The 72089-nt window shown below is 41.0% G+C and overlaps 5 protein-coding genes across 14 annotated transcripts; 4 read left to right on the top strand and 1 right to left on the bottom strand.

Moving 5' to 3' along the window:
- The first annotated feature begins 32546 nt into the window (after positions 1-32546).
- Positions 32547-33242, top strand: LOC121875962. Its single transcript, XM_042380782.1, has 2 exons — positions 32547-32636; positions 32697-33242. Exons 1-2 carry the CDS (start codon positions 32559-32561, stop codon positions 33240-33242), a joined length of 624 nt encoding a protein of 207 aa, XP_042236716.1. The 5' UTR covers positions 32547-32558.
- Positions 33243-33738: 496 nt separating this feature from the next.
- On the top strand, positions 33739-34374 carry LOC121875961 (N66 matrix protein-like). The gene has a single exon (XM_042380781.1). It carries the CDS (start codon positions 33739-33741, stop codon positions 34372-34374), a length of 636 nt encoding a protein of 211 aa, XP_042236715.1.
- Positions 34375-40171: 5797 nt separating this feature from the next.
- Positions 40172-41285, top strand: LOC121875960 (cell wall protein IFF6-like). The gene is made up of 3 exons (XM_042380780.1): positions 40172-40461; positions 40750-40980; positions 41105-41285. Exons 1-3 carry the CDS (start codon positions 40172-40174, stop codon positions 41283-41285), a joined length of 702 nt encoding a protein of 233 aa, XP_042236714.1.
- Positions 41286-46471: 5186 nt separating this feature from the next.
- LOC121875956 (cell wall protein IFF6-like) lies at positions 46472-56544 on the top strand. Of its 5 annotated transcripts, none has more exons than XM_042380768.1 (4): positions 46472-46624; positions 46833-47102; positions 47223-47557; positions 54950-56544. In XM_042380768.1, exons 1-4 carry the CDS (start codon positions 46594-46596, stop codon positions 55940-55942), a joined length of 1629 nt encoding a protein of 542 aa, XP_042236702.1. In that variant the 5' UTR covers positions 46472-46593; the 3' UTR covers positions 55943-56544. The 5 variants fall into 5 exon arrangements, with proteins under 5 accessions (XP_042236702.1, XP_042236699.1, XP_042236700.1 ...); XM_042380765.1 differs by lacking the exon at positions 47223-47557 and adding an exon at positions 54270-54724 and having other exon boundaries at positions 46833-47222; positions 54950-56543; XM_042380769.1 differs by lacking the exons at positions 46472-46624; positions 46833-47102; positions 47223-47557 and adding exons at positions 53641-53791; positions 54000-54269; positions 54390-54724 and having other exon boundaries at positions 54950-56543.
- A 2323-nt stretch (positions 56545-58867) lies between these two features.
- Positions 58868-68667, bottom strand: LOC121875958 (PE-PGRS family protein PE_PGRS30-like). Of its 6 annotated transcripts, none has more exons than XM_042380776.1 (5): positions 68524-68667; positions 67579-68315; positions 66554-67303; positions 59458-59632; positions 58868-59385 (listed from the first exon to the last, which is right to left on the bottom strand). In XM_042380776.1, the coding sequence occupies exons 1-5, from the start codon at positions 68552-68554 to the stop codon at positions 59294-59296; spliced, it is 1785 nt and encodes a 594-aa protein (XP_042236710.1). In that variant the 5' UTR covers positions 68555-68667; the 3' UTR covers positions 58868-59293. The 6 variants fall into 6 exon arrangements, with proteins under 6 accessions (XP_042236710.1, XP_042236711.1, XP_042236707.1 ...); XM_042380777.1 differs by having other exon boundaries at positions 58868-59632; positions 66554-66810; positions 66997-67303; positions 68524-68664; XM_042380773.1 differs by having other exon boundaries at positions 58868-59632; positions 68524-68664.
- Between the last annotated feature and the right edge of the window lie 3422 nt (positions 68668-72089).

The raw sequence follows: 72089 nt of genomic DNA, 5'->3' as shown, positions 1-72089 counted from the left end.
CCAGGAACGTCTCTCAGAGCTTAGCCTTGAAGACCTCAGATGGGACTCGTGCCCTCCTGGTGCTGTGGTCTCTGGCCCTGCTCCATCTCTCTCCAACCCAGGTATTGTGTTTTATGAAGTCAAAATGTAAACAGTAATTAAAATGATCCTTTTCTCTTAATACGGTTCAGTAAAAGAAAAAGTCATAATAATTTCCTCGTCCTCTTTAATATAATTTATTTTTACTTATCTACATATATATGCGCGCGTGTGTGTATATATCTATAATCTATGTACTATAATTGGTATAATGTAATTACAGTTTGATTACTTAAGGAAACCCCCAAACCTAACCTAACCTAACCAACTAGGGGATGCCGTATCTAAAAGGTTTATGCAAGTATCTCACGAGCCCCAAGACGTCTATGCTGAGTGAGGCGGCGGCCATTGTTGTTTACACCACCAATTTCTGTCCCAGGACGAACAGCGCCACTACTCTAAATAACGTCCACGATAAATGTACTCTGCTTGGCTGCTTCAAGTTGAGAGGAAGTCCTTATCTTTACTAGGAAGATAATAAGGGATCAAGGAGGAGAATGATACACTGCCACACTGAGAAACATCAAAGCTTAACATGGCTGCCACACTGAGAAACATCACAGCTTAACATAGCGTCCACACAGAGAAACATGACAGCTTAACATGGTTGCCACACAGAGAAACATCACAGCTTAACGTGGCCAAGACACTGAAACATCACAGCTTAACATGACCAAGACACTGAGAAACATCACAGCTTAGCATGGCCAAGACACTGAAACATCACAGCTTAACGTGGCCGAGACACTGAGTTATGAGAGAATTTGTCACGCTCTTGAAGTGTTCATAAAGACAGTGTTGAGTTATGGCGGAGATAATTGCTGTATAATTATGTAATACAGCGTCGTGGTGGAGCATTTTACGTTAGTTCAAGTACGTCCCTTTTGGGGTATTTTTCTGGGTTAAGTCAAGTTTGAGGTTATATATTTACTTTACATGACGAACAAACTTTACAGATGAAGGTAAAACCCTTATAGGACTTATGGTACAAGAGGTTGTTTGGTGTTCTTGGTGTTCTCCATCAGACCACCTACAGGAGGAGCTTGTGGTGGTCGTCACAGAAGTCCTATACGATACCTACTCGATGCATCATATCATAAGAACATAAGAACATACAGTAAGAATGGAGGAAACTGCAGCGGGCCTATTGACCCATACTGGGCAGTCCCGTTTATACCCAACCCCTATTGCTCATATAAGTATCCAACCTATGTTTGAAGCTATCCAGCGTATTCGAGTTAATGATGATATTTGGTAACGTGTCCATTCATCCAGTACTCTGTTTCCAAACCAGTGTTTACCTATTTCACGCCGAAATCTAAATTTGTCTAATTTAAAACCGTTGTTGCGAGTTCGCTCCTGGTTGGATAGTTTGAGTACCTTTGTAATGTCCCCTTTGTTTAACCCTGACTTCCATTTATACACCTCTATCATGTCGCCCCTCACACTATGTCTCTCGAGGGAGTGCAAATTAAGATGCTTTAACCTGTCTCTGTACTCAAGGTTCCTAATGCTCGGGATTAGTCTTGTCATTCTCCTCTGGATTCTTTCCAAGGATTCTATATCCATTCTGTAATACGGTGACCAGAACTGAACTGCGTAATCCAGATGAGGTCTCAAGCGCTAAATATAATTTTAAGATGACCTCGCTAGTCTTGTAACAAACACTCCTTTGTATGAACCCAAGTACTTTATTAGCCTTGTTACGAGCAAAAATACATTGTTTACTTGGCTTAAGATTCCTACTTATCATTACTCCTAAATCTCTCTCGCAGTCGGATTCCACAATGGCATCGTTGTTCATCTGGTAACTGGTTTCCCTGTTTACATCTCCTATACTGAGTACTTTACATTTGTCCACATTGAATTTCATCTGCCATTTTTCCGACCATTCGACAAAATTTTTAAATCTTCCTGTAGTTTTGCAGAGTCCTCGTCAGATTTAATTACACGTCCTATTTTAGTGTCATCAGCAAATTTACTTATGTTGCTGTCTATGCCGATATCTATGTCGTTTATGTATATAATAAATAATAATGGTCCAAGTACTGAGCCTTGGGGAACTCCACTAGTGACGTTACTCCAATGCGATTTAGTGCCGTTTATGCTCACTCGCTGTTTCCTGTCCCGTAACCACGCCCTAATCCATTTAAGGATGTCACCTTTGATGCCGTGCGCTTCTACCTTTCTAATTAGTCTTTCGTGGGGGAACTCTGTCGAAGGCTTTGCTAAAGTCGAGATATACCACATCATAATTGTGCCCCTCGTCCACCGATTCGAAAACTGATGAAAAGAATGTTAATAGATTAGTTAGGCAAGAACGTCCGCTTGTGAAGCCATGTTGGGAATCATTGATCAACTTGTGCTTCTCCAGGTGGTTTCGGATAGAGTTTGAAATGATTGATTCTAGTAATTTGCCTACTATTGATGTTAGACTGATTGGGCGGTAGTTAGAGGATAGTGATCTATCCCCCTTCTTGAAAATCGGTATTACATTCGCTATCCTCCAGGATTCTGGTACTACACCTGTTTTTAATGACATGTTAAACAACTTTGCTAAGGGCATACTAAGCTCTTCCTTACATTCCTTTAATACTCTGGCAAATATCTCATCGGGACCAGGTGACTTATTAGGCTTCAGTTTGTCTATTTGCTTATTAACATCGTTACTAGTCACTACTATCTCGCTTAATTTGTTTTCTTCACTATCTCTGAATAGAGTCGGAGCCTCGGGTATCATGTTTAAATTTTCGGTGGTGAAAACTGTTGAAAAATATTTATTCAGATTATTGCTCATTTCTCCGTCGTTATCAGTTAGCTCGCCGGTATCCGACTGTATTGGTCCAATCTTATCTCGTGTTTTAGATTGATACATTTGGTAGAATCCTTTGGGGTTTGTCTTCGCCTCCCTTGCTATCTTCAGTTCATTATTCCTCTTTGCTTTTCTTATCTCGGTCTTAACCCTACCGGCCAATACCTTATAATACTCCCGGAGGTAAATTTCGCCACGGTTTATCCTTCTACCTATAGCCTTCCTTTGGCCAATAATGTTCTTTAAATAATTATTTATCCATTTAGGGTCATTGTTGTTTGATCTGAGTTTTTTGTATGGTATGTTCTGCCTTTGTGCATTAAGTAACTCATTATTTAAATTGTCGTGGAACTCGACAATCTCAGATCTCGTTATCAGTTCGGTGTCATCTGTCAGGTTCACGCCCAAGCGCGACACCCCCCTCTCTCAGCTGCCTCTTTAAACTATCAAAGTTTGCCCTTCTGAAATCTGGGACTTTAATGGAATTTTCCTTGCGTCTGTCCTGAAAATCTAACTGGAATCTAATTTCTTTGTGATCCCTGTTTGCAAGTTCGTTCCCTACCTCGACATTGCTAATGAGGTTTTCTCTGTTCGACAGAACTAATTCGAGTATATTATTACCCCAGGTGGGTTCGGTTATTTGTTGACTTAGGAAACAGTCCTGGATCGTTTCGAGGAAATCCTCTGATACTGAGTTACCCGTAAGGTCAGTCCAATCCATTTGGCCAAGGTTAAAATCGCCTACTATACAGACTTTGTTGTGTATGGACGCCCTGCGCATTTCATCCCAGATAAGTCGCTCGTTAACTCTATCAAGATTGGGAGGTCTACATATTACTCCTATGATTAATTTTTCCCTACCGTCGATTAATTCTATCCAAATTGTTTCTGTATTCTGCTCAGTTTTTATTTCCTTACTTATTTCACACTTCAGATTATCCCTGACATAGATTGCTACTCCGCCTCCTTTCCTGGTCTGCCTATCGGTATGGAACAATTTGTAACCCGCAATTTGGTATTCGACCAGTAACTCACGTGAGTCTAGGTTGATCCATGTTTCAATGAATGTTATTATATCGATTTTTTCGGTACATACCAAGGCCTTAATATCATCCATTTTGTTTCTCATACTTCTATTGTTCGCGTAGTAGACATTTAAGTTAGTCGTGTTCTCTGCACATCATAAATCTCCCTCGGTATGTTTCATAGGATAAATGTAATGTATTTCATGAATAAATCTTTACACCAACGTTTGCCTACGGTGGGTGTTAAACGGTTAATCACTATGCACACAGCTGCCGTCTTAATAGGTGGTGGTGACCAATATGGGTGCGGGAGGAGCAGCCGGCCGTGACACTCCTCCTCACGTCTACCGCACCACCTCCTGTATGGATAACCGACATCCCTCCTCGTACTCTGGCCTAACCAAACATGTCCTCCTCGTCATAGATAGTTAATATTTGTCACTTTACTCCGCCATAAAACCCTCTAAAAATCACTGACAATTACCTTGGTGGTCCGCGTCCATTAGTGAAGGTTGTGTCGCGTTGGGGGATCGTTACCGTGGCGTCCCCAGGACCAGTTATTATCTCAGGCAGGAGTAATGGTCTCTATAATTACACTACTCTGGTCGGGAGGCTTATGAGCGTGGGTGGAGACTCTAGTGTGGCGTCCCCGTCAGTAGTAGATCTCCAGCTGGTAGGCACTGTACTGTGGCAGGATGACGTACTGTACCTAGTGAGGCCATCTATCTTCACACACAATGTAACCGGGTTTTGTTTTAGTTTATTCCTGTTTTATGGTAAAAAAAAGTCGTATCATTGTTTTAAGTATATTGATTTGAATTAATATTTGCTACCTACTGTATTTATCTTCATACACACATGGTCGTCTATATATTTGATACGGATGTTTCTGTTTGTGTACAGACTGACCTGCACAGCTGTAAGCCTTAGTAACATCCCAGACACAAAATATCAACAGTATGTTTGGTAGATACTATTGATAGAATTATTTATTTATGTATTTATTCAGTATCTCAATAGTTATTCATCGTCAACGTGACCTCGCCTGGAGGTGTGGGTCAGTAATTGTTCTGTACATTCACCAATTTTCCTAATGTTAGAAGCTTAGCGTGACCTGTTGTGACCTGCCTGAAGGTACACTAATTCAGGTTAATCTGTTGTGTCAGGGTAGAATAAATGAACATTTCTCTGGCCGCTCAAACATGGTAGTACCAAGAACACTCAGTACACGCCACTAAGACTGACTCACCGTACAGTACAGTAAGTCTTATTGGACAGTCTTGATTAACATTATTTACGGCGCCACAGAACAAAGGACCAACATCATTCCTCACAACAGACTTTTTTTTTTATGTATTTAACTGAATAATTTCAACAAAAGCGTCAGGTCTGTGTACAGTTGTCACTCAGTATAGTGTCGCTCCTCCAGATAAGTTGTCACTTGGTTATGAACTTGTTATTATTTAAAGTTTAAGTCATCGTTGAAATATTTGTGCTGTTATTTTGACAACTGGAGCTTTAACAGTATCTAGTCAAGAGCCTAACAGCAACAAATAATATAAATGGCTAGTAACTACAGCCTACAGAGAAGTGTAGGCAAGTTCCCGCGTCGTGTCACTAGACCCCATGTCGCGTCGGGGGATGGTCGGCCCACCACTAACGTATCACTATTGTTCGTCTCGGTTGAGCTCATTCCACGCTGCACATTGTGCTGGTATTCGCCCTTGGTAAATAATATATCATGCCTGCGTAAGTCTACTGTGTGGTTAACTTTCGCTTTTGTTGTGTTTTGTAAGTCGAGGTGACTCGACTTCCTCCGTGTGTGTGACGCAGCAAGAGCGTCACTAATTATGGCGCTGTGATGGTGTTTCCTCGTCACAGCCGCCTGATTGTGTGTATTCGCAAGTATCCAATTTCCACCCGTTTTGCTCAGTATGAACACACTCAACTTCACCAAGAAAGCTGCTTCACGCGCCAGTAACACGTACCGGGTAATACTACACCCAGCGCGGTATTATCTGGCCACGGTAGTAGTTATGTTGCACGTTAGTTATGTTGCACGTTAGTTATGTTGCACGTTAGTTATGTTGCACATTAGTTATGTTGCACGTTGTGTGATCTCAGGAAAAATTCTTCCTACTGCTGTGATATAAAACAAAATAGCTTTAGCTCTCGTCATAACTCTCTATCAGTTTTGATATTTCTTAATTATCTGAAGGTACTGTACGTTCTTTGGTGTGAAACAGAACTCGTATGTACCTGTATAGTTTACCTCTCGTATGGATGTAACGTAGGTGAGAGTATATTAACAGGTGTTGCAAGAGGCCCCTGACGCTATTAGTGCCGGCCGCTTCCTTCCTCCGCCCCTATACACCCGCTCACCGTCGGTCACTATCAGGCGCCTGACACAACATTCACCTCACCTACGTATCTGTTATTACTCACTCATCCTCCTACTCATCTACTTATCCACTGATCAACAGGTTCTCTCATCCATTCATCCCCTCGTCCACCCATTCCTTCTCAACCACTCTACTAAATCCCTCTTTTACTCATCCTTTCAGGCATTCATTATACTGTTTACTCACCCATCCATTCGACCAATCATGGCCTTGGTCACTTGCACACTCATTCATTCAGCCAATCATCTACTGGTTCAGCACGACCATACAGTGATGAGGTGAAACACTGACTCGAGGCTGTGTGTGGAGGAGGCAGACATACAGGACGTTCCTGGTGGTTAAGAGGAGTTCCTGCCTCCTGCTGACACCGAGTCATGTGTCCAAACCCCTGCTGTGTCGTCCTATGACCTGACAACACACAACACATAACTACTCATACCAACTGCACCAGTGATTGTGAGACTATCTAAGAAGTCTAGGGTCTGTGTAGAAAGTCTGTGTGTCTGTTAGTGTATGTATAAGGTCTGTGTGTCTGTGTAGTGAGTGATAGAATGTCTGTGTAGCCAAGACAAAAATAATCAAAGAACAAGTACAGTAGTCGGAGGAAGACATAACGTCATCTAAAACTCACACTTCCAAAGCACTTCAGAAAGTGCTCTGGAGTGTGGCCGAGTGTGGAAGAGACTGTAAGAAAACTCTTTAAGTATTCCGGGTTACAAGAGGTCGTACCACAAGCACCTCCATCCCCCACCTTCTCTTCCCTCCCCTTTCTCCCTCTGCCCCCTTTCTCCCCTGCCTTCCTCATCCCCCGCCCCTCCTTCACCCTCCTCTTTCCCCCTTTCCCTCCTCCCCACCCCCTCCCTTAAACCTGGGTACGAGTCACCTAAAGCAACATCTGTCTGGTGATGGATTTTTAGTAATGATGTTTCTCGACCTCTCCTGCAGCAGCCACTCATCTCTCGTGGTACTGCTCTCTCACGTCACCTTCAAGGCCGCCCAGGACCGTCTTCAACTTCGTGGTGGTTGATACCTATGACTGAGTTAGCTATCACCTGAGCACGCACGGTCACACCTTGACCAGAGAAAGCACCTGTGATTATACTGAATAATGTGTAGCTCTTAAATGGCCACAGTTTAGTACATTCACTTACACACACACACACACACACACATTCTAAGGAAGTGTGTCATTGTGACGTGAATTATCAAGTTTATTTGTGCAGTAAAGCCAGTAACTGCTAGACGTATCATTCTCGTACCTACTGTTAGACTCTCGGTGTTCCTCTGTCTTGCTCAATCTTTAACAGTCTTCTTGATCACCAACAACAAACATTCACCCAACTGAGAATGTTTTCCAATGATCCACTCAACATTCAGAAACTATTTTCATCGCCGTCCTCACACCCAGATTACGAAGAAGATTAACTGCGGTAATGTTATTATATGCAGCATCATTATCTCTTCGTAGCCTTTAGCGCTTGACGGCACTTTGCTCTTGAAAACCCTAAGCTCTTGATAGCCCTTGGTTCTTGATGGTCCTTGGTTCTTGATGGTCCTTTGCTCTTGAAGTCCCTTAGTTCTTGAAAGCCCTATGTACTTGAAGGCCCTCACTTCTCATAGTTTTACCGGAAAGTCGCTCCCATGACGCACGTACACAGTATTGCTCGCTACGGTGTGTGGTCGATCGCAGGTAAACATCAAGTCAGGTGATTGTCTCTCCACGACGCAGAAAATATACGCCTTTACCTTAATGGAAGAATCTATGATAAATGATATAAAATAATAAGGAAGATAACGTAAAGGACACGGAGGCACTAAAATGATCTTGAGTTATGAGAACCTTTGTTAAGACACCCTCGACCTGAATAACTTACCGTGTAGAAGTTAATGATCAGTCTAGGATGTATTTGGTTGAGTCAGTCAAGAGTTAAGTCCTTGTGTTGTCTAAATGTACTGTACCACCCATTACGTGTTTCAGCATCGCCCGCCAGATGTTATACCAAAATAATTCAGTTTCAGTTGATAATATTATGAAATTGAATACAAATGAAGTTAGAGGATTCCTAAAGAAGATGAGAGTTGAGAGTGACAGATGAGAAATTTGTCTAGAGAATGAATGAGAGAGTTCGTGTGTTAATGTAGTGTTGATGGTACTCACAGGTCGTCGCTATCCTCTAAAGATTTGTTTTTTTAAAGCTTCTCATCACTGCCCCCCCCCCCTTCACCCCTACCTTACCTAAGAGCTCCGGCATGTTCTAGAAAGCTGTGTCTGGCCAAGTTCCTCTCGCTGATGACGTCATGCAGGGAAATCTACAAGAGGAAGGATAGTTGCTTATTTGTTCCTCTGGTTACTGTGTGTGAATGAGTCTTGAATACCGCGACTTTCTGACGTACTGTGAGCATTAAGTCCTGGATCACCAACACACTTTGATATAGTTTAGATCTTGAGAATTGATGCAGCAGTTCGCGGGGTCAAGACCTTAACATATTAAACACAAAGTTGCTCTGATGGATGCTGGTCGTAACTTGCCTCGGTCATGAGGTAGCTTGACCCAGGCCTGTTGGTGAGCACGATGCCTTTTGCAACGATGCTTATTCCAGCAGCACCACCACTATGGCTCGCTGACCTGCATCCAGCGAGGGGTGAGGAGAACGGAGAATTTTGTATGCAATATTGACCTAACGCAGCCTGGGTTCCATTCAAGGGTCAATCATCCTTTCTCATAAAATTTATATCGTGGTCAAGCTCGCCATGTAAGGGTTATTCTTTAACCCGATTGAAAAACCTGCCAGGCTGGTGCAACGCTTTACACACTCCTGCCTCGGCCAGCAGGGTACGAAAGCAATAAATCACCCCCACACGTTATTGGGATCACGTTTCCTTCTTCCTGCATCGTCTACGTTCTCCCGGCCCCCCGTCAGCCCCGGCCAGGCACGACACCGCGAGGGGATGGGCGCCTGGCCACCATCCTTGTCTTTAAGCTCACCAGACACCACCTCCTGTGACGTGAGCGAGGAGCCTCTTCCTTATGTGGCTCAAGAGGAAGGATGTTAGGCTGAACTCGTGAGGGATGCAGCAAGGTGTGTATAATATGGGTCGCTGTTTTTATACAGTGGGTCACTCTCTCTCTGTCCGAGCTGGTATAGAGGTAGGTTAGGTTATGTGCGTCACCATAGGTTAACGATGCAGCCTGGATGATCGTCACTGATTCTTGCGTCTGATTCATTAACAGAGATAGAGAAAATTACCCTTTTCTCTAGTTAAGATGAATTTGTCAGTCTTGAGGGAGTGAACAGAGGAGTATCCAACCAAGCTTGGGTTACTACAAGTAGAGAATAACATTATAGTATTCACTGTGGTACGAGAGTTCCCAGTCCACCTGATGGAGTGTGCACACCCAAGTTTGACCTTCGTTGAGGACCCACGACCAGGTGTTCCAGTCATTATTATCCTTAACCCAGTAAGATCCTCACACAGGTGACGAGACGCACGTGTCAGGTTTTGGTGCTTCAGATATTACGAGTTGTAAGAGTTATGAAGCCTGAGTAGTGGGTCATAAGAGCTATGAAGCGGGAGTTATGGAGCTGTTATAGTTTTTCTTTAGATTAATACAAAGTTTATGAGTAATAAAAGTCTTGTTTGCTCTATTAACCTCACCCAGCTTAAATTAATAGAGTAATTTGGGCCAAGGTAAACAAGTGAATTAAAAGAGAACAAAAGTCTTCAACTCATAACACGTACCTGCTGGTGGGGTCCATAATGATCCTCGATACATTTACAAAGTTATTATTGTTAAGTTTATTTATAAGATGTTTGACGTTTAAAGATCTGGAAATATATGGTCAAGAATTATGCCTCTCCTCTCCTCACACACCCAGAACCTCCCCGCCAGCCTCCCTGCCTCCCCTCACTCCCCCCTCGACGTGAGGATGACCAGCGGGGCATCACGACCTCCAGCGGCTGATGAGGTGAACTTCGGGTTTACGAGAAACTGGAAAATTTAATTTGTTCACGTCTGTGTCGGTAACTGTAGAGTTTGTTGATCTCTTCACTTTTTTTTTGGTGTGGGCAGGTAGATGAATGAGACCATATAAAATTTAGAAAGTTATAAGTAACCTGAGTTAACAATGGATTGTTCTTCTCGTTGAGCAACTTAAGAGGGAAGAACTTACCATACAAATTCATTATAAACTATTTTTCTTGTTTAATGTTATGTATATATTATCAATATACAAATATTTATCAGACAATACAAACAAACAAAGTGGAAGTTGGTCCTATAGTCTTGACAGCCAATCAGGAACACACACACACACACACACACACACACACACACACACACACCATCAGCGAGGGAGTTCATAAATCATTAAGAAAAGCTTTCGTGATGTTGACCAAACTGTGAGGGCGATTATCTCACATCTATGACTCGACTCACTGTGGAGGAGCGAGCCAAAGCCGCCATCACTGAAGAGGTCAGAGAAAAGGGATGACAGAACAGTAAAAGAAACAGAAAAGTAATGAAGGAACATCACCGTAAGAAAAAACTGAACCTTGTCTGCCTCGACCTGGGTGATGACTCTAACATAACCTGGATAACACCTGACCATCATCACCTAAAATCGGGTCATGCGGGTGAGAAGAGTCCCAGATATTTACTTTACGACCTGGATCTGTATTAGCCTGTAAATAAGGATTTGTACAGAAATATACTAAAGTAGAATAAAGATCAGAAGGTTACGATTAATTAACACATATTTAAGACATCAATAGTGTAATATTATAATAGGTAATAACCATTAACCAGAATAATGTACAATACTGCACTAACAACCTCACACTAAACTGGTCAATAGAGACACTTGGTGGCTACAAGAGAGTCTTTCATCTGTGTGTCGTAACCAACACAGTGCCTTCGTCCTCTACCCTCTCCAGACATTAACACTGGCCCTCAAACTTTACAAACCACTTAACACCCCAACTGCCAATCATCTGTGAAGGAACAATAAATGAAAACACAATAGCTATCGTAAACATAATAGATCTGGTTTGGGCTGCACTTCCATTAGGACTAGACAGCCTCGCATTACTCAATATGGCTAAACAAAAGAGAAGTCGGGGAGGTGAGAGTCTTAAGCCGAACGTCGTCTACTATGGCCATGATGATTGGTTCTGTAATTTGGCTCATTTCCTCAACACTAACTCCCGCACCTCACATAACACCGCGTGTTAAGAATAGCCAAGGTACTGCTTATACACACACACGTGATGCCATTAAAACTGATCACATGTTATAATGGTAATCTACGATATTTTGGTACAGGAGACATAACTCATATGACTGTTGTGTAAGAGTAACAACATACCTGACGAAATTCTTCTTAAATTGACTTAGTATTGTGGTAATATATAAGGCATCACAGATTTGGATGTTCCTTCTCCCCCAAAACGACGTGAACGAGAGATTTCCTTAAGATCGATGTCCCAGGCGCCCGAAACATACCTCGACGAAAGAGTACAGTGGCGGATCTTCCTACCAATTATTACAACTTCTCACTGTTATTTTAATACCTTCTCTGCCAGACTTATCTACAATTGTCTCACTTAAAACTGATTTATAGCACAATTATACATGATATTTACGTCTGTTTGTTTCATATACAGTTTACCTGGTGGAGATAGCCGACCCCACCCCCCCCACCCCCCACCCCCCACTAACACCTGCCTGACACCTGCATGGACACGCTCTTTGGTGATAAATCTGTTCTGTTATTTTATTTTATTTTATATATTAGCGAAACTTTACGTCTGTAAAATATTTATATAAGATTTAATACCAATGACAATATTTACACCCAAATGTACACAAACACACATACACAGTTAGATACACACAAACACACAAACACAATTAATCACACACAAACACAACTAAACGCAAACAAACAAACAGACATACACATATTCACAAATCACCTGGGAGGTAATTGTCTTCGCGGGAGGAGAAAGTATATATTATGTAGTTACAGATATAAAGATAATTACATGAAAATTATAATGTTTTGACTTTCACGTGAGTAGAACGTTAAGACGAGTCGGTGGTGGTGTGAGGACTGATAACACTACAAGGCCTGGTTATGCAGTGCCGTCATTATACAGGTAATTAACACAGGTGGCTACACAACTTCAGCTCACCTACGGTTGGAATTAACACGAAAAGTTTCTCAAATGATTAAAATGGAAGTGTGTGTGTGTGTGTGTGTGTGTGTGTGTGTGTGTGTGTGTGTGTGTGTGTGTGTGTAAACAATAAATTTCGTTACCCAAATACCTGGCTTTATGTACTTATTTGTGAGATCCTTATTTGTTATGCTAAACACGTGCTGCTTCATCTATGTCATGTCGATACTTCCAACAGATACCATTGTAGGTTGTCTTTACGTACCAATCACTAAAGGAGTTTTTGAGTCGCCTTGTAAGGCAGAGCAGAGAAGGAGTAATGTTTGTCACACAATATAAAGAATAACTAACTCCTGGGTACGTAAATGATGTCAAGATGTCACTTATCGTTAGAGCTATTGATGTTTGTTACGTTGTTTGTCTCAGTGTCCGTGGCTGTTAGTTCCGACGTCCGTGGCTGAGTGAGGGGCAAAGAATGACACTTACAATCTGTCTGTCACGCATGGCTCCATCATCTACCTGGCCTCGCTCTCAGCACCTCACAGGGCCGACTCATCCTCCACTTCACCTACGCCTCAACAACATAATCTCTCAGCGAACTTTAGAGAATCACTCGTGTCTGTGTGTCTTAACCTTAGGAAAAAAATTACATACCTGACAAGTCTCCAGAAAAATATGTTGCTTAAAAAGGACGTTTCCCTCTCAGTCTACTCTTAGTGGTAATTTTTTTCATGGCATTTCGTGATTTTAATCTTCCACTCACTCTTTCATTAGAGCGACTCGCGCCGCCACAAGCCTCTGTTAAGAATTGTTTGTATATTTCGGAAAAAAAATGTATGGAATGGTTTGGGTTGAGGTAGGGAGGTGTGGGGGGGGGGGTGAGATGGTATGAAGGAGGTAGAGCTGTACGTAAGTAAGGTGTAGGATTGGCCATACGGACCAGGTGAAGGTGTACCACCAGGTGAGGATGGCTCTCTCAGGTACCGCCAGGTGAGGTAGGTTCGTCCCAAAACACGGGAGTTTCTCAAATTGGTGAGTCATTATGTTAGTTTTTGTCACGTGGGAGGAAAAAAAATTACATAATGGTCAGTTTCCTCAGTGGTAGAGGCCACCAACCCTCCCACCCTCTAGTTAACACTGGTACGTCAAGTATTAAATCTTAAACTGACTAACTACTCATATGCATTACCTCCACACACACACACACACACACACACACACACACACACACACACGCTGCTCCTCCGCCGAAGTAGAAAAAAAGAAAAACAGGAGTAACCTTCAATGACGCTGGTTATGTGAGCGTGATATGCTATCATGAGGGAGGGAGGGGGAGAGGGAACGGGAGAGGGAGGTAGGGAGGGAGCTGGAGAGGGAGGGAGGGAGGGGGAGAGGGAAGGAGTGAGGGATGGAGCAACACTCACGCTCTACGCCTCCCTCAAGCACCGGCTAATATATTCAGGCATTTAATCTCCTGAGTGGCGTCTGCTCTGCCGCCTCTGTCCAACTTTTCCTGGCCTTAATAACTGAGGCAGGGGGCCAGTATAGGCGAGTGTGTAATGAAGTTCCCTTGACTCGAGTCTTCTCCTACACAAAGACGAGGTTGGGTGAGCGTCCGAGTGAAACGGGGTCACCTCTTGCCAAAAATAAGAAGGTAACTGTGGCCGGGATGTTTATCAAAGTCTCGCGGTATATAATGTGTCTTTTAGATGCGTAAATATCCTCGTAAACTGTTGACTGGAACACATGTGGGTAATAACGCCTTCATGTTAATGTTATTCTTAAACTTATTTTATTCCACTGTTTATATTACTCAATAACAAGAATATATTAACAAATATTCCTTTATAATATTCAAATAAAAACAGTAATTCCTCACCCGGTGTTTGTAAATCACTGTTGGATCACGTTAATGATCAGAATTACAGTGTTATGGTGTGTTGATATAACGTCGTAGGTTACACGCCACAAAAACATTCAGATTAAAATAATGTTTTACGCCACCTACCCCCCCCCTCCTACACCTACACCCCCCTACACCTACCCCCCTACACACACACCCACGCACGTACACATACTTACATTCACTACAAAAAAATATACGTTAAGCTGACAATTAAGAAGGTAAATACACGGACGTACGACTGATGCATCACAGTATTAAGATAACAAAACATTACGCACTTCCTTCCCCATCACCACCATCTGCCAGGCGGGAGTGTTGCTACCTGCCTACCTGCCTGCCACAACACTCATGACAAACTGTGTTACAAGCCGAACCAGTTGCTTATTGTGGCAGTGAGTCGCGGTTGATGATGACGTGTTTACTAGTAGTGAGAGGCGATATAAGGCCTTCTCTGTCTCTCAGTCTCTTAGTGTGTAAATAGTTAGAGATTTGTGATGACGTCTTTGTAAATTAATGGTATGTCATATTGTGTTAGGAAATAGACCTGTATATTTAACGACGTCAGTTAGTATATACACTGGCATTATCTTATATCCTATTTGAGTTGTCTAAGTCGCAAGGTACAAGTTTGTTCACTGTGGAATGTTTTGACTAAGAGAAAAGGAAGGATGGGTAAAAATGAAGTTTACTTGATCAAAACAATTATAAACTCTATGATTAGTAACTCTTATCTGTACTTCTTCACGGTTCATGGTAGACTGTTATAAAATAGAAACATCAGTGAACCGCTTCCATCTCTCGTTTCCCTCACCTACCCTACATGTTGCATTAGTCTCTCCCGTGTTCATAGTCAGGAGGTAACACACACACACACACACATACACACACACACATACACACACACACACATGTCTTTACTACTGCTTCTCAATTTCTCATCTTCCCGTGTTCTTCCACCAGCTAGTTACCTCCTCCTCCTCCATCATGTGGTCTTCCTGCCAGCTAAAGTCATCCTTCCTCTCGTTCTTTCTTCTCTCCTTCTTCTACAACCAACAGCCTTTCTCCCTTCTCCCTACCTTTCACTTTTCCTTTCTATGATTCTCTCTCCTGTCTGACCCTCCCTCCCTTCCCACACAACCTATCTCCCTCTCCTCTTCCTACCCACAACTTCCCTTCCTCCCCTCCTCCTACCCTCCTTCCCTCCCTGCCCACCCCTACCCACAACCTCCCTCCATCCCTCCCCCACACTCCCCCTTTCCCCCACACCTCACACCACAACCATCTGAGTACACACACACACACACACACACACACACACACACCAGTAATGACCCTCCCAGCATTATAATTGACGTGATGTATGGACACTCAACTCTACTCGTTAATAAGCTGTGGTCTTGTTGTCATCCTCAGCCACCGTATGAAGTGTTCTCAGCACAAAAGAAATGGACCTGTATGGTGTGGTGTGGTGTGGTATGATGTGGCGTGGTGTGGTGTGGCATGGTGTGGTGTGGTGTGGTGTGACGTGAAGATACTGTTGTGCGCTGTAGGTTGTGAGTCTCTGTTCTACTAATATATAATACTCTGTTTTCTTTTACTTATATGAACGTAAAGTAAATAAAAAATAATATAAAAATAAAGTGAATTGGCAACACTATGATATTTTGGGTGTGTGTGTGTGTGTGTGTGTACTTAACTACGTGTTCTGAGACGCTAAATAAATGATGGTGTTTTCCTCTTAATTGTTTACCTACCACACACACACACACATACACACACACACACACACACACACACACACACACATACACACACACACACACACACACACACACACACACACACACACACACACATACAGGCTCGTCTTATATACTTCTACATATTATATTCTTCTCGGAACAACTTCTTATTTTTTTTTAATTAATAATTGTGTGAAAAAAATTGAAAAAACTACAGTATAACACTAAATTTATGATTATTTATTGATAGGAGTAATAACTTCTGGTAACATTAGTGTACTTCTGTTATCTTTGTTATCATCTTTGTTATCATTGTTTTAGGGGTATAACATGTATGAATCCTGTCTCAGTGTTGTTGAATATTTTGTGATCATTTCAAAACAAGTAATGAACAAAAGTCTTCGGTAATTTCCCTCCAGATTTTGTCTCCGTCACAGATTTCTATAATATTCAGGTAATCCTTTTGATACACTCTGAACGTCTAACCTCACAGGCGAGTACTGAGTTCCTTGTACATTATTCCAGATAACTGAGGCGAAGCTGAAGACCTGATTAGGGTAAAATTGTTTCCCATTATATATCTGTGAGGGAATCAGCCAGGAGTAGGATTTATACTCCTCCAAACACTCACAGTTTGTCCTCCCTGCTATAACTTGTACACACTGTTGTCGGGAGTTAATTTTTTTATATTGACATCATAGTATTAAGAGTAGGTACAGCCGTCACACACCCACTCACAAGGCGTCCTCCTACAGTGCCCGGGGACCAACACACAATGAGTCGTTCAAGTCTCGTTTCTCAGCTGAAGTACTAAGCTTATTGTTGTCGGAGGCGAGGAGCTCTAATTATTCGACGGTGATTAGTCAGTGAGTTATTTTCACTGCGATTTAACGTATGTGTTTTCCTCTACGATTTTTTACGGAACTCTCTCGGTGAATACGTCTGTCTGTCACGGCATGTTAAAGGTCAAAGTTCACGATTAAGACCACGTAAAATAATTGACCGTTAGACGATACCTGTTAAACGTCTCGAGGTTTACTAAGTTAAAGCTAAAGTGACGTCAGTATGCCATCACCCTCAGAGACGTGTATCATACGGGTCAAATGGCACTCAAAGATCAGGGTCATTCAAAGGTCATAGTCATATCTCTTATCATAACTTAAGGAAGGGGAAGGTGGGTGAAGACTCGTGGCTCACAGTATGACATCCAAGAAGAGGTAAACTATTCTCAAAAGGTCAAAGGTCAGGGTCAAAGTCACCCACCCATCCTATTCCTAATTAACCAATTCTTTGCACTTCTCTTACTTAACCCTTCATCATCATCATGTCTCACTACCATCATACTTTTTCTCTCTAGTCTCTCAGTTATCTTATTATTCTACATCATCATCATTTTTATCATCATCACCATCAGTATAATCTCCCCTAATCGCTCGTATGCCGTCATCATCATATTCATCTTTCAGTATCATCCTATCTCTCTCTCTCTCTCGTACCTACTGTTATTACCTTATTTATCTATGCCCTCAATTCTTCTCCTCCCATCGTCACCTCCTCTCTCTGTGTACCGTCTTGCATCATGAAGCCCTAGTGTCTTCTTCCTGTGACCCGACAAGAGCTGAGTTGTCGGGAGCGAGGAACAGCAACATTAACTCAGGTAGTCGACACTCCCGTCCTCTTTGTGGTAAATACTGAACTTAAGAATAAATTTCGTTTATTCATTTCTTGCGTTTATTACATATTATTAAGAATGTTTTTATTTTTAATTCTCATAAAAGATGATATAATTTCATGTTATATTTGATTTAAAGATCATTTGTGTGTCTGGTAATGAAGGAATTCTTTTAATGGTGTTTTATTAATTGTTTTTTTATAAGTTCTTGAATACTTTATGTAAACGTTATGCTTTTGTTTATCTCAGCTCTTATTCTCTTCTACTGTGTCATATCCCTTATAACAGAGCCTTTAAGGAGAGGACTGATTGATTGATTGATTGATTGATTGATTGATTGTGGTAATTACATCCCTGATTGTGTGGGGAGGGGAGGGGAGGGGAGGGGGGGGAGGGGAGGAGGAGGGGGGGGGAGGGGGAGGGGGTTAGTTGAGAGATATGGTGTTATTTTTTCTCTTTCTTTTCTTATTTTGTTTCTTTCAAATAAGATTACTTTATAATTTGTGACTGGTATTAACACGTCCTTATTAACCTATGTATTTTTCGTCTCTTCACTTAACCCTTCTGGAGGAGTCGAAGGTTTAAGCCTCAAACTCCACTAAAATATATTTCAACCAACAAGTCCTTCAAATATAGGACCAAGTTGACAAAAATTTTGCCTCAGACGTAACTACATGAGGCTGTACGTAGACTTAAAACCCGGGAATTGGATAGTAATAAACTGGATGATTATTTGTTTACAGTTTCGAGTAATCTAGATACGAGGTTTTATGAATACACCTTAAGACATTCCAAGACCTAGAAACCTTGATATAGTCTTGTGAATTCTGATATTTCCTTAAAGTGAAAGTTTATGAAATTTGTAAGCTTTTATTTTTTGGGGGGTCTTTCCTGTGTAATTTGACCACATTAGATAATTTAGGGGAGGGGGGAGCATAGTGTACCTTTTAGGAATTCTCTTGGACGGAGGACGAGAAGGAAAGCGATTCTCATTTAAATATTCTCCATCTCCAAGCACATTCTCCCTCTGTTGTAAATGTTTTTTTGCTAAATCGCTCTCCGGTGATTCTATGAAAGTCTTCTCAATGTCTATTCTTTCGTTGCTCGTGCTCGTTGTATCAAGCGTCCCTTCACGGTAATTTACAACCTCCCTGGCCTGAACTAGTGTATGTTAGGTACAAAAGGTCGCCATCTGTTACAACCAGACCCTCTCTTGTTGCTTCAGATACCTCAGCGATCCCTGCCAAGCTGTATACCTTGCTTAACCTGACCTCTCAAGTACTTCCTCAAGCTAACCTCCTCAAGTACTCATGTTGACCTCCTTAACATGGCCTCGTCCGCCCTCTCACGTTTGCTCCTCGTCCGTAACCAGAGAGGATATGACAACCTCGATCCACTTTCACGATCAATTAATCAGGAACATCTTACTTCATACGTCTCCCCATATCAACATTTTTCTCTCGACTTGGTCTCTCTCTCTTTCCTCTGTTGCTTCACCTTCAGCGTCTCAAGGTTTGGTTGTGGTTTCTTTAGCGTTCTGCCTGACACATTGTAGGTTCAGCCACAGTCAGCCAGGAGTATATGTTGGTGGATGATTGGTTGAGTCTATATTCTGTACACTGTGGGTTCGTGAATGGTATGAATAGTAGGTTCAATCAGACTGTATTATACATAAGTTCATCCACTCCAGCCAGACTTCTTGAGGATCATTCAGCAATAGATCCCACTCGTGAGATCTTTGCTTGAGACAATTAATTAAGTATTTTCTTCAGTTTGATTGAAGTTACTAACACAGTGTATGGTTCAGCGTCCACAGCACAATTTAGAGTTAGTCATCCTCCTACACCATACACAGACTGGTGTTAACAAGGCTTCACCATCATAACTCTGTGTCTGCTCTCTTAATGAGGTTGTTATCCTGTTGAAGCAGTGAGTTGTGTTGACGCCTCCGGAAGCTGCTGCGTCTCTGTTCTGAGTGTTGGAGTATCGCCCTCACCTTCATTCTGAGTGTTGGTGGAGCCTCTCTCCAGTTGTGGCTTCCTCTGTGATACAACAAGATTTCTGCTGTTAATGTCAAATCAATTATGAAGTTTATCGTGCAACAACAAACACATTACACTCCAACATAATCTATCACACTGTTCCCTCCCTGTGTTCTAAGCCTTGTACACTCACCGATAAACTGAGTACACTACAGGTGTGTCCTCCAAGGTGGAACAGCATCCTATCGAGGCAACTCACTAGCTGTCAGCACCTAGAAACAGTATACTAGTTCCTGTCCTGCTGCCTCATACTATAGCAGGATGAAGCTTGGAGGAATAATACACGTAAAACTTGACTATAAATGAAGTGTCAGCGTCTATTCACCGTAGACGTTACTGAGGGTGAGAGAAGGAAAGTAAAATCCATTAAGAACGAAGATGACAGATGAAGGCTGTATTGCCCTCCACAATAAGCCAAGTGCTCTTCATGTGTCTCTTCTCGTGGCAGGATATTATTACCAGACAATGTAGGGCCGCGCCGCCCCACCACGCCGCCACAATACCCGCCTCCCAGTGCCCAACAATGACTACTTTACCAGCATCGTCATGGACCCTCAACCACTACACCACCCGCGACCCTCCACCAGGCCAGACCATACTTCCTGAACAATCCCTACATTACCTGCAACCTCCCACACACCCACACCCCCACACATCCACACGCCCACATACCCTCCACCTCATAGTGTTACCCACACAGTTTCTGATAAAATGTGTTATTCTAGTGACACTATACTTAATATATACAAGTTAATGAAGTAGTAGATCACAGCCTGTAGAGGAGGTCCTCCCTGTGTCGGACTGAAGGTTCCTCACCACCCACAAGCAGTGTACAGTAGTGGATCACGGGGACACTGGTTCTTGGGGGTCAGTTTGTCTGCCAGTACACAGCGGCGGTCACTAGCCATTGAGTCAAGGAAATATGACGACTCATTTAGTGGTATTCATGTTACTTATTTGTACAGGATGTGTATAAGAGAGTCATTTAATTTGTGGTGATTTTTTTTTGGTGTGTGTGTGTGTACAGATTCGTTAAGCCGGAGTATAAACACATTCTAGCGACCACTACCATAAGGTTGTACCCAGCTAATAAACACATTCTAGCGACCACCATCATAAGGTTGTCTCCAACTCGTTCAACTCGATCTCACGGGAAAGTCTACAATATCATACCTTTAATATTTTCTTTCTTACAACTTATAGAGGAAGACAATAACAAACACACACATCGAGAACTTCAACCTCTTATTATATCGTTAAATATCCACTAGTGTGACGACCTTGTGTAAGTGATATATTACTTGTCATATTTGCTTCAGTCAAGGTGTGTTTAACTGAGAGGTGTTCGGTGTTGAAATATATTAAAGCAACTCTTGAGGAAGCCATTAATAGCTGAAACGAAACGACTCCACTTAATTATGAACCTCTTGTCTTTATAGTAAACAAATTTCTCTCTCTCTCTCTCTCTCTCTCTCTCTCTCTCTCTCTCTCTAATGCAGCCATAAGAAACAACTCAACGAAGCATCAGTACAATAGACTCAACAACTCTCAACAGGAAAGAGAAACGAATGAGTGAAATTGCTTACCGGTTCGAGATAGTATGAACGAATGAAACGAAACAGAAGTGAGATAACGAAGATAACGAGACTGCAAGATATGGATCAACAATAAACTAAGAAGATCCTAGAGGCGATCCTACGAGATAAGAAAAGATCCATAGGAAAAAAAAATTAAACCGTATGTGTGTTTCAAGCAAAGTCAAGATGTAATGAGAGTTGTAAGGCCAGAATCACCATTACTCACTTAAAATACCACAAGTGATAATAGTCTTTGACAAGACTAATAATAAAGCTTTTGGCAACGCTAATACTTTAATGGTCCAATTGGTGATGCTGTTATCATCATAATTGGCAAAGCTACAATCACAACACTTGATGGCATTTCCTTCATCATACCTGACAATACTGCCATCACCGCCCCTGACTGACATCATTCACATCACCACACACACAGGGTCCAAGAAGCACAAAAAGGCAATCTTCAGAACACAAGCAGAAACCAGATGCTGAAGTCAGATGCCATTCACGCGAGACAGCTAAACAAGACTCCATGATACACAATAAAAACAATCAATAACACTGTAGTCACTTGTGGGAGGAAACGATCTCAGTAAAGACGGCTGGAGCGAATATCCCTGGAATCTGGCGCCGTGTCTGATTATAATGACCACCCTCAACCCTGCCATTACTCCCTTTCTCCTCTCTGCCGTGCGCAAGATCAGGTTGGAGGCACTTATGGGAATCTGCGAATGCTTTTTTTATAATAACTACCCCGTGTTCTAATGGAAAGAGACGATGATTATTCCGTGAAATTCATTACCTGAGTAGATTTTTTAAGAGATAGTTACCTGATGGCCAAGTTGTTATGATGGCTGAGTATTCGTGAGTATTTGTGTCAGGTTGAAGACTCGTGCAGGAGCCTCGCTGATGGTATGATCGTGATTGTGGTAACTGATCAAGAACTGTGAGAGGTCGGCGCCGTGTGTTTTGAAACTAGACGTAAGTTGGGGTATGGGGGGAATGTGTGACTGTTTCCTTTGTCTCGCTCTGTCTTACAACACAGCAGTAGCTCTTGTGACAACTACTGACTCGTAAATTATTTTCGATTACAACTTTTGTAACTTCAGGGTTGTTGTTGTTTTCACATTTTGATATAAACCCAAATTATAGTTAGATGTTGTATCGATGTTTACATATTATTTTTTTTCCTCAGAAGTAACACGTATAACAACATTCTGCGTAATCCAAGTATATTTTTACATTAAGTTTTGCATTCACTCCCGAGTACACGTCACCACTCACTACTACGATAACTCTTACAGCTCTCTTTATCGTCCAGAGTACAACCCTTCACTTAAGTCGTTATGTAATATTTCAAGAGGGTGATGTGCTGTGTAATTCTTCTGATATGTAAACTCTACACTTCACCCAGTAATGTATAGGAACTGGTGTCATAAATATCCAGGTCCATGTCTTCCAAATATCACTAAATATTTCCCTAGTCTCCCCCCTAAAAAAAAATCCCCAAATCTTCTATTCTCTCAAGTAAGTTTATGTCCATGATTTTCCAAGTGATCTTACAAGTAACTTTAACCCATGACCTTACAACTAACTAACATATAGATAGAACCATCCACAATAGCTGTAGCCTCTCATGTTCCATCTGACATACAATTTCTTCTGCGTTAAATCCATGTCTGACGAGGATATCAGGATCTATTATATTGTAAATAACTTAGCTGAAACCTGCTCAAGTACGTAGCTTATTTAGTGATTCATCAACGTCGAGGTGTGGTGTAGTTAGAGCCTCAATACGCTAGTTAGGAGAGACACTGATGAGGGAGGAAGAGAGAGAGATGCTACCTTCACTACGTTGCCTCTCTCTCTCTCTCTCTCTCTCTCACCATCTGCCACTCAGGAGGATGTTTCCATTATAAGATCGCTTCACGGTCTCTTGTTTACCACTGACACGGTTCAATCTATAATTTGAGCCTTGGTGTTAGGATGTGGCTCACTATCTCTGCTGACGTCTATGCTTTCACTTAAGTGTTTGTTGAATGATTAATGTGAATCTTGATATGTAAACTGGGAATTATATTCAAGAAGTCAAAATATTTATCACTAGAACAGAATATCAATATCCCTCCTCAACCTACAAATATATTTCAGCTACAGTTCAATGATTTTGCTTTTTATTTTGTAGAGACGAATCCGCACGACAGCCTGAGGTAAACGGGAGACTTTTTTTTCCTTATTTACGTCACAGATGTTTGACTGTAGCCTCGAGGACCACCGTATAGTCTTAGAGTCTAATGAGTCAATTAAGCAACTCGGTAAATCTTATACAGTAACGTAGCCTGGAGAGGGTGTACAGATGGCCATGTTGCAACACTTGCTTCCTGCACCAGATCATTAGCAACCTATTGTACTGAATGATGTTTAACTCTCCGGCCGCCACCACCGTCACCACTCGTCTTTCTGCTACTCACGTGATTGGTGTTTGATTTATTTATTTATTTATTTATTTATTTATTCATGTAACGTTGAATATCTGTTTTGTATATGGTGTATTGTGTTGTGCTCGTGTTGATGGTGATGATGGTGGTGATGATGGTGTTGATGGTGATGATGATGGTGATGGTGGTGATGGTGGTGGTGATGATGATGATGGTGATGGTGACAGTGAGGATATCATTAAAAGTCACAGAGATTATTATTTAGAGTAATATATCAACACCCTCCTTCATCCTCCCTGAAACTCACAGCTGTTAACGTTCACGATAAATACACCAAGTAGCTCTTTTCACCACAATAATAACATGCTGTCTGTGATACGCATTAATATACTTTTTTCTAACATTTCAAAGTCAAAAGTTACTTAGTTGTCGGGTACAGGTGTAAGTTACCGCAGTCATAGTTAAGTCGAACATGAAGGTAAGAGATGGTTCAGCTCCTCACGGAAAACAGTAGTGTATTTGAGATACAAGACTTGGCAAACCTCTGTGATTATTCCCAAGTCCTCCCTCACTCCCTCACTCCCTCACCCCCATCACTCCATCACCAGATTCAATTGACGTAATAAAGACCACGCGCCAACAATGCTGCCAGGGTGCTTTCAGGCCCAGGATGACAGAAAATTTTACAGTAATTTCATGGTATAATCTCTAGTTTGACACCAGACGATTCAGTGACTTCTTGTGACCCTGTGTGACTCTGGGATGCGTTTCCTCATCACCTTAACATTCAGTTCTCCTGGTGTGAGGGCAGACTAATAGCACAGTGTTGATCAGTAAGTCATGACAAAACACATTTTCTTAAAAGTTTGTGTCTCGTATTTAATTTATATGCATAAAATTATCCTAACAGAAAAAGTTAAAACTAATTTAAAAACGGCCATTGTAAAAAATATATATATATTATTGACGTTAGAACTCAATCCAATAAGGAAATTAAAGAAATTCAAAAAGTTCTCTGAAAAATATACGAGAATGACAAACACACTCACTTAATGACGCCCAATGCGGGACACGCTCTCAAAAGCATTGGTTCTAAAGCGCAGTAACACATAGTAACATTAGCATCTCGAACCCAAGTGAACTATGTGGTTATATTGTAATAGTGTACCTGCCTGACGGAGGAAGATGATGGGTATCCAGTATGTAAAGAACTGAGTTTGCATCAAGACCTTCACCTGTCTCTTACCTGCGATACTCAACTAGGTGAGCGTACAGGAGAGAGGGGAAGGTGAGGTGGGTCAGTGAGGGACGCTATCAGACGACAGGTGAGGTAGGGAAATATACGGAACTCTACCTGTGTAATTTCCTTAACGTATGGCGCCGTAGTAAAACGAAACTGACCACATATAGAAACTTATTATTTTTCCGACGTATGTTTGTGATTGTCTGGTGGTGGGAGTGGGGGTGTGGGGGTGTTTGTGGGAGTGTGGGGGGCAGGGGTGGAGGGGGCTGCACGAACCCCTCCCTCCACCAGGTGACAGCCACAACACTCGTCCTCTATCGAGTTTGTTATTACCTCTCACCTCCTGACACGCACGTCTTCCTTCCCTCTCTACCTCCCCCTCCCTCTCACTCAAACTCTCTACCTCCTCCCTCTACCTCCTCTCCTCCCCTCTCCCTATACCCATCCCTCCCACCCTCCTCTACACTACATCCCCCCCCATCTCTCCCCCCTTTCACCTACCTCCCCCCTCCTCATCCTCTCCCTTCTTCCCCCTGGACCTTCAACCCTTTACTCCCCCTTATTATCGTCTTATCTTTTATCATATCGTTAATCTCCGGCCAATTCTATTACCGTCTATAACTAAAGACATTGGCCCGCGGGCATCAGTAGCGAAATACAGTGTAGCAACAACTTGATCACGAAGAAATTGGTGGTTCAGTTACTATAGGTCAAAGGTCAGGTGTCATTTGTTGATATATTATGCGATTAATTTTTTATGAGTCAATTTGTTTTCCTCGACTTAGAAATCAGTTATCAGTCAATTAGTGTCGAGAAATAGAGCTTTTACAGGGCATTTCTTGTTTTGTTTTGTTTATAAAATATTTTGCATGAATTTGGGACAGCCATGTATCGTAAACCTATCTCCTCACCTCCCTCCCTATCCCTCCTCCTCCTCACCTCCCTCCAGCCCCTCCTATGTATATTTCTCAAATCATCTCTCAGCTGTAGACGCCTCACACTCCACCTCCGGCTCTCACAGCAGGTGGTTTATAAAGACCAACACATCACACTAAAACAACTGAGAGTGACGTCATGAAGGCCAAGTAACAGACCATCCAGAGACTTAACATGTTATCGTTTACGGCAAATATTATTTTTTTTTCGTTTATTAATCAGAAAATTACGTTACAAGTAAAAAAAAAGGTGATTATTCTTCCCCCAATACAAGAGGTTATTAGCTGGTAAATATTTCAACTGTTGGATAAATAGAGAAAGGATATTTATGTAAACACAAGTCGATATAAACACCAGCTTCAATACCAGATGACGTGGAGTGGCGTCATCGTGTCACCATCTTTTACAGCCTTCATTACAGAGCCAAACCTTAAAGATCTTATTATCTTCAGTTGTTTATGACATTTTTACGATATCATTCAGATTACTTCCGGAGTTTTATGAATACAATTTATCCCCTTTGATTATACTGTAGGTCTTGGGTACGGGTAGTGTGATGGCTAATGACGTTATGAATACTCTCTATAATCACCGATGACGTAGCTCCTTGATACTAATACTTTAATGTAGTAGACTATTACACACACACACACACACACACACACACACACACACACACACACACACACACACACACACACACACACACACACACACACACACACACACACACACACACACACACACGTATACTAGATGTCCTTATAGGTTGTAAATTGTAAAGATAAGTTACATTTGTGTTGAATGATATACAAGAAACTCAATTTATTTATAGTTTGTTAATCTTATTACCTTCAGAAATGTATCGTTAGCTTTTATTATTATTATTAGCAACAGTTGTAGTATTAGTGTTGTTATTACTATTATTATCTACTATTATTATAATTATCACCATTATTACTACTAGTATCAGTATGCTACTATTATCCAATCATGTCTCATCCACCTGTTCTCCCTCAGTCAGAACCAACAGGTAATACGTTCTTAATGACAGGTTAAGACGTACTCATTAGGTCAACCTGCCTTGCCTGCCTTACCTGCCGTACCTGCCTTACCTACATACCTGCCGTGCCTGCCTTACCTGCCATTGCCTACATACCTGCCTTACCTACCTTACCTGCCGTACCTGCCTTACCTGCCGTACCTACCTTACCTACCTGCCGTGCCTGCCTTACCTGCCTTACCTACCTTACCTGCCGTACCTGCCTGCGCACCTACCTTACCTGCCTTACCTGCCGTACCTACCTTACCTGCCTTACCTGCCTTACCTGCCGTGCCTGCCTTACCTGCCGTGCCTACCTTACCTACCTTACCTGCCGTGCCTGCCTTGCCTGCCTTACCTACCTTACCTGCCGTGCCTGCCTTACCTGCCTTACCTACCTTACCTGCCGTACCTGCCTTACCTCCAATGACTTGTATCAAACGGTAAGATCAACACACCCAAGACTAATGGGGTAATTGTCTTGTTTCGCCCAAGACAAGATAATGGTGATGATATGTCTTAAGTGTGGTGAGTGTCGGGTGATGCCAGGTCAGTGTCAGGTCAGTGTCAGGAGGGATTTGGGAGGTATTTGGGATGACTATCAGGTGTGAGGTATAGAATTGTAATCTGCCGCCCTGTTGCTGGTGTCATCCGCAAACTTGCCTATGTCACTGCTGATCCCAGTATCTAGATCGTTTATGTAGTTTATATGAACAAGAGTGGGCCTAGTACTGACCCCTGAGGGAACCCACTGCTTACAGCCCACTCAGATTTAACACCATCTACGCTGACCCTCTGCGTTCTATCAGTGAGCCATGATTTTATCCAATTTAAAACTTTCCATAAACCATAGTATAACTTTTCTCAGAAGCCTCTGATGCGGTACTCTGTCAAATGCTTTGCTAAAGTCTAGTAAATAACATCGATGCAGTACTGGTTGAGTGTGTGTGTGTGTGTGTGTGTGTGTGGCTCCACACCTCCCCACGCAACAATAAAGAAGTGATCAACATTAATGGCCCCATCTTGACCTCCCAAATTCGCGTCACGCCTCAACACGGTCAAGTCTTCCTTGTCTCGCCCAACAAAGGCTCTTCCTTTCCTGACGACGGCTTGAAAAATCACAGGAGTTTGTTAGAAAGTGTCAAAGATTTCCGGTTTGCATCGTGTCAGAAAAATATCAGGAAGTACTCGTTTATGTGTATGAAGTCGAGTAATTGTGTGGTCAGAGGGAGTGGGAGAGGAACCGTCTGGTATTATATGTCTTGTTGTAGCTCCCTGTGGCACCTTATGACCTTGTGGCTCACCATGGCCTCTTGTACCTCCCTGTGGTCCCTGTATCTCCCTGTGGCTCCCTGTATGTCGCCCTGAGGCTCCCTGTATGTCGCCCTGTGAGAGTTAGTTAGGGCCTCTGAAGCAGCTGGAGCTATTTGTGGTCAGTGTGCTAGCAGGTAAAAGGAAGGAGTATTTCTTACCTCAACACCACCAAGTGACACCTAAAATGTTCAAGCAGATGAAAAGTTTACCATTAACTACGCCTACTTTTGTCTCCTTCTTACTCCAACTCTTTCTTAAATCACTTATAGCGAGGCGTAGCTCCAGGTGACCCAGGGGCCAGGGCACTGAGGGAGGAGCTTAGGTGGACCACAGCGAGGGCACGACCTGACCACACTCTGGCGTGCACCTGTGGGTTCGACTAAAGATGGCGGACTCTCCTGGTTAATACGTGATTTCAATGTTGTTTATACGTGATTTTGATCTTGTTAATACGTGATTTTAATGCTGTTTATACGTGATTATAATGCTGTTCATACGTGATTTTGATCTTGTTAATACGTGATTTAAACTAAACCATATACACAAAAGGCTGTGAAAACATAAAATTACTTACCTGATACAAATAACACAACCAGTATGTAAGAGTCGTAATATCCACAACAACAACAGATTATCGTAATGTGAACCTTAACTCATGAAAACTTGTTGTAGTAGTTTGTACAGTATTACACATATCAGAATCAGACAACCACTTGAGACATTCTTTTTCCTTAACTGTTGAGAGAATTCCAATATATTCTGGACACATAAGGGTTTGTGGCTATGAGTGGCCAGGAGGGAAAAGAGGTGATGGAGATGGAGAAAGGGAAGAAGGAAGAAGGGGAGGAGGAGGAGGAGGAAGAAGAGAAGGAAGAGAAGGAGGAAGAGGAGGAGGAGAAGAGAGAAAAACCGTACAAATATTACTTACACGACCATGGTTGGCTGTTATGAGCGGCTCCCCACAATATACTTCACACTGTCAGTAAACTCCCTACAGACTCATGATATTAAGACACATTTACAGAGACTCGTATAAGAGTTATCAAACATCATTTATTATCCCAGAAAGAAATTAAGTTGACAAATACAGCAAATATTAGGTGTTGATTCATTTCTTTCAGGTATATGACGAATGATTTGGTAAGTACAGTTTGTTTATAGTTACGTGAGGACATTTTAGCACGTGATGGTGGAATGTAAACAGATATAATTACTTATCATCGAGTATTTTACAGGTAGATGAGATTTTATTATTATGGTAACGTAAGGTTAAAAGTGATTTATTTTACCTGTATGGAAGAAACATTACAGGTAACAAGATATACCTCGTGTTGGTGAGTGACATTAATAGCTGTGTATGATGTATTTCGTAAGTATACAACCAGTGTTTATATCGTTATTGTATTGGGTAGAGTTAATGTGAATTGTTGTTGTTGTTGTTGGTAGTGTTAGTGGTGTTGAAGTTTGTTGTTGTTGTTGTTGTGGATTTGTTGTTGGTGGTGGTGGTGGTGATTGTTGAAGTTTGTTGTTTGTTGTTGTTGTGGTGTTGGTGGTGTGGTGGTGGTGGTGTTGAGGATTTGTTGTTGTTGTTTGTTGGTGGTGGTGGTGGTGGTAGTGTTGTTGAAGTTTGTTGTGGTTGTTGTTGTGTGGGCATGAAGTGGGTGAGTGTGGAGGGAAGATGAACGGCGGACGAGAAACAGGCGCGTCATTACCACAGCTAAACTATTAACACATAAGGTCACTTTGGATACTTGTTAAAGCTAAAGAACGTATTTTTTTAATTAATGTATCACACCAGAGAGACGAGCTTGACCCTGTTGCTTGGTGCCACAAGACTAGTGAAAGGCAATACGGCCGTGCCACAGAGTGGTTGAGGGCCTCGACTACCCCTCCCCACCCCCCAACCACGCTCCACACATATCAACGTATTTTTAGCATCACAGAGAAAACTAGTGCCTGATTACGACCTCGTAGCAGCTGCCGGTAGACCAGGTTAACTAAGAGAGGCCGTAATACATAGAATTACTCGCATGACTGGCGAATGTGCCTCCGTTACAATGGTATTATTCAGGTACAAAAATATCGAGAGGTGAGGCTTACTGTTGATGTTACGACCTGAATTGCGTTGTTCCGCTGTAGTTAATACCCGTCATGCTGTTCATCCAGGCTATTTCTCTTTCTTTCTTCCGGCCTTAAGACCTAAGATTACTGGACGAGGACATTATATAAGTCGGTGCTATCTCGACTCAAGCACACACAACTCTCGCTCTCTGCTTGCTACTCCTCCTTCACCGCCCTTCCTCCAATACCTGCTCGGCCTCCAACTTCGAAGACGTACTCAAGAGACCATCCACAGCTTCTTCACCGCCAGCTCATTGTACTTCCAACATGAGGCTGTCGACGCATCTGATATTTATCGGTAAGTGTCATAAAGAGACCCACTCACAAGCTAATACACTACACGAAGATATTTTGATAACATAATAGGGGTAAATTTTGCAAGTTTAAATACTACGATATTGATATTTGGGATATAAATCATCTTATCTTTTGATTATAAGTCGTTTAACGCTGTTGGTGATTAAATATTAAATGCTCTTTTGTAAAACTCTGGGTTGTTACTATCGAATAGATACCGTTAACAGGTTATATCTCAGGACATAGTACGTACCCTATACTGTACCTGTTGCTGTACCCTCTTGAACCATCTCCTGGCTGCCCTCTACTGTAACTTCTTCGTCATTGCTCAAATTCTTCTTTATCCTCTACCACTTTATCGTCATCAACACCTGTCACCATAAACACACATACCATAAACACCTGTCATCATCAACACCTGTCATCAGCAACACCTGTCATCAACAGCACCTGTCATCAACAACACCTGTCATCAACAACACCTGTCATCAACAGCACCTGTCATCAACAGCACCTGTCATCAACAACACCTGTCATCAACAACACCTGTCATCAACAACACCTGTCATCAACAACACCTGTCATCAACAACACCTGTCATCAACAACACCTGTCATCAACAACACCTGTCATCAACAACACCTGTCATCAACAACACCTGTCATAAATGATCATAACTATAATGAAGAACTCAGAAAACACCAGTCACCCAAGGCTCGAGGTCTATGTTGAGGATTTGCAGACATCCAATTAGCTTCCAGTAACTACAGGTCACATGGAAGCACCACTCCTTCAACTATACTCGGCCTGAACTGGTAAAGGGAAAAGAACCACACATTTTCACAACCACACATTTTACACAGCTTGTAATTTTTAAAAAGTTGTTATTTATTTTGTTCTTGTTCAGGTAAGTAATTTGTTCTTGTGCAATTTAGTTATAAAATTTCTATAACATATATCTGATCAAAATTGTTCAATACATGACACAATATTCTATAAATTTTTTAATGGGAAGATAAACAAAAATTCTTATATATGAATTCGATTATAAAAACATTAGAATATTAAAATGGTTTAATTTTTATTTTATTTTTTGTAGTTTGTTTCTTGTTTCTTGTTTTTCTTGAGATATAACCATTTTATACACACACACACACACACACACACACACACACACACACACACACACAAATAGCTCAGTTCAGAAGGTCCAATTTTCACAAAGTAGTAAAGAAGTGTGAATGATAGTACCTGAGACTTTTACACAACTACACATTTACACAGCTACACAACTACACATTTACACAGCTACACAACTACACATTTACACAGCTACACGCTACATTTACACAAGAACATCAGAATTATCAATATATTATGAAATAGTAATCCAATGGACTTTGTTTTGGTACAATATCAAGTAACCTTTGTTTCTTTTCTCCTAGCGCTCCTCAGGGCCTCACTGAAGCCTTGAAGCTTCCAACTACATTGCACCAACGAACGGTTTCAACGGCAGCGGTATCAATGGTAATGGATACAGAAACGGAAGTAAGAACGGTGGATATAGAAATGGCAATGGTAAAAATGGTAGTAGCAACGGTGCTTACGCCAGTGGAAATGGCAGCGGTGGCTATGTAAACGGTAATGGAAATGGCAATGGTGTTTATACTAATGGCAACGGAAATAGCAGCAGTGGTTATACAAACAGTAATGAAGCAACTAGGCTTACACCAATGGCAACGGAAATGGCAACGGGGCTTACAGCAATGGCAATGGAAATGGTAATGGTTACACTAATGGTAATGGTAACGGTGTGGTTAACGGAAACGGGTATGCCAATGGAAACGGTAACGGATTTGTCAATGGCAATGGTGCTGTTAACGGAAACGGATACACCAATGGAAACGGTAACGGAATTGTCAACGGCAACGGTGCTGTTAATGGTAACGGATATACCAATGGAAATGGTAATGGTTTTGGTCAACGGCAACGGTGCTCTTAACGGAAACGGATATGCCAATGGAAATGGTAATGGATTTGTCAACGGCAACGGTGGTGTTAACGGGAACGGATACTACAACGGCATCGTGGACCCCATCAGCGCCCTTGCTGATGCTATTGGAGAGTGGCGGCGTCCCGGCGTGGACTATCCATCCTGGCTTCTGTCCCCTTCACTGGATTCTCCTGCGGCGGACCCATGCGGATACTACGCTGACTGCCGCCGGGCCAGCTGTCAGGTGAGTCTTATACTGCCCCGAGGCCGGCTGTCAGCTGAGTCCCATACTGCCCCGAGGCCGGCTGTCCTTCAGGTCTTATACTGCCCCCGAGGCCAGCTGTCCCGGGTAGGTCTTGCCCTTGCCCCCGAGACCGGGTGTCGGGTGGAGTCTTATACTGCCCCGGGGCCGGCTGTCAAGTGAGATTTATATTACCCCGGACGGATGTCAGGTGAGTCTTATATTGCCCCCGAGGCCGGTTATCAGGTGAGTCTTATACTGCTCCGAGCCCGGATGTCGGATTGAATCTTGCACTCTCTCTACTTCTCAATTGTGTATAAGCTGGTTGATCCCAGCTTGGATATATTAACATGTTACTGCAGTACTTCCCACACACACTCCTTTTGCATCTGTTTGTTTACAGTTGTCAACAAATCTCAAACCTTAATTCAGAAACAACATTAAAGATACAAGTACTTTGTAATGATGTTGTGTGTTGATTTAATCATCTTTCATAATGTTGTCCTCGACAGGTGTTCCACATCTGTCAGGCAGATGGCAGGAGCGACTCCTTCCTGTGTCCCAACGGCACCATCTTCAACCAGCAGTTCTTCGTGTGTGACTGGTGGTACAACTTCGACTGTTCCACCGCCCCACAGTTCTACGGTCTCAACGCTCCAGATCGAATTGGTCAGCAGTAATGGCAGCGGATACTCCAACAGCATCGTCAATGGCATTATTAGCGGTAACGGGATTTTACGGTAGCGGAACCTTGGAAATGGCAATGGATTGCGGTAAATGGAAATGGAGCTACTGTCAGCAGAGCAGCAGCGGTTACACTAATGGTAATGGAGTTAATGGAAATGGACATACAAACGGTAATGGAAATGGTAATGGATACACCAACGGCAACGGTAATGGTTACAGACGCGGAAATGGTAACGGTGTCAACGGGAACGGCAATGGTTACACCAACGGCAACGGTAATGGTTACAAAAACGGAAATGGCAATGGAGTCAACGGTAATGGTTACACCAACGGTAACGGTAATGGCTACACCAACAGCAGCAACGGCAATGGTTATAGCAACGGTAATGGTAATGGTTACACGAACGGCAACGGTAATGGTTTACAAAACGGAAATGGTAACGGAGTCAACGGCAACGGCAATGGTTACACGGGCAGCGGTAATGGATTTACACCAACGGCAGCGGTTATACCAGCGGTAATGGTAATGGTTACACGAACGGCAACGGTAATGGTTGCAAAAACGGAAATGGTAACGGAGTCAGCGGCAACATTTAACGAGTTACACCAACGGCAACGGATACGCTAACGGTAATGGTAACGGAATTAACGGAAACGGTAATGGATACACCAACGGTAATGGCAATGGAATAAACGGAAACGGTAACGGATACACCAATGGCAATGGTAATGGATACACCAACGGCAACGGTAATTGAGTCAACAGGAACGGCAATGGATACACAAACGGCAACGGTAACGGGTTGAGCATACCGGCGCCAGCCTCTCCCTCCGGCCTGTACCAGACGCCCGCCTTCTAAGTGTTGCCTCCCACATCTGTCTCAACTCTTACAAACTTTTTGTTATTATACACCGAAGCTGCAGTTAGAGGACATTTGTCTGTCTTTCACACTTCCAGGAATTATATATGTGAGAGATGTCAGCTTTGCAGCTTCATAGAGGCAGCTAAAACGACTAAGCTAACCAGCTGAGCCTGACATAGCAGGGTCAGGACCATAATATGCTGTACCTAGTAACATATACTGTAGCACACTCTAGTTCTCACTCTTTTATCTACAACTTAATACACTTATGTACTTATATAAAGTTGTGCCATTTACAACTTATGTTGCACCTGAACATGAGCGTCTTTTTTCTAAATTATTAATTGCGGTGTTGCAAAAATAATCAGAAATCTTGTTTTAAATCTTTGTGATTCAGTTAACAGTATTTTTCTGTATAATATATAATAACTCGGTCGTGGTTTCAAGTTAATTAAATTACTTCATTATCTGCCAATATGTTCTAAAGTATTTGTTATATTGAGGTGTGGTCAGGGGAGCTTAAATGTTTTCCAAAATTAACTTGTTACTTGTTAAGAGTTCAACTAAATTTTTACTCGAGATTAATCAATATTTTGTTTATTATTTATAATTTACAAAGTGTAGTTGACAACCTTTATTTGTTGCTTCAAGATGCTTATTATATTTTCTTATGACAAATATAATCTAAAAAAATAATAAATATTATTATACAATGTGTTTTTATCCTATTCTTATCACGACTTAAACAATAGATTTCTTTCAGATTTACAATAATTCTGAAGATCTAGTATTGTACCTGCAGTAGCTGTCATCTTCATCAAAAACATCAAATATGATTACATGAAGATTAACAAGCTTAATGATAAGTTGTTTGGTTATAAAACATGGATTAAAAAATGGAAACTCGTTATTGAGTAGTACAATACAGTTCATATCATCAATTGTACCCAAATACCACTCGAAGATTTCATGTACAGAAACAAGTGAACAAGAAGGGAAATAAAAACAATAATACTTAGTTTTATTTGTACATGTATTTTCTCTCCCTCCCTCCCTCCTCTCTCCCTCCCTCCCTCCCTCCCCCCTCCCTCCTCCTCCCCCCTCCCTCCCTCCCTCCCTCCCTCCAACTCCCTGGCATTTTCTATTTTTCTTAGAGAGTTGGGGTTAAAATCAAATCTTTCTCCATTTCCCACATGACCAACAGCTAGGCACGTATCCCTCCTCTCCTGGTGGGTGAGGGAGAACACCTTACCTCAAGAACTGGTTAACAAATGAACTGTGACCTTAGAGCGCGACTATGCTAACATGAGGCGCAGACCACATCACCATAGGCCCAACAGACACTAGAATTATCACCCTGGAGGAAAAGTTTCCTGCCTAGATAAATAAAAACCAAATTAGAGTCAGCTTTAAACTAATTGCTCCTTTGGCGTATGTACACACCTGTTTGAGCTTCCATGGTCAAGAATTTCATGATTCCATATACTACATCATCAATAAGTTCCGGTTACAATCAAGCTACGCCTTACGGTGCGAGAAAGTAACACGTATTTCTCTGTTTCAATTACACGTAGCGATATGTGTCAAGCTGGGCCCTGAATAGAAGAGTAACAAATGAAATTAGGAGAAGCAAAAATTAAGAACTTAAGAATAATATATTTGGGTAAATAGAATAAAGAGAACAAACAATATAGAAACGGAAGAATGTGAGAATGGAGGAAATTAATGCAACAGAGAGGTGCGTGCAGGAGGTTTGTTGTGAAAGTGTTATTGATATATTGAGATAATGTTAAAAATGATAAATCAGGTGTATAGTTCAGAAGACGATGGTAGGGAGGGAGAGAACAGAGAGAGAGAAGAACACCTAGAAGGAGAAATATCACGCGGGAAGAACTCAAGAAATCAAGATGGTGGACAAACAACGTCACTATGTTTATGAATGGCGAGAGAGAGACCATGGCGTCGACCAGTTTTGTGGGTGACGGTGTTACTGACGGGTGATCCCAAGTTATATGGAAAGACAGAATAAACCAAACCGGGTACCTTGAGGTCAGAAAAGTGAATATGTGGTATTGTGTTTTGTGTGGGTTGGTATTGGGAAGATGCAGAAATCCGGTAAAGAGGGAATTGTTGACTCGTTTAGAACTTCGACCTTTGATTCGTGCTTCGTAGTCGTTCACTGTGAATCTGTATCCAGTACCATGTTCAATTCATTGTATTTAACTTGTGGGACAACCCTGCCGTCTGGCTGTCCCTCACTTGACCGAGACCTGGCTAGCAGAGGTCTATACTGTGCACCACACTCCCTCTGTGAGTTCTTTGTCCTTGTCTCATCCAGTTTGTGTGTGTTTTGGTTGCTACATCTTTAATTTTCTTTGTTTTACTATTGATTCATTTGTTTGTCCTCAACAGCTCTTCATTTGTCAAGCTGTTGCTGGCGGAATGTGAGGCCAGAGGAACTGTTGTGCAATGGTCCTGCTGCCTCCTCCTTTACACCACCATACTTTTAATGACTCAAGCTTGATGTCCCGCCGACGTACTGTGAGTTGACTTTTGTTTTGTTGAAGAGATGGTGAGCTGCATTGGGTCATGACAGGTCTTAGTTAGTCATTTATACGGGTATTCGTGATGGGCTATTTGCTTCTGTTTAGTTCGCTGCCCTGTGGAGACCCCGTCGCTAGGTACGGTTAAGTATTCCTGACCTATCCGCGTTGAAGGAGTGTTTCTCATCCCATACAATGTAATATTTTCTTCTGTTAACTTTGTTTGCATAATTTTCTGTTCAGTTAGCTAAAGCCGGATCTAATTTCCGGTGTTTTCTAATATTTGAGTCGCTGTTCAACCATCCTTCCCCACTAATAATAGTGTGGCTAGAGGAAAGATAGCCTTGAATTTTGTCCCAGGGTGTGGCAAAAATTCAACGTAATATGTAGATGGAATGGAAAACTGATTATGTGACCGAGTAATATAAGGAAAAAAATAATGAGGGGTGTGGGGAAAAGAGTATTTCTGGGAAACGTACTGTTGATCACGGTCAAAAAGTCCTGTTGCCTCTCATGCTGCTTCACTTGAACCCGAAGCAGTAGACACTCATCCATTATTGTGCCCACGGATGCTTTACATTCACGAATCTGAATTATGGGATTCATGGAGCAGCGGGGTTTTGAATGTACTGTACAAGCGAGACGTTTCCTAAGTGATAGTGTTATTATGAACGAACTGACGAGATCAACCTTACAAGACGTGAAGTGTAATGAAGGGAATGTGAAGCGTTGTGTGGAGGCGGATGAACCACAACACGGGAGAAAGACTTCATCAACTTGGTACATAACTTTACTGACAAGGATCATGTTTACGTCACAATATAAGAATATCATAATAATTTTCTAAAAAATAACTAGAAATTTTAAAAGTGCCAAAAGGAAATATATTCAGATTTGGTAAAATTTACCAGGGAACAAGAATAAAGGTAAAGACTAAAGAAGATATTTTTCAATTGTCGTCTCGCGAACGGGAGGATGGACGCCCAGTGAAACATGAAGGCGACATAGGTGATAACTCTTTCCATCTGTAGAAACGGATACAGAATATTATTTACAGAAAGACAAGAAAGTTTTCCTTCGGGTGGGGCACGACAGAAACTTCAGTACTGTTTACACCGACGATAAAACAATACGATACTAAAACATAAATTCTCCTTTGACCTCACGGCGGTTACTTGTAAGAGGTTAATGACCTAACCTAACCAAACCAAAGCCCCAACCTAACTTCTAACCTGATCTTTGAACTAACCTAACCTAACTTAATCTAACCTGCGAGATAGGAAGAATATAATAATAATCGAAATATAATGAAGATCTATTATGGAAAGTTTAATCTCGTCAGTGAAAGTCAGGTTCCTCACCCAGGTCACATGAGTTACTTTCATAACTCTATATGTCTCACCTTCTGTAAACAACAACTGTCAAATATCATAATTTGATTCACCTTTTTTTCAAACAAGGGAAGAATTTACTCATCGATTACAAATTTTATTTCATTTTAATTAATATTTAACAGTCCAGCCTTATACCACAGTCAGCCTTATACCACAGTCCTACTTTTAGCATACCACAGTCAGCCTTATACCACAGTCCTACTTTATACCACAGTCAGCCATACAGCCCTCTCTCCACAACCTCGTGTCCTCCATCACCACTGTGGCCAACACAAACTACTGTCTATCTCGTCTGTACATCAACCAACGATAAATAAATACTTTAACACCTGAGGAAAACTTATCATAAAGGTTTTTCATCACTAAAAAAGTCTCAGTTGATGATAAATTCTGTTTATATTTACCCATTAGTTCAGTATTGCATAAGGAGAATTCCCATACTAGTGAACATGGCTGATTCGTCTGTATATATCAACAGTATGAAGGTAATCAAATTTTAAAAGAACTATTTAATACTAAAGACACGCAAATGTATAATAACTTTTACATTTTTCATTAAATTTATATATGAACTTTTACATGGTTTCTCTCTAAAATTACCTGTTCCATAGCATGTCAGACTTTAACAAATATGATATTGTCAAGGTCTATGACCCAACCAGCAGTGTTCTACTTAATATCAGCCAAGCAGGTCACCCAATACAGTTCCTCTCTCACCATCTAGCGACCTTGAGCCCCGGAGTGTCTGCCCCCGACCATGTATATAAGCGGCGCCAGTTGGACCCAGCATCACAACTCTCGCTCTGGTCTTCCTCCTCACCTCACCTCCTCCTCGAGACTCACACTCAACACTTGACTCAGCAACAACAACACCTCCTCAGAGTCACAACTAATATTAAGACTTGCACAACAAAGCATCTCTGAAGATGAAGAGGGTCACAAAACATCTTATATTTATCGGTAAAGAGAACTATGTAACTCGTATATATAATGATCTTTTTTCATTAAGTTTCTAATGTATCTCAGAAGACTAACTCTCTCTCTCTTATTCATTACTGAACACAAACGTAAACTAAAAACTCAATTATCATGTATAAAATTTTCCTTCCATTAACATCTATGTAATTTTTGTCGTAATTTACAATAAGTTTTATTTTTCTTTATTTTTCTCAGCCTCGCTGAATTTGCGTCATCCTGGGCGGTCAACCTAAATTATTTAACTCCAAACTGGGCAGCTTCAGCGGTGGCAGCGGTAATGGTAACGGTAATGGAGGTTATGCTAATGGAGTTAATGGAAATGGCAACGGTGTGATTCTAAACGGTAACGGAAATGGGTTAGTCAATGGAAATGGTAACGGATACGTCAATGAATTCAATAAACGGCAACGCGGTAAATGGACTTACTGTCAATGGCAATAGTGTTATTAGCAGGAACGGTTATACCAATGGAAATGGTAATGGTTTAGTCAACGGCAACTTTGATTGCTGTTAACGGAAACGGATATGCCAATGGAAATGGTAATGGATTTGTTAGCGGAAACGGTGTTGTTAACGGGAACCGGTTATACCAATGGAAATGGTAATGGTTTAGTCAACGGCAGCGGTGCCTGTTAACGGAAACGGATATGACATTGGAAATGGTAATGGATTTGTCAACGGGAACGGTGCTTGCTGTTAACGGGAACGGATATGCCAATGGAAATGGTAATGGATTTGTCAACGGCAACGGCATGGTAACGGGAACGGGTACTACAACGGCATCGTGGATTTATCAGCGCCCTTCTTTGATGCTATTGGAAGTGGCGGCGTCCCCGGCGTGGACTATCCATCTGGCTTCTGTCCCCTTCACTGGATTCTCCTGCGGCGGACTAATACCCGGATACTACGCTGATACTGCCCCGGGGCCGGCTGTCAGGTGAGTCTTATACTGCCCCCGAGGCCGGCTGTCAGCTGAGTCTTATGCTGCCCCCGAAGCCGGCTGTCAGCTGAGTCTTATGATGTGGTCATATAAACTAATACATTCTGAGTTTTATGAAGGTTTAGTTGTTACGTTTCCTGCTGTATAAAGAAGATATATTCCTATATTCCTTAAGATTTTTTATAATAGAACTTGAAGCATTTATATGTTTCCATAATACTGTTGCTTATCTTCAGGTTAATTGATAATGTTGTCCTCGACAGGTGTTTCACATCTGTCAGGCAGATGGCAGGAGCACGACTCCTTCCTGTGTCCCAACGGCACCATCTTCAACCAGCAGTTCTTCGTGTGTGACTGGTGGTACAACTTCGACTGTTCCACCGCCCACAGTTCTACAGTCTCAACGCTCAGATCCGGGTGGTCAACGGTAATGGCAACGGATACTCCAACGGCATCGTCAATGGCATTATTAACGGTAGCAGGATTTGCGGTAACGGAGCAAATGGCAATGGTGCAGTAAACGGAAATGGTGCAGTGTGGAGTTAATGGAAATGGTGTCGTCAATGGTAATGGAAATGGATACACTAACGTGGTTATGCTAATGGCAGCAGTAATGGCAATGGATACGTCAATGGTGCAGAAGAAATGGAAATGGACTCATCAATGGCAATGGCAACGGTAATGGAATTAATGGCAGCGGAAATGGTAATGGTCTTATTAACGGCAGCGGTAACGGATACTCTAACGGTAACGGAATAAGCGGAAATGGAAACGGATACACCAACGGTAATGGAAACGGTAACGGATACGCCAATGCTTAGCAGCAATGGTCTTATCAATGGCAGCGTGTGGACTTATCAACGGCAGCGGAAATGGTCTTATCAACGGCAACGGTAATGGATACACCAATGGGAACGGAATCAACGGCAGCGGTAACGGATACCGCCAATGGCAACGGTAATGGTTACACCAATGGGAACGGAATCAACGGCAACGGTAACGGATATGCCAATGGCGGCGGTAATGGTCTTATCAATGGCAACGGTGTGTGGACTTATCAGCGGCAGCGGAAATGGTCTTATCAGCGGCAGCGGTAATGGATGCACCAATGGGGAACGGAATCAACGGCAACGGTAACGGATACGCCAATGGCAACGGTAATGGATACACCAATGGTAACGGAGTCAACGGGAACGGGTTGAGCATACCGGCGCCAGCACCCTCCGGCCTGTACCAGACGCCCGCCTTCTAAGTGTTGCCTCCCACATCTGTCTCAACTCTTACAAACTTTTGTTATCATACACCGAAGCTGCAGTTAGAGGGACATTTGTCTGTGTCTTTCACTTCTTCCAGGAATTAATATATATGAGAGATGTCAGCTTTACCTTCCTCAGAGGCAGCTAAAACGGCTAAGCTAACCAGCTGAGCCTGACATGGCAGGGTCCAGGACCATAGTATGTCACTGTACCTGGTAACTATATACCTGTACATACTTGCTCTGATTCTCACTCTTTTATCTACAACTTAATACACTTATGTACTTATATAAAGTTATTATACATTTACAACTTATGTTGCACCTGTGAACATGAGCGTCTTTTTCTAAATTATTAATTGCGGTGTTCTAAAAATAATCCAGGAAATCTTGTATAAATCTTTGTGATTCAGTTAACAAATTTTTCTGTATAATAAATAACTCGGTCGTGGTTTCAAGTTAATTAAATTACTTCATTATCTGCTGTATGTTCTAAAGTATTGTTATATTGAGGTGTAGTCAGGGAGCTTAAAATTTTTCCAAAAATTAACTTGTTACTTGTTAAGAGTTCAACTAAATCTTTACTCGAGATTAATCAATATTTTGTTTATTATTTATAATTACAAAGTGTAGTTGACAGCCTTTATTTGTTGCTTGCTCAAGATGCTTATTATATTTTCTTATGACAAATATAATCTAAAATAATAAATAATATTATTAGACAATGTGTTTTATCCTATTCTTATCACGACTTAAACAATAGAATTCTTTCAGATTTACAATAATTCTGAAGATCTAGTATTGTACCTGCAGTAGCTGTCATCTTCATCAAAACATCAAATATGATTCACATGAATATTAACAAGATGTAATGATAGGATTGTTTGGCTATAAAACATGGATTAAAAAATGGAAACTCGTTATTAGTAGTACAATACAGTTCATATCTATCAATTGTACCCAAATACCACTCGAAGATTTCATGTACAGAAACAAGTGAACAAGAAGGAAATAAAAACAATATTTTTAGTTGTATTTGTACATGTATTTTCCTCTCCCTCCCTCAACTCCCTGGCATTTTCTATTTTTCTTAGAGTTAGGAGTTAAAATCATCTTTCTCCATTTCACATGACCAACAGCTAGGCACGTATCCCTCCCTCCTGGTGGGTGAGGAGAACACCTTACTTCAAGAACTGGTTAACAATGAACTGTGATGTAGAGCGCGGCCATACTCACATTAGTGCAGACCACACCACCATAGGCCCCAATAGACACTAAATTATCACCCTGGAGGAAAAGTTTCTCACCTAGATAAATAAAACCAAATTAAGAGTCAACTTTAAACTAATTACTCCTTTAGCGTATGTACACACCTGTTTAGGCTTCCATGGTCAAGAATTCCCATGATTCCTCCTCACTACATCATCAATAAGTTCGGTTACAATCAAGCTACGCCTTACAGTGCGAGAAAGTAACACGTATTTCTCTGTTTCAATTACACGTAGCGATATGTGTCAAGCTGGGCCCTGAATGAAAGAGTAACAAGTGAATTAGGAGAAGCAAAAATTAAGAACTTAAGAATAATATGTTGGGTAAATAGAATAAAGAGAACAAGCAATATAGAAACAAGGAAGAGATGTGAGAATGGAGGAAGTGTCTGGCAGAGAGGCGAGTGCAGGAGTTTGTTGTGGTGTTATTGATATATTGAGATAATGATAAAAGAAAATGATAAATCCGGTGTATAGTTCAGAAGACGATGGTAGGGGGAGGGAGAGAGGAGTGGTGGAAGGTGAGAGGGGCGGAGGGGGAGAGGAACACCTAGAAGGAGAATAACACGCGGGAAGAAGAACTCAAGAAATCAAGATGGTGGACAAACAAGACGTCGATATGTTTATGAATGGCGAGAGAGACCATGGCGTCGACCAGTTGTTGTGGGTGACGGTGTTACTGACGGGTGATCCCAAGTTATATGGAAAGACAGAATAAACCAAACAGATACCTTGAGGCCAGAAAAGAAGTGAATATGTGTGTGTGTTTGTGTGGAGTTGGTATTAGAGTAAGATACAGAAATCAGTAAAGGAGGGAATTATTGACTCGCTTAGAACTTCGACCTTTGATTCGTGCTCCATAGTCGTTCACTGAATCTGTATCGAAGTACCATGTTCAATTCATTGTATTTAACTTGTGGGACAACCCTGCCGTCTGTCCGGGCTGTCCCTCACTTGACCGAGACCTGGCTAGCGGAGAGGTCTATACTGTGCACACTCCTCTGTGAGTTCTTGTCCTTGTCTCATCCAGTTTGTGTGTTTTTAGTTTGCTACATCTTTAATTTTCTTTGTTTTACTATTGATTCATTTGTTTGTCCTCAACAGCTCTTCATTTGTCAAGCTGTTGCCCCAGCGGTGTGAGGCCAGAGACTGTTGTGCAATGGTCCTGCTGCCTCCTCCTTTACACCATACTTTTAATGACTCCGAAAGCTTGATGTCCCGCCGACGTACTGTGAGTTGACTTTTGTTTTGTTGAAGAGATAGTGAGCTGCATTGGGTCATGACAGGTCTTAGTTGGTCATTTATACGGGTATTCGTGATGGAGCTGTTGCTTCTGTTTAGTTCGCTGCCCTGTGGAGACCCCGTCGCAAGGTACGGTTAAGTATTCCTGACCTATCCGCGTTGAAGGAGTGTTTCTCATCCCATACAATGTAATATTTTCTTCTGTTAACTGTTTACATAATTTTCTGTTCAGTTAGCTAAAGCCCGGGTCTAATTTCCGGTGGTTCTAATATTTGAGTCGCTGTTCAACCATCCTTCCCCCGCAATAATAGTGTGGCTAGAGGAAAGATAACCTTAATTTTGTCCCAGGAGTGTGGCAAAAAAAAATTCAACATATGTAGATGGAGATGGAAAACTGATTATGTGACCGAGTAATATAAGGAAAAAAATAATGGGGGTGTGGGAAAGAGTATTTCTGGGAAACGTACTGTGCAGTCACGGTCAAAAGTCCTGTTGCCTCTCATGCTGCTTCATGAACCCGAAGCAGTAGACACTCATCCATTATTGTGCCCACGGATGCTTTACATTCACGAGTCTGAATTACGGGATTCGTGGAGCAGCAGGGGTTTTGAATGTACTGTACAAGCGAGACGTTTCCTAAGTGATAGTGTTATTATGAAAGAACCTGACGAATCAACCTAACAAGACGTGAAGTGTAATGAAGGAATGTGAAGCGTTGTGTGGAGGCGGATGAACCACAACACGGGAGAAAGACTTCATCAACTTGGTACATAACTTTACTGACAAGGATCATGTTTACGTCACAATATAAAGTATCATAATAATTTTCTAAAAAAAATAACTAGAAATTTTAAAAGTACCAAAAGAAAAGGAAATATATTCGAATTTGATGAAATTTACCAGAGAACAAGAATAAAGGTAAAGACTAAAGAAGATATTTTTCAATTAATCGTCTCATGAACGGGAGGATGGACCTTGATGAAACATGAAAGGCGACTTAGGTGATAACTCTTTCCATCTGTAGAAACGAATACAGAATATTGTTACAGAAAGACAAGACAGTTTTCCTTAGGGTGAGACACGACAGAAACTTCAGTATTGTTTACAACGACGATAAAAACAATACCGATACTAAAACATGAATTCTCCTTTGACCTCACGACGGTTACTTAAGAGAGGTTAACTGACCTAACCTAACCAAACCAAACCTAACCTAACTTCTAACCTGATCTTTGAACTAACCTAACCTAACTTAATCTAACCTGCAGATAGGAAGAGATATATTAATAATCGAAATATAATGAAGATCTATTATGGAAAGTTTAATCTCGTCAGTGAAAGTCAGAGTTCCTCACCAGGTCACGTGAGTTGCTTTCATAACTCAATGTCTCACCTTCTGTAAACAACAACTGTCAAATATCATAATTTGATTCACCTTTTTTCAAACAAGGGAAGAATTTACTCATCGATTACAAATTTTATTTCATTTTAATTAATATTTAACAGTCCAGCCTTATACCACAGTCCAGCCTTATACCACAGTCCTACTTTATACCACAGTCCAGCCTTATACCACAGTCCTACTTTATACCACAGTCCAGCCTTATACCACAGTCCTACTTTATACCACAGTCCAGCCATATACCACAGCCACTCCCTCCACCACCTCGTGTCCTCCCATCACCACTGTTGCCAACACAAACTACTGTCCTATCTCGTCTGTACATCAACCAACGATAAATAAATACTTTAACACCTGAGGGAAAACTTATCATAAAGGTTTTCATCACTAAAAAAAGTCTCAGTTGATGATAAATTCTGTTTATATTTACCCATTAGTTCAGTATTGCATTAGAGGAATTCCCATACTGAGTGAACGTAGCTGATTCGTCTGTATATATCAACAGTATGAAGGTAATCCAGAATTTTAAAAGAATTATTTAATACTAAAGACACGCAAATGTATAATAACTTTTACATTTTTTCATTAAATTTATATATGAACTTTTACATAAGTTTCTCTCTAAAATTACATTGTTCCATAACATGTCAGACTTTAACAAAATATGATAGTGTCAAGGTCTATGACCCAACCAGCAGTGTTCTACTTAATATCAGCCAAGCAGGTCATCCAATACAGTTCCTCTCACCATCTAGCGACCTTGAGCCCCCCGGAGTGTCTGCCCCCCGACCATGTATATAAAGCGGCGCCAGTTGGACCCAGCATCACAACTCTCGCTCTGGTCTTCCTCCTCACCTCACCTCCTCCTCGAGACTCACACTCAACACTTGACTCAACAACAACAACACCTCACTCAGAGTCACAACTCATATTAAGACTTTCACAACAAACATCTCCTGAAGATGAAGGTCACAAAACATCTTATATTTATCGGTAAGAGAACTATGTAACTCGTATATATAATGATCTTTTTCATTAAGTTTCTAATGTATCTCAGAAGACTAACTCTCTCTCTTATTCATTACTGAACACAAACGTAAACTAAAAACTCAATTATCATGTATAAGAATTTTCCTTCCATTAACATCTATGTAATTTTTGTCGTAATTTACAATAAGTTTTATTTTCTTTATTTTCTCAGCCTCGCTAGTTGCGTCATCCTGGGCGGTCAACCTAAATTATTTAACTCCAACGAACGGCTTCAACGGTGGCAACGGTAATGGTAACGGTAATGGAGGTTATACTAATGGAGTTAATGGAAATGGCAACGGTGTGATTCTAAACGGTAACGGAAATGGGTTAGTCAATGGAAATGGTAACGGATACGTCAATGGTGTAAACGGCAACGGTAATGGACTTACTGTCAATGGCAATAGTGTTATTAACGGGAACGGTTATACCAATGGAAATGGTAATGGTTTAGTCAACGGCAACGGTGCTGTTAACGGAAACGGATATGCCAATGGAAATAGTAATGGATTTGTTAGCGGAAACGGTGTTGTTAACGGGAACGGTTATACCAATGGAAATGGTAATGGTTTAGTCAACGGCAACGGTGCTGTTAACGGAAACGGATATGCCATTGGAAATGGTAATGGATTTGTCAACGGGAACGGTGCTGTTAACGGGAACGGATATGCCAATGGAAATGGTAATGGATTTGTCAACGGCAACGGCGCTGTTAACGGGAACGGGTACTACAACGGCATCGTGGACCCCATCAGCGCCCTTGCTGATGCTATTGGAGGTGGCGGCGTCCCCGGCGTGGACTATCCCATCCTGGCTTCTGTCCCCTTCACTGGATTCTCCTGCGGCGGACTAATACCCGGATACTACGCTGATACTGCCCCCGAGGCCGGCTGTCAGGTGAGTCTTTTACTGCCCCCGAGGCCGGCTGTCAGCTGAGTCTTATACTACCCCCGAGGCCGGCTGTCAGGTGAGTCTTATACTGCCCCGAGGCCGGCTGTCAGTTGAGTCTTATACTGCCCCCGAGGCCGGCTGTCAGCTGAGTCTTATGTCATATAAACTAATACATTCTGAATTTTATGAAGGTTTAGTTGTTACGTCTCCTGCTGTATAAAGAAGATATATTCCTATATTCCTCAAGATTTTTGAGAATAGAACTTGAAGCATTTATCTGTTTCCATAATAATGTTGTTTAAAGTAGATGTTGCTTATGTTCAGGTTAATTGATAATGTTGTCCTCGACAGGTATTCCACATCTGTCAGGCAGATGGCAGGAGCGACTCCTTCCTGTGTCCCAACGGCACCATCTTCAACCAGCAGTTCTTCGTGTGCGACTGGTGGTACAACTTCGACTGTTCCACCGCCCCGCAGTTCTACAGTCTCAACGCTCAGATCGGAGTGGTCAACGGTAATGGCAACGGATACTCCAACGGCATCGTCAATGGCATTATTAACGGTAACGGGATTTACGGTAACGGAGCAAATGGCAATGGTGCAGTAAACGGAAATGGTGTCGTCAACGGTAATGGAAACGGATACGCTAATGGCAATGGTTATGCTAATGGCAACGGTAATGGCAATGGATACGTCAATGGTGGAGTAAATGGAAATGGACTCATCAATGGCAATGGCAACGGTTATGCTAATGGAAACGGCAATGGTAATGGTCTTATTAACGGCAACGGTAACGGATACTCTAACGGTAACGGAATAAACGGAAATGGAAACGGATACACCAACGGTAATGGAAACGGTAACGGATACGCCAATGGCAACGGTAATGGTCTTATCAATGGCAACGGTAATGGACTTATCAACGGCAACGGAAATGGTCTTATCAACGGCAACGGTAATGGACACACCAATGGGAACGGAATCAACGGCAACGGTAACGGATACGCCAATGGCAACGGTAATGGATACACCAATGGGAACGGAATCAACGGCAACGGTAACGGATATGCCAATGGCAACGGTAATGGTCTTATCAATGGCAACGGTAATGGACTTATCAACGGCAACGGAAATGGTCTTATCAACGGCAACGGTAATGGATACACCAATGGCAACGGTAATGGTCTTATCAATGGCAACGGTAATGGACTTATCAACGGCAACGGAAATGGTCTTATCAACGGCAACGGTAATGGATACGCCAATGGAACGGAATCAACAACGGTAACAACGGTAATGGATACACCAATGGTAACGGAGTCAACGGGAACGGGTTGAGCATACCGGCGCCAGCCTCTCCCTCCGGCCTGTACCAGACGCCCGCCTTCTAAGTGTTGCCTCCCACATCTGTCTCAACTCTTACAAACTTTTTGTTATCATACACCGAAGCTGCAGTTAGAGGACATTTGTCTGTGTCTTTCACTACTTCCAGGAATTAATATATATGAGAGATGTCAGCTTTACCTTCCTCAAGAGGCAGCTAAAACGACTAAGCTAACCAGCTGAGCCTGACATGGCAGGGTCAGGACCATAGTATGCTGTACCTAGTAACTATATACTGTACATGCTTGCTCTAGTTCTCACTCTTTTATCTACAACTTAATACACTTATGTACTTATATAAAGTTATAATACATTTACAACTTATGTTGCACCTGTGGACATGAGCGTCTTTTTCTAAATTATTAATTGCGGTGTTCTAAAAAATAATCCAGGAAATCTTGTATAAATCTTTGTGATTCAGTTAACAGTATTTTTTCTGTATAATAAATAACTCGGCCGTGGTTTCAAGTTAAATAAATTACTTCAGTATCTGCTGTATGTTCTAAAGTATTGTTATATTGAGGTGTGGTCAGGGAGCTTAAAATGTTTTCCAAAAATTAACTTGTTACTTCTTAAGAGTTCAACTAAATCTTTACTCGAGATTAATCAATATTTTGTTTATTATTTATAATTACAAAGTGTAGTTGACAACCTTTATTTGTTGCTTCAAGATGCTTATTATATTTTCTTATGACAAATATAATCTAAAAAAATAATAAATAATATTATTAGACAATGTGTTTTTATCCTATTCTTATCACGACTTAAACAATAGATTTCTTTCAGATTTACAATAATTCTGAAGATCTAGTATTGTACCTGCAGTAGCTGTCATCTTCATCAAAACATCAAATATGATTCACATGAATATTAACAAGATGTAATGATAGGATTGTTTGGTTATAAAACATGGATTAAAAAAAATGGAAACTCGTTATTAGTAGTACAATACAGTTCATATCTATCAATTGTACCCAAATACCACTCGAAGATTTCATGTACAGAAACAAGTGAACAAGAAGGAAATAAAAGCAATATTTTTTAGTTGTATTTGTACATGTATTTTCCCTCCCTCCCTCCCTCAACTCCCTGGCATTTTCTATTTTTCTTAGAGTTAGGAGTTAAAATCATCATTCTCCATTTCCCTCATGACCAACAGCTAGGCACGTATCCCCTCCCCTCCTGGTGGGTGAGGGAGAACACCTTACCTCAAGAACTGGGTAACAATACTCACATCAGCGCAGACCACATCACCATAGGCCCCAACAGACACTAAATTATCACCCTGGAGGAAAAGTTTCTCACCTAGATAAATAAAACCAAATTAAGAGTCAACTAATTACTCCTTCAGCGTATGTACACACCTGTTTAGGCTTCCATGGTCAAGAATTCCCATGATTCCTTCTCCCTACATCATCAATAAGTTCGGTTACAATCAAGCTACGCCTTACATTGCAAGAAAGCAACACGTATTTCTCTGTTTCAATTACACGTAGCGATATGTGTCAAGCTGGGCCCTGAATGAAAGAGTAACAAGGAAATTAGGAGAAGCAATAACTAAGAACTTAAGAATAATATGTTGGGTAAATAGAATAAAGAGAACAAGCAATATAGAAACAAGGAAGAGATGTGAGAATGGAGGAAGTGTCTGGCAGAGATGTGAGTGCAGGAGTTTGTTGTGGTGTTATTGATATATTGAGATAATGTTAAAAGAAAATGATAAATCCGGTGTATAGTTCAGAAGACGATGGTAGGGTGAGGGAGAGAATAGCGGAAGGGGAGAGAGGGGCGGAGGGGGAGAGGAACACCTAGAAGGAGAATAACACGCGAGAAGAAGAACTCAAGAAATCAAGATGGTGTACAAACAAGACGTTGATATGTTTATGAATGGCGAGAGAGACCATGGCGTCGACCAGTTGTTGTGGGTGACGGTGTTACTGTCGGGTGATCCCAAGTTATATGGAAAGACAGAATAAACCAAACAGATACCTTGAGGCCAGAAAAGAAGTGAATATGTGTGTGTGTTTGTGTGGAGTTGGTATTAGAGGAAGATACAGAAATCAGTAAAGGAGGGAATTATTGACTCGTTTAGAACTTCGACCTTTGATTTGTGCTTCGTAGTCGTTCACTGAATCTGTATCGAAGTACCATGTTCAATTCATTGTATTTAACTTGTGGGACAACCCTGCTGTCTGTCCGGGCTGTCCCTCACTTGACCGAGACCTGGCTAGCGGAGAGGTCTATACTGTGCACACTCCTCTGTGAGTTCTTGTCCTTGTCTCATCCAGTTTGTGTGTTTTTAGTTTACTACATCTTTAATTTTCTTTGTTTTACTATTGATTCATTTGTTTGTCCTCAACAGCTCTTCATTTGTCAAGCTGTTGCCCCAGCGGTGTGAGGCCAGAGACTGTTGTGCAATGGTCCTGCTGCCTCCTCCTTTACACCATACTTTTAATGACTCCGAAAGCTTGATGTCCCGCCGACGTACTGTGAGTTGACTTTTGTTTTGTTGAAGAGATAGTGAGCTGCATTGGGTCATGACAGGTCTTAGTTGGTCATTTATACGGGTATTCGTGATGGAGCTGTTGCTTCTGTTTAGTTCGCTGCCCTGTGGAGACCCCGTCGCTAGGTACGGTTAAGTATTCCTGACCTATCCGCGTTGAAGGAGTGTTTCTCATCCCATACAATGTAATATTTTCTTCTGTTAACTGTTTACATAATTTTCTGTTCAGTTAGCTAAAGCCCGGGTCTAATTTCCGGTGGTTCTAATATTTGAGTCGCTGTTCAACCATCCTTCCCCCGCAATAATAGTGTGGCTAGAGGAAAGATAACCTTAATTTTGTCCCAGGAGTGTGGCAAAAAAAAATTCAACATATGTAGATGGAGATGGAAAACTGATTATGTGACCGAGTAATATAAGGAAAAAAATAATGGGGGTGTGGGAAAGAGTATTTCTGGGAAACGTACTGTGCAGTCACGGTCAAAAGTCCTGTTGCCTCTCATGCTGCTTCATGAACCCGAAGCAGTAGACACTCATCCATTATTGTGCCCACGGATGCTTTACATTCACGAGTCTGAATTACGGGATTCGTGGAGCAGCAGGGGTTTTGAATGTACTGTACAAGCGAGACGTTTCCTAAGTGATAGTGTTATTATGAAAGAACCTGACGAATCAACCTAACAAGACGTGAAGTGTAATGAAGGAATGTGAAGCGTTGTGTGGAGGCGGATGAACCACAACACGGGAGAAAGACTTCATCAACTTGGTACATAACTTTACTGACAAGGATCATGTTTACGTCACAATATAAAGTATCATAATAATTTTCTAAAAAAAATAACTAGAAATTTTAAAAGTACCAAAAGAAAAGGAAATATATTCGAATTTGATGAAATTTACCAGAGAACAAGAATAAAGGTAAAGACTAAAGAAGATATTTTTCAATTAATCGTCTCATGAACGGGAGGATGGACCTTGATGAAACATGAAAGGCGACTTAGGTGATAACTCTTTCCATCTGTAGAAACGAATACAGAATATTGTTACAGAAAGACAAGACAGTTTTCCTTAGGGTGAGACACGACAGAAACTTCAGTATTGTTTACAACGACGATAAAAACAATACCGATACTAAAACATGAATTCTCCTTTGACCTCACGACGGTTACTTAAGAGAGGTTAACTGACCTAACCTAACCAAACCAAACCTAACCTAACTTCTAACCTGATCTTTGAACTAACCTAACCTAACTTAATCTAACCTGCAGATAGGAAGAGATATATTAATAATCGAAATATAATGAAGATCTATTATGGAAAGTTTAATCTCGTCAGTGAAAGTCAGAGTTCCTCACCAGGTCACATGAGTTACTTTCATAACTCTATGTCTCACCTTCTGTAAACAACAACTGTCAAATATCATAATTTGATTCACCTTTTTTCAAACAAGGGAAGAATTTACTCATCGATTACAAATTTTATTTCATTTTAATTAATATTTAACAGTCCAGCCTTATACCACAGTCCAGCCTTATACCACAGTCCTACTTTATACCACAGTCCAGCCTTATACCACAGTCCTACTTTATACCACAGTCCAGCCATATACCACAGTCACTCTCTCCACCACCTCCTGTCCTCCCATCACCACTGTTGCCAACACAAACTACTGTCCTATCTCGTCTGTACATCAACCAACGATAAATAAAAACTTTAACACCTGAGGGAAAACTTATCATAAAGGTTTTCATCACTAAAAAAAGTCTCAGTTGAAGATAAATTCTGTTTATATTTACCCATTAGTTCAGTATTGCATTAGAGGAATTCCCATACTGAGTGAACGTAGCTGATTCGTCTGTATATATCAACAGTATGAAGGTAATCCAGAATTTTAAAAGAATTATTTAATACTAAAGACACGCAAATGTATAATAACTTTTACATTTTTTCATTAAATGTATATATGAACTTTTACATAAGTTTCTCTCTAAAATTACCTGTTCCATAACATGTCAGACTTTAACAAAATATGATAGTGTCAAGGTCTATGACCCAACCAGCAGTGTTCTACTTAATATCAGCCAAGCAGGTCACCCAATATAGTTCCTCTCACCATCTAGCGACCTTGAGCCCCCCGGAGTGTCTGCCCCCCGACCATGTATATAAAGCGGCGCCAGTTGGACCCAGCATCACAACTCTCGCTCTGGTCTTCCTCCTCACCTCACCTCCTCCTCGAGACTCACACTCAACACTTGACTCAACAACAACAACACTCATTCAGAGTCACAACTCATATTAAGACTTTCACAACAAACATCTCCTGAAGATGAAGGTCACAAAACATCTTATATTTATCGGTAAGAGAACTATGTAACTCGTACATATTATGATCCTTTTCATTAGGTTTCTAATGTATCTCAGAGGACTAACTCTCTCCCTTATTCATTACTGAACACAAACGTAAACTAAAAACTCAATTATCATGTATAAGAATTTTCCTTCCATTAACATCTATGTAATTTTTGTCGTAATTTACAATAAGTTTTATTTTCTTTATTTTCTCAGCCTCGCTAGTTGCGTCATCCTGGGCGATCAACCTAAATTATTTAACTCCAACGAACGGCTTCAACGGTGGCAACGGTAATGGTAACGGTAATGGAGGTTATACTAATGGAGTTAATGGAAATGGCAACGGTGTGATTCTAAACGGTAACGGAAATGGGTTAGTCAATGGAAATGGTAACGGATACGTCAATGGTGTAAACGGCAACGGTAATGGACTTACTGTCAATGGCAATAGTGTTATTAACGGGAACGGTTATACCAATGGAAATGGTAATGGTTTAGTCAACGGCAACGGTGCTGTTAACGGAAACGGATATGCCAATGGAAATAGTAATGGATTTGTTAGCGGAAACGGTGTTGTTAACGGGAACGGTTATACCAATGGAAATGGTAATGGTTTAGTCAACGGCAACGGTGCTGTTAACGGAAACGGATATGCCATTGGAAATGGTAATGGATTTGTCAACGGGAACGGTGCTGTTAACGGGAACGGATATGCCAATGGAAATGGTAATGGATTTGTCAACGGCAACGGCGCTGTTAACGGGAACGGGTACTACAACGGCATCGTGGACCCCATCAGCGCCCTTGCTGATGCTATTGGAGGTGGCGGCGTCCCCGGCGTGGACTATCCCATCCTGGCTTCTGTCCCCTTCACTGGATTCTCCTGCGGCGGACTAATACCCGGATACTACGCTGACACTGCCCCCGAGGCCGGCTGTCAGGTGAGTCTTTTACTGCCCCCGAGGCCGGCTGTCAGGTGAGTCTTATGTCATATAAACTAATACATTCTGAGTTTTATGAAGGTTTAGTTGTTACGTTTCCTGCTGTATAAAGAAGATATATTCCTATATTCCTTAAGATTTTTGATAATAGAACTTGAAGCATTTATCTCTTTCCATAATAATGTTGCTTATCTTCAGGTTAATTGATAATGTTTTCCTCGACAGGTGTTTCACATCTGTCAGGCAGATGGCAGGAGCGACTCCTTCCTGTGTCCCAACGGCACCATCTTCAACCAGCAGTACTTCGTGTGTGACTGGTGGTCCAACTTTGACTGTTCCACCGCCCCACAGTTCTACAGTCTCAACGCTCAGATCGGAGTGGTCAACGGTAATGGCAACGGATACTCAAACGGCATCGTCAATGGCATTATTAACGGTAACGGGATTTACGGTAACGGAGCAAATGGCAATGGTGCAGTAAACGGAAATGGTGCAATTAATGGAGTTAATGGAAATGGTGTCGTCAATGGTAATGGAAATGGATACGCTAATGGCAATGGTTATGCTAATGGCAACGGTAATGGCAATGGATACGTCAATGGTGCAGGAAATGGAAATGGACTCATCAATGGCAATGGCAACGGTAATGGAATTAATGGCAACGGAAATGGTAATGGTCTTATTAACGGCAACGGTAACGGATACTCTAACGGTAACGGAATCAACGGAAATGGAAACGGATACACCAACGGTAATGGAAACGGTAACGGATACGCCAATGGCAACGGTAATGGTCTTATCAATGGCAACGGTAATGGACTTATCAACGGCAACGGAAATGGTCTTATCAACGGCAACGGTAATGGATACACCAATGGGAACGGAATCAACGGCAACGGTAACGGATACGCCAATGGCAACGGTAATGGATACACCAATGGGAACGGAATCAACGGCAACGGTAACGGATACGCCATTGGCAACGGTAATGGTCTTATCAATGGCAACGGTAATGGACTTATCAACGGCAACGGAAATGGTCTTATCAACGGCAACGGTAATGGATACACCAATGGGAACGGAATCAACGGCAACGGTAACGGATACGCCAATGGCAACGGTAATGGATACACCAATGGTAACGGAGTCAACGGTAACGGGTTGAGCATACCGGCGCCAGCCTCTCCCTCCGGCCTGTACCAGACGCCCGCCTTCTAAGTGTTGCCTCCCACATCTGTCTCAACTCTTACAAACTTTTTGTTATCATACACCGAAGCTGCAGTTAGAGGACATTTGTCTGTGTCTTTCACTACTTCCAGGAATTAATATATATGAGAGATGTCAGCTTTACCTTCCTCAAGAGGCAGCTAAAACGACTAAGCTAACCAGCTGTGCCTGACATGGCAGGGTCAGGACCATAGTTTGCTGTACCTGGTAGCTATATACTGTACATGCTTGCTCTAGTTCTCACTCTTTTATCTACAACTCTAATACACAAGACTGTCTACCTTTTTATTTATTAATTAATGTGTCTTAAATATTCGTATCAATAATCTTTTATATGTAATTCTAAATACGATAATAATTGTTCCTTACATAGTTAATGACTTCAGTTAAACAGTGTTACTTCAGTATGGATCTTTCTTAGCAATATATCCAGGTGTGTACAGCAAGTTTAAAAACCTCTTGTTACTTGTTGAAGGTTCATCTAAATTTTCATACAAAATTCTAAGGAAAGTCTTTGTGAGAATTTTTAATAACAAAGTGTATTGTTTTACCTTACTTGGTTGCTTCAAGATGCTTATTATATTTTCTTGTAACAAATATGATATAAAAATAAATGTGATTATCATACACTGTGTTTTAACCTACTGTTATCATGCAAAAAGACTAAAGTAATGGTTTTCCAAATTGAAAATGAATCCTAAAATAAAAATTATGGTAGGCAACGGCGAACTTAAACAAGTGGAGAATATTGTGTACTTGGGAGATAACATTAGTTGTAATGGTAGATGTACAGAAGAAATCAAAACAAAATTAGGGCAAGCATAAACAGCATTTAATAATCTGAAAGATCTAATGAAAAGGAAACATTAACGTCTATTTGAGAAAAGGGTTGCTGAAAGGCTTTATATGGCAAGGTCTGATGTATGGGTCAGAGGCGTGGACACTTTCAGCAGACACCAGAAAGAGGTTGGAGGCCTTTGAAATGTGGTGTTATAGGCCAATGTTAAGAATAAGTTACTCTGACAGGTAAACAAGTGAAGAAGTAATAGTATTAGCAAAAACTTCATGAGAAATACACTGTACTTCAAATGTACAGACAAAGAAAAATTAGATACGTCGGGGATAATAATAGCAATATTATTGGGCAAGGTTGGGAGTAGGAAGGCCAGGGGAAGGTAGAGAAATACAAGCCCTTAGAATTAGATGATTGGTAAAAGCAACCCAAGAACGTTTAGAGAGGAGGACTGTGGTCGCCAACTCCCAGGTATGAGGGTGGTACTCTGATTCCTTGATCAAGCTTCAGAACATACAGTCTTAATGAAAAAGTAATACAGTATTTGCTAATGTTTTAGGATCATTTTAAGGTTGGATTAACTAAGATATATATATATATATATATATATATATATATATATATATATATATATATTATATATATATTATATATACATATATATATATATATATATATATATATATATATATATATATATATATATATATATATATATATATATATATATATATATATATATATATATATATATATATATATATATATATATAGATCAATTCGGTATTTTCTCAACAGACGATAGATATGTTTTATTTATTTAATTTTTTTTTGCGGGGATTAGCCCACCTGGCTGGGTCACTGACCCACATCGGGGCCTGGGGGCGAAATTTAATAATAATAATAATAATAATAATAATAATAATAATAATAATAATAATAATAATAATAATAATAATAATAATAATAATAATAATAATAATAATAGAACCATAAAGAAATACAAAAATGAAAAAAAGATCAAGAGTGAAAAACAATATATGTATGTTGTGTTGTCAATGGTAAGAGAAACAATTGAGGCCCTGCAATTGTGTGTAAATGAGGCTTCTAAATCTTTTGGGGAGATAATATACACAGAAGCAATAGTTATCGATAAATAAAAATATAAGAATGGAATGATACTGAACTGCAGCGGGCAAATTGGCCCATACTATAGGCAGCCCAGTTTACACCCAACCCCTATCGCTCATATATCTGTCTAACCTATATTTGAAGCTACACAGCTTGTTGGAATTAATGATGATCTTCAGTAACTTGTTCCACTCATCCACTACTCTATTTCCAAACCAGTGTTTACCTATCTCGTGCCTAAATAGAAATTTGTCCAATTTAAAACCATTGCTACGAGCTCGCTGCCGGTTGAATAGTTTGAGTACCCTTGTTATATCACCCTTGTTTAGCCCTGGCTTCCATTTATACACCTCGATCATATCGCCCCTCACTCTACGTCTCCTCAGGGAGTGCCAAGTCCTCTGTGGATTCGAAATCCATTCTGTAGTATGGTGCCCAAAACTGAACCGCATAATCCAAGTGAAGTCTCACAAGCGCAAGATATAGTTTTAGGATAACCTCGCTAGTCGTGCAACTCACTTAGTCTTGGGCACTGCCAGTCCACCAAGCTGCATATGGTAATCTAAATTTTAAATGTTGGAGAAGTGAAGGCGGATGGGGGCACTATACTGGCCATGCTGCCTCCTTGTGTACCGAAGTCTCAGTATACAGTGTACTGAATCCACACTGTCCCTAATAGACCATCATGCCTATGGGAATCACTTTCACTTTCTTTTCATGTCAACATATGGAAGAAAAATGTCATGTATTGTAACCCAAACTAGAACCTGATGTTAAATATATCTTGGTTCTAAGGATACATTTTCAAATTAGATTATAAATTGTGTTTCCAAGCTTATCTTTATTTCGTGTTAACATTCTTGTAAATTTCGTTTTGCTAAAAGACTGTACACATTCCGTAGTATTTCAATAACCGAAAAAGTGTTTGAATTTGATAACAATGGGTTAAAAACTCAGTGAATCATAATGATATTTATTGTTTTTGTATAATATTTATTATAAGAAAATATATAAGCATCTTGAAGCAACCAGTGAGGGTAGAACACTAAACATTGTAATGAAAAATACTCTAAAACCATTTCATTGAATCTTAAGTGTAGATTTAGGTGAACCTTTAACAAGTGACAAATACATTGACGGGAATTTAAGGTGTAGATAAGAGAGTGAGAGAACTAGAGCAAGCATGTACAGTATATAGTTACTAGGTACAGCATACTATGGTCCTGACCCTGCCGTGTCAGGCAAAGCTGGTTAGCTTAGTCGTTTTAGCTGCCTCTTAAGGAAGGTAAAGCTGACATCTCTCATATATATTAATTCCTGGAAGTAGTGAAAGACACAGACAAATGTCCTCTAACTGCAGCTTCGCTGTATGATAACAAAAAGTTTGTAAGAGTTGAGACAGATGTGGGAGGCAACACTTAGAAGGCGGGCGTCTGGTACAGGCCGGAGGGAGAGGCTGGCGCCGGTATGCTCAACCCGTTCCCGTTGACTCCGTTACCATTGGTGTATCCATTACCGTTGCCGTTGATAAGACCATTACCGTTGCCATTGAAAAGTCCATTACCGTTCCCATTGATAATACCATTACCGTTGCCATTGGCGTATCCGTTACCGTTTCCATTACCGTTGGTGTATCCGTTTCCATTTCCGTTGATTCCGTTACCGTTAGGGTATCCATTACCGTTGCCGTTGATAAGACCATTACCATTGCCGTTGATAAGACCATTACCATTGCCGTTGATAAGACCATTACCATTACCGTTGCCATTTGCATAACCGTTGCCATTGCCGCTGATGAGACCATTTCCATTTACTGCACCGTTGGCATATCCAATGCCATTGCCGTTTCCATTTGCATAACCGTTGCCATTGCCATTGATGAGTCCATTTCCATTTACTGCACCATTGACGTATCCATTGCCATTACCGTTGCCATTAGCATAACCATTGCCATTAGCATATCCGTTTCCATTACCATTGACGACACCATTTCCATTTACTGCACCATTGACGTATCCGTTACCATTACCGTTGCCATTAGCATAACCGTTGCCATTGCCATTGATGAGTCCATTTCCATTTACTGCACCATTGACGTATCCATTGCCATTACCGTTGCCATTAGCATAACCATTGCCATTAGCGTATCCGTTTCCATTACCGTTGACGACACCATTTCCGTTTACTGCACCATTGCCATTTGCTCCGTTACCGTAAATCCCGTTACCGTTAATAATGCCATTGACGATGCCGTTGGAGTATCCGTTGCCATTACCGTTGACAACTACGATCTGAGCGTTGAGGTCGTAGAACTGTGGGGCGGTGGAACAGTCGAAGTTGTACCACCAGTCACACACGAAGTACTGCTGGTTGAAGATGGTGCCGTTGGGACACAGGAAGGAGTCGCTCCTGCCATCTGCCTGACAGATGTGAAACACCTGTCGAGGACAACATTATCAATTAACCTGAAGATAAGCAACATCTACTTTAAACAACATTATTATGGAAACAGATAAATGCTTCAAGTTCTATTCTCAAAAATTTTGAGGAATATAGGAATATATCTTCTTTATACAGCAGGAGACGTAACAACTATACCTTCATAAAATTCAGAGTGTATTAGTTTATATGACATAAGACTCAGCTGACAGCCAGCCTCGGGGGCAGTATAAGACTCACCTGACAGCCGGCCTCGGGGCAGTATAAGACTCAGCTGACAGCCAGCCTCGGGGGCAGTAAAAGACTCACCTGACAGCCAGCCTCGGGGGCAGTATAAGACTCACCTGACAGCCGGCCTCGGGGGCAGTATAAGACTCAGCTGACAGCCGGCCTCGGGGGCAGTAAAAGACTCACCTGACAGCCGGCCTCGGGGGCAGTATCAGCGTAGTATCCGGGTATTAGTCCGCCGCAGGAGAATCCAGTGAAGGGGACAGAAGCCAGGATGGGATAGTCCACGCCGGGAACGCCGCCACCTCCAATAGCATAAGCAAGGGCGCTGATGGGGTCCACGATGCCGTTGTAGTATCCGTTCCCGTTAACAGCGCCGTTGCCGTTGACTAAACCATTACCATTTCCATTGGCATATCCGTTACCGTTAACAGCACCATTGCCGTTGACAAATCCATTACCGTTTCCATTGGTATATCCGTTTCCGTTAACACCACCGTTGCCGTTGACAAAACCATTACCATTTCCATTGGCATATCCATTTCCGTTAACAACACCGTTGCCGTTCACAATAAGTCCATTACCGTTGCTATAACCACCATTGGCGTATCCGTTACCATTTCCGTTGATTACTCCGTTTCCATTGCCGTTTGTATATACTCCGTTACCATTTCCGCCATTTACATATCCATTACCATTTCCATTACCGTTTACAATCACACCATTTCCATTTAAACCATTGACGTATCCGTTACCATTTCCATTGACTAACCCATTTCCGTTGCCGTTTAGAATCACACCGTTGCCATTTCCATTAATTCCATTATTATAACCTCCATTACCGTTACCATTGCCGTTGCCTCCGTTGAAGCCGTTCGTTGGAGTTAAATAATTTAGGTTGACCGCCCAGGATGACGCAACTAGCGAGGCTGAGAAAATAAAGAAAATAAAACTTATTGTAAATTACGACAAAAATTACATAGATGTTAATGGAAGGAAAATTCTTATACATGATAATTGAGTTTTTAGTTTACGTTTGTGTTCAGTAATGAATAAGAGAGAGAGTTAGTCTTCTGAGATACATTAGAAACTTAATGAAAAAGATCATTACATATACGAGTTACATAGTTCTCTTACCGATAAATATAAGATGTTTTGTGACCTTCATCTTCAGGAGATGTTTGTTGTGAAAGTCTTAATATGAGTTGTGACTCTGAATGAGGTGTTGTTGTTGTTGAGTCAAGTGTTGAGTGTGAGTCTCGAGGAGGAGGTGAGGTGAGGAGGAAGACCAGAGCGAGAGTTGTGATGCTGGGTCCAACTGGCGCCGCTTTATATACATGGTCGGGGGGGCAGACACTCCGGGGGGCTCAAGGTCGCTAGATGGTGAGAGGAACTGTATTGGGTGACCTGCTTGGCTTATATTAAGTAGAACACTGCTGGTTGGGTCATAGACCTTGACACTACCATATTTTGTTAAAGCCTGACATGTTATTGAACAGGTAATTTTAGATAGAAACTTATGTAAAAGCTCATATATAAATTTAATGAAAAAAAAGAAAAAGTTATTATACATTAAGGTGTCTTTAGTATTAATTGATTCCTTTAAAATTCTGGATTACCTTCATACTGTTGATATATACAGACGAATCAGCAACGTTCACTCAGTACGGAAATTCCTCTTATGCAATACTGAACTAATGGGTAAATATAAACAGAATTTATCATCAACTGGGACTTTTTTAGTGATGAAAACCTTTATGATAAGTTTTCCCTCAGGTGTTAAAGTTTTTATTTATCGTTGTTTGATGTACAGACGAGATAGGACAGTAGTTTGTGTTGGCCACAGTGGTGATGGGAGGACAGGAGGTGGTGGAGGGAGTGGCTGTGGTATATGGCTGGACTGTGGTATAAGACTGGACTGTGGTATAAGGCTGGACTATAGTGTACGGCTGGACTGTGGTATAAGGCTGGACTGTGATATAAGGCTGGACTGTGGTATAAGGCTGGGCAGTGGTATAAAACTGGACTCTTCAATATTAATTAAAATGAAAGTAAATTTGTAACCGATGAGAAAATTCTTCCCTTGTTTGAAAAAAGGTTAAGGAACTTATGATATTTGACAGTTGTTGTTTACAGAAGGTGAGACATTGAGTTATGAAAGCAACTCACGTGACCTGGTGAGGAACTCTGACTTTCACTGACGAGATTAAACTTTTCATAATAGATCTTTCGTTTATTAATATATCTCGTCCTATCTACAGGTTAGGTTAGGTTAGGTTAGGTAAAAGTAGTGAGATATAAGGAGAATTTATGTTATAGTCTCTGTATTGTCTTTATCGTCGATGTAAACAATATTGAGTTTGGTTTTTTTTCAACTGAATGAAAGTTTTTTTTGTCTTTCTGTAACAATATCACATAATTAGCTTATTAAGTTTCATCAAGATCCACCATAATTAATTAAATGATAAGTTATTTTGTATTTACTTTTATTCTTGTTCTTTGGTAAATCTCATCAAATTCGAGTATATTTATTTTCCTTTTGATACTTTTAATATAATTTCTTGTAAATTTTATGAAAAACTATTATGATACTTTATAATTATTGTAACGTAAACATGATCCTTGTTTGTAAAGTTATGTACCAAGTTGATCAACTATTTTCCGGTGTTGTGGTTCATCTGCCTCCACACAACACTTCACATTCCTTCATTATACTTTAATTGTTAGGTTGTTTCGTCAGGTTTGTTCATACTAACACTATCATTTAGGAAACATCTCACTTATACAGGGCAGTAGAAAGTCCTGTCGCCTCTCCTGCTGCTTCATGAATCCCGTAATTCAGACTCGTGAATCCAAAGAATCCGTGGACACAATAATGCATCAATGTCTACTGCTTCGGGTTCGCGAGTCTGAATCTCAGGGTTAGTGAAGCAGCAGGAGAGACGACAGGAATTTTGACCATGGCTGCACAGTACTATCGTGGACAAGAGTTCTCTCCTTCCCAAACTGAAGCAGTATCGACCCTCACAGCACACCAGCACCAGATAACATTGAGGGTAAGTCAGTTCGGAGACTCATTCCCGTGTCTCAGTTTCACTACAGGGAGCGAACTTTTGTCAACGATAGTACATGTTCCAAAAATTCTCATTCCCACTTCGATACAGATTCAATGAACGATTACGAAACACGAATCGAGGGTCAAATTTCTAAGCAAGTCAGTAATTCTCTCCTTTATTAATTTCTTTACATTCCTCTAATTCCGATTCCACACAAACACACACATATTCACTTCTTTTCTAGCCATCATTTGAACAATCTATAAAGTTCCATTGAAATCCTATGCTTAGGTTTCACAATACCCTGTTCACACACACACTCACACACACACACAGAGGAAGTAAAGCAATCATCCCTACATGGGGTGAGAAGACAAGGTTCAACAACTGTCAGCCAGGATTGTCGACTGCGTATTGAAAAGTTTTGTGTTGGCAGTTTCATAAGTAAGCCTTAATATATTTCAATAATTGAGGGAACAAAGATATAAAACTACGAGTATATTAGAACTATTTTTCATTCATTTAAGACTACTTTCACTACATCACAGAATTGCCGAAACAAACAATCTTTCTCTTCATTCGTTATCATTCATTCACTCTTTCTGCTACAACAGATAGGTTCTGCTGTAGTGTTCTCCTCTCATAACAAGACCTCAAGGTATCTGTTTGGTTTATTCTGTCTTTCCATATAACTTGGGATCACACGACAGTAACACCGTCGGCCACAACAACTGGTCGACGCCATGGACTCTCTCCTCATTCATAAACATATCAACGTCTTGTTTGTCCACCATCTTGATTTCTTGAGTTCTTCTTCCAGCTCGATATTCTCCTTCTAGGTGTTCCTCTCTTCCTCCCTCCATCTCTCCTTCTCCTCCTTCCTACCTTCTTCCTCCTCCGTCCCTCTCTCCCTTCCCCTACCATCCTCCTCTGAACTATACATCGGATTTATCAGTCTTTCCCTTACCATTCTCTCAATATGCCAGTAACACCACAACAAACTCCTGTTGTCATATCTCTGCCAGACACTTCCTTCACTCTCACATCTCTTCCTTAGTTCTATTTTTCTTATTTTATTTGTTCTATTACCCAACATATGATTCTTAAGTTCTTCATTTTTCCTTCTAATTTACTTGTTACTCTTTCATTCAGGGTCCAGCTTGACACATATCACTACGTGTAACTAAAGTAGAGAAATACGTGTTGCGTTCTCGCACTGTAAGACGTAGCTTGAGTGACCGAACTTAGTGATGATGTAGGGAGGAGGAATCATGGGAATTCTTGACCATGGAAGCCTAAACAGGTGTGTACATACGCTGAAGAAGTAATTAGTTTAAAGTTGACTCTTAATTTGGTTTTATGTATCGAGGTGAGAAAGTTTTTCTCCAGGGTGATAATTTAGTGGCTATTGGGGCCTATGGTGGTGTGGTCTGCACTAATGTGAGTATGGCCGCGCTCTACATCACAGTTCATTGTCAACCAGTTCTTGAGGTAAGGTGTTCTCCCTCACCCACCAGGAGGGGAGGGGATACGTGCCTAACTATAAGGTCATGAAGGAAATGGAGAATGATGATTTTAACTCCGAACTCTTAGAAAAATACAAAATGCCAGGGAGTTGAGGGAGGGAGGGAAAATACATGTACATATACAACTAAAAAATATTGTTTTTATTTCCTTCTTGTTCACTTGTTTCTGTACATGAAATCTTCGAGTGGTATTTGGGTACAATTGATAGATATGAACTGTATTGTACTACTAATAACGAGTTTCCATTATTTTTAATCCATGTTTTATAACCAAACAATCCTATCATTACATCTTGTTAATCTTCATGTGAATCATGATTGATGTTTTAATGAAGATGACAGCTACTGCAGGTACAATACTAGATCTTCAGAATTATTGTAAATCTGAAAGAAATCTATTGTTTAAGTCGTGATAAGAATAGGATAAAAACACATTGTATAATAATATTATTTATTATTATTTTAGATTATATTTGTCATAAGAAAATATAATACGCATCTTGAAGCAACAAATAAAGATTGTCAACTACACTTTGTAATTATAAATAATAAACAAATTATTGATTAATCTCGAGTAAAGATTTAGTTGAACTCTTAACAAGTAACAAGTTAATTTTTGGAAAACATTTTAAGCTCCCTGACCACACCTCAATATAACAATACTTTAGAACATACAGCAGATAATGAAGTAATTTAATTAACTTGAAACCACGACCGAGTTATTTATTATACAGAAAAAATACTGTTAACTGAATCACAAAGATTTATACAAGATTTCCTGGATTATTTTTTAGAACACCGCAATTAATAATTTAGAAAAAGATGCTCATGTCCACAGGTGCAACATAAGTTGTAAATGTATTATAAATTTATATAAGTACATAAGTGTATTAAGTTGCAGATAAAAGAGTGAGAACTAGAGCAAGCATGTACAGTATATAGTTACTAGGTACAGCATACTATGGTCCTGACCCTGCCATGTCAGGCTCAGCTGGTTAGCTTAGTCGTTTTAGCTGCCTCTTAAGGAAGGTAAAGCTGACATCTCTCACATATATTAATTCCTGGAAGTAGTGAAAGACACAGACAAATGTCCTCTAACTGCAGCTTCGGTGTATGATAACAAAAAGTTTGTAAGAGTTGAGCCAGATGTGGGAGGCAACACTTAGAAGGCGGGCGTCTGGTACAGGCCGGAGGGAGAGGCTGGCGCCGGTATGCTCAACCCGTTCCCGTTGACTCCGTTACCGTTGGTGTATCCATTACCGTTGCCGTTGATAAGACCATTACCGTTGCCATTGAAAAGTCCATTACCGTTCCCATTGATAATACCATTACCGTTGCCATTGGCGTATCCGTTACCGTTTCCATTACCGTTGGTGTATCCGTTTCCATTTCCGTTGATTCCGTTACCGTTAGTGTATCCATTACCGTTGCCGTTGATAAGACCATTACCATTGCCGTTGATAAGACCATTTCCATTTACGTTGCCATTAATTCCATTACCGTTGCCATTTGCATAACCGTTGCCATTGCCGTTGATGAGACCATTTCCATTTACTGCACCGTTGGCATATCCATTGCCATTGCCGTTTCCATTAGCATAACCGTTGCCATTTCCATTGATGAGTCCATTTCCATTTACTGCACCATTGGCGTATCCATTGCCATTACCGTTGCCATTAGCATAACCATTGCCATTAGCATATCCGTTTCCATTACCATTGACGACACCATTTCCATTTACTGCACCATTGACGTATCCATTACCATTACCGTTGCCATTAGCGTAACCGTTGCCATTGCCATTGATGAGTCCATTTCCATTTACTCCACCATTGACGTATCCATTGCCATTACCGTTGCCATTAGCATAACCATTGCCATTAGCGTATCCGTTTCCATTACCGTTGACGACACCATTTCCGTTTACTGCACCATTGCCATTTGCTCCGTTACCGTAAATCCCGTTACCGTTAATAATGCCATTGACGATGCCGTTGGAGTATCCGTTGCCATTACCGTTGACCACTCCGATCTGAGCGTTGAGACTGTAGAACTGCGGGGCGGTGGAACAGTCGAAGTTGTACCACCAGTCGCACACGAAGAACTGCTGGTTGAAGATGGTGCCGTTGGGACACAGGAAGGAGTCGCTCCTGCCATCTGCCTGACAGATGTGGAATACCTGTCGAGGACAACATTATCAATTAACCTGAACATAAGCAACATCTACTTTAAACAACATTATTATGGAAACAGATAAATGCTTCAAGTTCTATTCTCAAAAATTTTGAGGAATATAGGAATATATCTTCTTTATACAGCAGGAGACGTAACATCTAAACCTTCATAAAATTCAGAATGTATTAGTTATATGACATAAGACTCAGCTGACAGCCGGCCTCGGGGGCAGTATAAGACTCAGCTGACAGCCGGCCTCGGGGGCAGTAAAAGACTCACCTGACAGCCGGCCTCGGGGGCAGTATCAGCGTAGTATCCGGGTATTAGTCCGCCGCAGGAGAATCCAGTGAAGGGGACAGAAGCCAGGATGGGATAGTCCACGCCGGGGACGCCGCCACCTCCAATAGCATCAGCAAGGGCGCTGATGGGGTCCACGATGCCGTTGTAGTATCCGTTCCCGTTAACAGCGCCGTTGCCGTTGACTAAACCATTACCATTTCCATTGGCATATCCGTTCCCATTAACAGCACCATTGCCGTTGACAAATCCATTACCGTTTCCATTGGTATATCCGTTCCCGTTAACACCACCGTTTCCGTTGACAAAACCATTACCATTGGCATATCCGTTTCCGTTAACAACACTGTTGCCGTTGACAATAAGTCCATTACCGTTGCCATAACCACCATTGGCGTATCCGTTACCATTTCCGTTGATTACTCCGTTTCCATTGCCGTTTGTATATACTCCGTTACCATTTCCGCCATTTACATATCCATTACCATTTCCATTACCGTTTACAATCACACCATTTCCATTTAAACCATTGGCGTATCCGTTACCATTTCCATTGACTAACCCATTTCCGTTGCCGTTTAGAATCACACCGTTGCCATTTCCATTAATTCCATTATTATAACCTCCATTACCGTTACCATTACCGTTGCCACCGTTGAAGCCGTTCGTTGGAGTTAAATAATTTAGGTTGACCGCCCAGGATGACGCAACTAGCGAGGCTGAGAAAATAAAGAAAGTAAAACTTATTGTAAATTACGACAAAAATTACATAGATGTTAATGGAAGGAAAATTATTATACATGATAATTGAGTTTTTAGTTTACGTTTGTGTTCAGTAATGAATAAGAGAGAGAGTTAGTCTTCTGAGATACATTAGAAACTTAATGAAAAAGATCACTACATATACGAGTTACATAGTTCTCTTACCGATAAATATAAGATGTTTTGTGACCTTCATCTTCAGGAGATGTTTGTTGTGAAAGTCTTAATATGAGTTGTGACTCTGAATGAGTGTTGTTGTTGAGTCAAGTGTTGAGTGTGAGTCTCGAGGAGGAGGTGAGGTGAGGAGGAAGACCAGAGCAAGAGTTGTGATGCTGGGTCCAACTGGCGCCGCTTTATATACATGGTCGGGGGGCAGACACTCCGGGAGGCTCAAGGTCGCTAGATGGTGAGAGGAACTGTATTGGGTGACCTGCTTGGCTGATATTAAGTAGAACACTGCTGGTTGGGTCATAGACCTTGACACTACCATATTTTTTTTAAGCCTGACATGTTATGGAATAGGTAATTTTAGAGAGAAACTTATGTAAAAGCTCATGTACAAATTTAATGAAAAAAAAGAAAAAGTTATTATACATTAGGGTGTCTTTAGTATTAATTGATTCCTTTAAAATTCTGGATTACCTTCATACTGTTGATATATACAGAAGAATCAGCAACGTTCACTCAGTATGGGAATTCCTCTTATGCAATACTGAACTAATGGGTAAATATAAACAGAATTTATCATCAACTGAGACTTTTTTAGTGATGAAAACCTTTATGATAAGTTTTCCCTCAGGTGTTAAAGTATTTATTTATCGTTGGTTGATGTACAGACGAGATAGGACAGTAGTTTGTGTTGGCAACAGTGGTGATGGGAGGACACGAGGTGGTGGAGGGAGTGGCTGTGGTATAAGGCTGGACTCTGGTATAAAGTAGGGCTGTGGCATAAGGCTGGACTGTAGTATAAGGCTGGACTGTGATATAAGGCTGGACTGTGGTATAAGGCTGGGTTGTGGTATAAAACTGGACTCTTAAATTTTAATTAAAATGAAAGTAAATTTGTAACCGATGAGAAAATTCTTCCCTTGTTTGAAAAAAGGTGAAGGAACTTATGATATTTGACAGTTGTTGTTTACAGAAGGTGAGACATTGAGTTATGAAAGCAACTCACGTGACCTGGTGAGGAACTCTGACTTTCACTGACGAGATTAAACTTTTCATAATAGATCTTTAGTTTATTAATATATCTCGTCCTATCTACAGGTTAGGTTAGGTTAGGTTAGGTAAAAGTAGTGAGATATAAGGAGAATTTATGTTATAGTCTCTGTATTGTCTTTATCGTCGATGTAAACAATATTGAATTTCTGTTTTGTTTTTTTCAACTGAATGGAAGTTTTTTTTGTCTTTCTGTAACAATATCACATAATTAGCTTATTAAGTTTCATCAAGATCCACCATAATTAATTAAATGATAAGTTATTTTGTATTTACTTTTTTTCTTGTTCTTTGGTAAATCTCATCAAATTCGAGTATACTTATTTTCCTTTTGAGACGTTTAATAAAATTTCTTGTAAATTTTATGAAAAAACTATTATGATACCTTATAATTATTGTAACGTAAACATGATCCTTGTTTGTAAAGTTATGTACCAAGTTGATCAACTATTTTTCCGGTGTTGTGGTTCATCTGCCTCCACAGAACACTTCACATTCCTTCATTATACTTTAATTGTTAGGTTGTTTCGTCAGGTTTGTTCATACTAACACTATCATTTAGGAAACATCTCACTTGTACAGTACAGTATAAAGTCCTGTCGCCTCTCCTGCTGCTTCATGAATCCAGCAATTCAGACTCGTGAATCCAAAGAATCCGTGGACACAATAATGCATCAATGTCTACTGCCTCGGAAGCAGCATGAGAGGCAACAGGACTTTTGGACCGTGACTGCACAGTACGTTTCCAGAAATCCTCTTTTCCCACAATTCCCCATTATTTTTTTCCTTATATTACTATCACATAATCAGTTTCCATCTCCATCTACATATGTTGAATATTTTTGCCACACTCCTGGGACAAAATAAGGTTATCTTTCCTCTAGCCACACTATTATTGTGGGGAAGAATGATTGAACAGCGACTAAATATTAGAACCACCTGAAATATTCCGGGCTTTAGCTAACAACAGAAAATTATGTAAACAGTTAACAGAAGAAAATATTACATTGTATATTAAACACTCCTTCAACGCGGATAGGTCAGGAATACTTAACCGTACCTGAAGCGACGGGTTCCAGGGCAGCGAACTAAACAGAAGCAAATAGCTCCATCACGAATACCGGTATACTCAATAACCAAGGTTCTGTCATGACTCAATGCAGCCTACTATCTCTTTCAACAAAAACAAAAGTCAACTCACAGTACGTCGGCGGGACATCAAGCTGGAGTCATTAAAAGAGGGTGTAAAGGAGGAGTGCAGGACCATTGCACAACAGTCTGGCCTCACATCTGGGGCAAAGCTTGACAAATGAAGAGCTGTTGAGGACAAAACAAACGAATCAATAGTAAAACAGCAGTCTAAAGATGTAGTAAACTAAAACACACAAACTGGATGAGACATGACAAGAACTCACAGAGGAGTGTGCACAGTATAGACTCCCTCCGCTAGCCAGGTTCGAACAAGTGAGGACAGCCTGACAGCAGGGTTGTCCCACAAGTTAAATACAATGAACCTCAAGGTATCTGTTTGGTTTATTCTGTCTTTCCATATAACTTGGGATCACCCGTCAGTAACACAGTCGGCCACAACAACTGGTCGACGCCATGGTCTCTCTCCTCATTCATAAACATATCAACGTCTTGTTTGTCCACCATCTTGATTTCTTGAGTTCTTCTCCCAGCTCGATAATCTCCTTCTAGGTGTTCCTCTCTTCCTCCCTCCATCTCTCCTTCTCTTCCTTCCTACCTTCTTCCTCCTCCGTCCGTCTCTCCCTTCCCCTACCATCCTCCTCTTTGAACTATACATCGGATTTATCAGTCTTTCTCTTACCATTCTCTCCAATATGCCAGTAACACCACAACAAACTCCTGTTGTCATATCTCAGACACTTCCTTCACTCTCACATCTCTTCCTTAGTTCTATTTTTCTTTTTTTATTTGTTCTATTACCCAACATATGATTCTTAAGTTCTTTATTTTTCCTTCTAATTTACTTGTTACTCTTTATTCAGGGTCCAGCTTGACACATATCACTACGTGTAACTAAAGTAGAGAAATACGTGTTGCTTTCTCACACTGCAAGACGTAGCTTGAGTGGACCGAACTTAGTGATGATCTAGTGAGGAGGAATCATGGGAATTTTGACCATGGAAGCCTAAGCAGGTGTGTACATACGCTGAAGAAGTAATAGTTTAAAGTTGACTCTTAATTTGGTTTATGTATCGAGGTGAGAAAGTTTTCTCCAGGGTGATAATTTAGTCTATTGGGGCCTATGGTGGTGTGGTCTGCACTAATGTGAGTATGGCCGCGCTCTACATCACAGTTCATTGTCAACCAGTTCTTGAGGTAAGGTGTTCTCCATCAACCCACCAAGATGGGAGGGATACGTGCCTAACTATAAGGTCATGAAGGAAATGGAGAATGATGATTTTAACTCCGAACTCTTAGAAAATACAAAATGCCAGGGAGTTGAGGAGGGAGGGAGGAAAATACATGTACATTGTACATATACA

Source organism: Homarus americanus, unplaced genomic scaffold, assembly GCF_018991925.1.
Source record: "Homarus americanus isolate GMGI-L3 unplaced genomic scaffold, GMGI_Hamer_2.0 scaffold3384, whole genome shotgun sequence".
Lineage (NCBI taxonomy): Eukaryota > Metazoa > Arthropoda > Malacostraca > Decapoda > Nephropidae > Homarus > Homarus americanus.
Note: the sequence above shows the minus strand (reverse complement) of the source record. Positions and strands in the feature narration are given on the sequence as shown.

Bases quoted from the DNA above. Each gene is read 5' to 3' on its own strand.
- LOC121875958 (XM_042380773.1), bottom strand. From the start codon at position 68,554: ATGAAGGTCACAAAACATCTTATATTTATCG. The intron at 67,304-67,578 runs GTGAGTCTTTTA...TGTCCTCGACAG, and splicing joins CCCCCGAGGCCGGCTGTCAG to GTATTCCACATCTGTCAGGC. The intron at 59,633-66,553 runs AACGGTAATGGA...AATGGCAACGGT, and splicing joins GTAATGGTCTTATCAACGGC to AATGGTAATGGTCTTATCAA.
- LOC121875962 (XM_042380782.1), top strand. From the start codon at position 32,559: ATGGCAACGGAAATGGCAACGGGGCTTACAGCAATGGCAATGGAAATG. The intron at 32,637-32,696 runs GTGTGGTTAACG...TCAATGGCAATG, and splicing joins CACTAATGGTAATGGTAACG to GTGCTGTTAACGGAAACGGA.
- LOC121875956 (XM_042380765.1), top strand. From the start codon at position 46,594: ATGAAGGTCACAAAACATCTTATATTTATCG. The intron at 46,625-46,832 runs GTAAGAGAACTA...TTATTTTCTCAG, and splicing joins AAAACATCTTATATTTATCG to CCTCGCTAGTTGCGTCATCC. The intron at 54,725-54,949 runs GTGAGTCTTTTA...TTTCCTCGACAG, and splicing joins CCCCCGAGGCCGGCTGTCAG to GTGTTTCACATCTGTCAGGC.
- LOC121875961 (XM_042380781.1), top strand. From the start codon at position 33,739: ATGGCAGCGGATACTCCAACAGCATCGTCAATGGCATTATTAGCGGTA.
- LOC121875960 (XM_042380780.1), top strand. From the start codon at position 40,172: ATGACATTGGAAATGGTAATGGATTTGTCAACGGGAACGGTGCTTGCT. The intron at 40,462-40,749 runs GTGAGTCTTATA...TCTGTCAGGCAG, and splicing joins GCCCCGGGGCCGGCTGTCAG to ATGGCAGGAGCACGACTCCT. The intron at 40,981-41,104 runs GTAAACGGAAAT...TCAATGGTGCAG, and splicing joins GAGCAAATGGCAATGGTGCA to AAGAAATGGAAATGGACTCA.